The sequence below is a fragment of the Cornus florida genome, unplaced genomic scaffold, assembly GCF_030987335.1.
Source record: "Cornus florida cultivar Cherokee Brave unplaced genomic scaffold, ASM3098733v1 CherokeeBrave_3.0.0_Hap2_Chr06, whole genome shotgun sequence".
In the NCBI taxonomy this organism is placed as follows: Eukaryota; Viridiplantae; Streptophyta; class Magnoliopsida; order Cornales; family Cornaceae; genus Cornus; species Cornus florida.
Genome location: NW_026775576.1, coordinates 22,962,150 through 23,024,020, shown reverse-complemented (window position 1 = coordinate 23,024,020; position 61,871 = coordinate 22,962,150). Strand labels below are relative to the sequence as shown.

The window sequence follows — 61,871 nt, the reverse complement described above, 5'->3', positions numbered from 1 at the left end:
TATTCAATCTCGCCTCCGTAAAGTCAGGTTAGCGATTTTCGGTGTGTGTTGAGTTGGGCAAGATTGGGGCCGGGAAAGCATGACATTTCATTGCATGGTGGTGTACTTGTGTTAATTATGACTTATTAACATTCCTATGTATGATCCTGATCTCTTTTATCTATTCTTTATATGTCGACTCAAGGGAACCCAAAGCCAATGCTTTAGGCATATCCTACTGAGCCGTTGTGCGCACCCCTCACTTATCATTTTCTGGACATGGCAAGGAAATTGTAGAAGATGCACACCCGCAAGCTTAAGAGTCATTGATGTATTTTGATATCTTTTGTAATAGAATTGCTTAGGCAATGAACAAATGTACATAACCTTATTCTTTTGTGAACTTCAAATGAAGCCTTTGTAATCATGACTATGGAGACCTCATTATTTTATAAACTTATTCTTTTGGACATGTATGAATGTTTTAAGATGATTTTGATTCACAAAAGAAGTGTGAATAATGTTATTTTGATGAATTAAATACTCGTTTTGGTGTTTAAATGTGTTTGATGTTGGGTTAAATGATGTTTATGGATTTAGACTTCATGTTTATGCACTTTGGATTGCATCTGTTCGAGTTAGAGAAGTGATCTACTCGATCACTTCACTTATGGGTTTCTCCCTTCTAACCGGTTAGATGGGGTCTTCTAACCGGTTAGATTAGATCTAGGTGTTCATCTACTTGGTTAGATTTTTCTATCTACCCCATTAAATAAATAAGGCAAAGAAGGGGTTTGATGAATTCCTTCATTTTACCGGTTAGATAGAGTTATCTACCTAGTTAGATGGCCTTCAAACCGGTTAGATACCTCTATCTACCCGATTAGATGAGATCTACAGTTCACAGCCCTACTAGACCATTCATCTACTCGGTTAGAAGAAATCTTCTACTCGGTTATATGAACTGATATTCGCACATTGACCCCATATTTCAGTAAAATCACTCAATCACCCCTGGACTTCACCCTAATCATTAAATAACCTTGGCAATTGACTATTTTGCCCTTTTTGGGTCTCCAACTAGGATTGACCATGCTAAATGACTGGAATACCCTCATGAACCCTAGAACCTCTATTATTGCACCGAATGACCAGTTTAACCTTGTTAGGGCCTCAGCGTACCCAATTAATGTGAAAATGATAGTTTTATCCTTAATGAGTTGTGAAGTCATAATAATGTACCAAATGACTATTTTACCCTTATGAGCCCTAAACCATTAATTAACCACGGTAAATGACTGTTATACCCTTGTAGATTGTAGAACTATTATAATGACGTGAAATGACCATAGTACCCTTGTGTGACCTTGGGTTCGGGCAAGGACCCAATTAACGATCTGGATCCCCAGGTTTGGATCGTTACATGAAGCCCCCACATAAATAAACAATCAATGGGTCATTAGCCTAATGGTATTAATCTCCTCTCTCTCAAAGGGGAGGCGAGAGGTTCAAGCTCTAGTGGGCAATTTGTAAAATGTGAATAGATAAACAAATGCTATCATAAAAGAATAAGTAATTTGAGTCTATAGTTTTAAAGCAATAATATACTTACTCCAAACCACAAAGGCATACAATTATTTACTTTACCCTTCAAAAAAAAAAAAAAAAAAAAAAAAAAAAAAAAAAAAAAAGCATAAACAGGATTTAATCTTCTGGATGGCATTTTTATTTGGTATGAGACCAACAATTTACTTGAGCAGATTGCTTACAAAAACTGCAAAATATAGAATCTGATACAATAAACTTTTTAACAGTTTTTACAAAGAAGTGGAATATTAGATAGTCTAAGGCCCCAGCAAGAATTAAAAATAATAGAAGTCTTCTTTCAATTTATTTCTAGATCTTAAGCCAGTATGCAAAAATTCTTAATCCTTTGTCTCTATGTAATCTTGATTATTTGTGCAAAAATAAAATTTTCATTTTAGATAACAAAATAAAATAGGACATTGTTAACATCAATAGATTGGTCTTTTTAGTCCTCCTCTCTGTCTCTCGATATTGAATTGTGTTCTTAAAATGAAAAGTAAAAGACACCAATCAAACTTCTTATTTTCTAGATATGTGGTAATAATTAGTAAGTTTGACAAAAAGATATATATGTGGGAGTTATTTTTTTTACTATCGTAAAGATAAATTGAGAATTGTTAATTTAAGAAAAATACACGATAAATTTATAAATCTAGATTCATAGGAAAACATCTAAACTTTACTCACACTTCATGTAATGTCTAGTATCATCTGACATGGCTTAATCAATCATGATAAAAAATGAATTATAGTGAAAAATATAGGGTGAGGGGTGATCCGAACACGGACATACCATGCTTTATCAATTAGGCCATTGAATAATACCCACATGTGATAAATAAATAATAGTAATTACAAATAATATATATATATATATATATATATATATATTAAAAATGGGTAATTGCTTAGTGGACTGATAAAATGGTTGGATTATCAAAAGTGAGAAGGCAGTTCCTAATTTTAAGAAAACGACTTTGTTCAAGTAATACTAAATTTTAGGTTTATATTTGGTTGAATTATGTCTTCTTAAGCAAAAATTTTTACTCTCATATCTTGTAAAATTAAATGTCAATCTTACAAAAGTGTAGATAGATTGGAGGGAGTGATGGTAAAAAACTAAATAAGGTATAAGCTATAATACTTGTTTTAATGTTTTTCCCCGAATGCCACTTATTTCCTTCTCCTTAGAAAGAGTCATTAATACAAGATTCGTACTGATACAACAGGCACTAAAGTGCAGAATCTGTCCTACTATCAAAATAGAGTGCGCGAAAATATAAGTCTGCTTGGTTAGATGTATGCATGTTCTAACACGAAAAAGAATCTGTCTTATTCTTAAAGGAATGTAATATCCGCACTTCAACTGCGCTTTAGGTTTGAAGGAAAATGCATTTATGCTGTGTTGAAAGTCATAAATAACAAGTGTATTTTGAAAGTTCACTTTTCATGTTACGTTGAATTAGAGAAATGTAATTACATTGAGAACCACCATTCAGAATTATTTTATGTCCAAAATGCCTCCAAGCTGGTTTTATTCTCTCTTGAAGCAAATGAACTCACTTGTATACGTTGGAGCTTTGAAGCTTACCTAATTATTAGAGAAGGGAGAAAGGGCTTTTCCAGGTTGCCCTTTTTAATGAATAGGGCCAACTAACTACGACGTATGTCATCTTTCAACTCTCGGGTGAGGGAGTGGTACGAGAAACCACTATGTTTTGATAGGAAGATCCTTATTTTCAAAGTTACAAATTAAGAAGACTTATTTCTCTAATACAACCTAGGTCAAAAAGAAAATTTTCAAAATACACTTTTTTATTTATGGCTCCCAACTCAGCATAAATGCATTTTCCTTCCAAACTAAAGTGCATGTGAAGTGCAAATATTACATCCCTTTCAAAAGAAGGCGGATTATCATAGAGCATGCATACATTTAACCAACCATTGTTAATCACGTTTGATCTGGAGAGGACAGACCTAGTTATACACATTGCCTATTCTCTGGTACACTCCCATCAGAATGAATGTATAAATTATCAACTCACTTCAGATTACTTTTCCACTGTCCACATAACCACTAAAGTATTAACAGTACTATGACTTAACCGGATATGAAAGCACCCAGAGCATAACCTTGGGGAGTTCACACACACACACATACATATATCCTTCCTATAGAATCTCAGATCTGGATATAGAAAGATAGAATATTGGAGTAATCAAGAACAAGCTGGAGATAAGCTTGGGCGTGTGTGGAGGGGAGAAATAACTGGATTAGAGAAAAATTTAGCTCAACATAAAATTTCGATTACATTATTGGCCCTTTTTGGTACCAAAAGCAATATAATTTACACCAACATCATCAGAGAGGGCCCATCCTCCAGTCAAGGGGTTGTACACAATTCCAGCCATCTCTTGGACCTGGACAAACCCAATCAGATAGCAAACAACTTCATTGTAAAATTCGGATTTTACTAATGCTCAAAGGAGCACAGATTAGTCTAACCAAAGTATGTATTTTGCTTACAGTTATGGAAGCACGCTGTAGGATCAAGACTAGTTCTTCAGGAGTAAGAAAGCTCGACCACTGATGTGTACCTTTAGGGAGCTGCAGAGTACCAAAAATATTATGTGCACAACTACAGAAAAACATTAAAGCATGCAGAGTTCAAGGACAAAATTATGCAGCAGTTTTAAAAATTACAAAATCTTGCTAAACAAAAGAGTGACACTCAACATCAACAAGCGTAGCAGCAATGGTTACAACAAAATAATTTCCCAACAAAACTGTAAGATCACTTACTATTACAAAAATGCTTTACTAATAACTCCAAGGCAGGCAGGAAAATCCTCGTATGCATACTGTTGGAGAATATTATTATAGAAACCCTTAATTTACTCCTTGACAGAATATTGCTGTGAGAATCTCATAGGAGTGATTTTAGCCTATGATAGAACATGGGATTGATTGGAGTAATATATGGGATTGATTTTAAGAATCCTCCATCAATGTATTTTCCATATTTATCACTTGTATCCTTTCACCTATAAATAGAGGTGATCATTGTATCCAAAGATCAAGAGAGAATATAATAAAGGTGATGTAGCCCTTTGGGCTTTGTGTGTCTTTTCCTTGTGTTCTTCATGTTTAATTTCTCTCTTTCTTTTATATCTTTCAACATGGTATCAGAGCAGGTTTATCATACCCTACTCTATACTCTACTCGTCTCGGATCTACGGATCAACTCGTCTCAAATCTCTGCATCAATTCGTCTCGGATATGCTCATCTCATACTCTCGACAATTTCGTATTTAGTTTCAAGTTGGACACTTGCACTTTCAAAACCCTTAATTTACTCCTTGACAGAATATTGTTGTCAGAATATCATAGGAGTGATTTTAACCTATGAAAGAATATGGGATTGATTGGAGTAATATATGGGATTGATTTTAAGAATCCTCCACCATATTTATCACTTGTATCCTTTCACCTATAAATAGAGGTGATCATTGTATACAAAGAGCAAGAGAGAATGTAATAAAGGTGATGTGGCGCTTTGGGCTTTGTGTGTCTTTCCTTGTGTTCTTCATTTTTTAATTTCTCTCTTCAACTTTTATATCTTTCAACACATACTAATATGCCTAGAAGAACATGGATTAATTGTTTTTATGTAAAATGAATCTGAAACATCAGGAAAACTGGTTTTTGAGGCTAAAATAAATTTTTTACTATGTTTCCATATCACTTTATCCATTTGAAACAGTTTCTTATTAAGTTTTCATTCATCCAAATTTTGTTTTCGATTCAGTAATGTTTCCAAACGTACATATATAAAATTTTAGAGCTGCATTTTTCATCTTTGTGTCAATTTACCAAACCTTTGATTTGGTCACATTAAAAGCTATTCCAGTAGAATCTAGGTAACTAGAATTTGGAACTCATTAATGCTTCATGCCTTACTACGATCCATCTAGAGTGCCTTTCAAGTATAATGCACTTTTCTCTTTCTTTATTGACTCTTTTCATACCACTTCCTCCGACCCTGCCTTTGACAATGAATAGTGGGCCTTCCGGTCGGCACACCGTGGATGAAAAAATAAAAATGAAAAATAGTAAAAAAAGATATGATAGCATGTGGATTGACTAAGGGTATGGTCTATATAGAGCGGAATGGAGACACTGGATTCATGTAGCCAACCCCATGTAATTGGGAAAAGGCTTGGTGGTTGTTGTAGTACCCAGAATAAAAAATAAAAATAAAAATAAAAATCTCTATGAAAATAACAGTGCTCTAAAACAGAAACACCTTATTGTCATGCGGGATTCAAAAGTAACTGCCCACTTACGCACAACACATCCCAAATTCACAAGACATTTCTTTAAACTTTCATCACAAGTTTATAGATATACAAAGTTTAAGTGTTGGGATACACTCGGATGAATCTCCAATTCTCCCCATCAAATAGGATTAATATTTATTTCGTTCAAGTTGTTAATTTTATAATAAATTTATTTTAATTATGAAATTTTCAATAAGTTCTTTAAAAGTTACAATACATTGTGTCCTCAAACTCCTATTTTTATTATTATTATTTTCAATCCAAAAGTGAATTCTTTATTTAACGCATTATGTTTACTCATAGTTTCGCCTGAATCTAATATTACCATTTTGATCTATAATTCTCTTAATCTTGCATCATAAGACTTTACTACTAGTACGAGAGAAAATGGAAAGATACCTAAGGGAGACTATGGTGTAGCCTTCCTACCATTGTGCTTCACAGTATAAACATACACATACAAGAATACCAACTGGAGTTTGATGCATGAAAAACATGTTCGTAATTTGAGGAACATGCATTTGAAGACATTTATTATTTAAGAGCTGTACAAATTTGATAAAGGTATCATTTAAGATCTAAATTATAAATAATCTCAAAAGAAGAAAATGAAAAGCACAGACACCAATTCAATACTAAGGTGGGAATTCTAATAACAAATACCTAATGTGCTTCAGAGGATATTAACAACAGATATAAGCAACAGAATGAAATAAATAATCATACCCAACGGAGGAGGTACTCTGCTGCGATGATGGCAGTTGCATACGATCTCATTGAACGATTTATGGTTGAAATCACAGTGGCTCCACTAGAAACAGTTAATGCTGCCAATGATTTGCAGAATTCAGCAGGATTTGCTACGTGCTCAATTACCTAAGAGAAATAAACAATTCAATGGATAACCAAATGAGTATATGATTTGGAATTTCGTGTATATAACTTTCAGATGACCAGACATTGCCTATGTTTTTGGAGTCGTGATTGTGAGTCGGTTTATGCAGAAGCCAAGAGTAATGAATATACGAACAGGAAGCAAAAAGCAAACAGAGAATCAAGAAATTCTCTATAATATCAGTATATAATAGGCAAACTAATTTTCGAATCATAATACAGTACTTCCATACATATTCAATTCTGTAACTGATTTCTTAGAATTACTGAAGTCAGGTGTAGGTGCGAAAAATTGCAGACTAAGAATAGTCAACAAGATTTCGCAATCAATACACTTAGAAGAGTGAATAGAAGAGTGAATTGCTCAGAGGAGAATTGAACCTTATAATGGTGTGACCGAACCTAGGATCACCTAGATTGCCTATGTATCCCGATGACTTCATGAGGTGATCGGGAATCAGGTCGAAATGTAATTTTGGCAAGGGGGGTCATATTCCCTTTTCCAGGAGCCTTTGCCCTTATCTCTGTATATCTCTATTGGGGGCTTTTGCCCTTATTTTCAAAGGCATCTGCCCCTTCCTTGAGGGTCTCAACTCTTTTCTTCTTTTCTAAATTTTCCCTTCCAGACTTCTCCATGGCCATGCGGCCCACTTGTTTGGGCCTGGACTGTGTTTCTGGGCCGATCAGCCCGCTCCCCTAGTTTGGGCTAAACTCGTTAATCAACTATATGGGCTTTGATTCTGGACATCCATTGAATTGTTATTGACACTTCATTTGTACAGGTGTCGCGATTTGTGGGTATGTTCTGCCCCCACATCAGGAAAACTGAAAAAAGTAAATCATTTTATTTTTTTATTGGTATCTGGTACATTCAAGGCTTTTTGCAACTTGCGCAGAGCCGCAGAGTCTAACTGAAGCCAAAAAACCGAAATTGACTGGTCAAAATGTAACCTTTAACCAACCCAACCTGAGAATCAACCTAAGTTCACACTTAATTACAATAATTACATCCATACATATACATATATATACACACATATAGCTTTATTGTATAGGAAAACAATATAGGACGGTTATTACGCCAGCTGTATTATATGGAGCATAATGTCGAGCGTTGAAAAAGAAACAAGAACGTGTTCATGTAGCGGAAATGAGAATGCTATAATGGATGATAGGAGTGTGTACAAGAGATAAGATTAGTAATGAACGAGTGAAGGGAAATCAAGGATAGTGCCTATAAATGATAAAATTAGAGAATGTAGACTTTGGTGGTATGGTCATATACAACGCACATCTGAAGATGCATCGGGTAGAAGAGGAAGATTTGTTTGCCTAGAATGTAAATTATGTAAGTGTGAAGAAGCCAGCTAAAACTTACATGGGATGAAGTAATTAAAAATGTTTTTTATAAATTAAATATTAGAGGAGACGCCGTATATAATTGTAAGATTGGTAAAAGAGAGTTTGTGTGGCTGATTCCATTCATCTGGAGTAAAGGCAAGGATGATGATGATGACACATTGTAGCTTTAAGAATTCAAGTAGCATTGAAGGCAATTGTCAGTGCCCAACACATGTCCTCCCTGTGAGGGTTGCTGAGAAGAAAGGCTAGAGAGAGACCCGACCTTCACATTTTCGCACAAAGTGGTTGCTCTCAGACTCTGAATACGCATCCACACTTTTAGCTTTTACTATTTCACCAGAAAATAAGCCCTAAGATGAGATTTGTGATCTTTAAGATTAAAAAGAGATCAAGGTTCTGGCAATGAAATTATTATGTAGATTCACAATCTTATAGAATGATTCTCTGTTGAGATAATCATACCCAGTAGAATAAGACTGATGCAGGACGTCACTTGGATTTTGAAATAATGATCTCTACAGTATTTATTTGATGGGCTAAGAGTTGGAAGTGTTTAAGTTATGAGTTCACAAAGACAGCAGTGGTGAGAAATTTGCTTCCCGGTTTTCTGGACTTGATTACTTCTATAACCAGAAGACAAACAAGCTTGATACTAAAGTCTTTAAAATGATAAAAATATATCTAGTATGCTAAAGCTCAAGAAATTAATATATAATCATACAGAAAACAAACTAATAAACAAAGCACTCAAGCATAACACCATAGACCCTTTTCATAGAACAATAAGTATTCTTGAGTGGGATGGGGCACAAAAAAGGTTATGAAGATGATATATTTTCTCTAACCAAGCAATTCCAAACACATCAAATATTCTATGCCTCAAAATAAAATCCTAAAGAACATCTCATGCTAGATTAGCCAAATGAAACTCCCAACCCCACCCCACAATTGCCAAGTCGGCAGTTTAGTTGCAGCTTCTAAATGAGGATATGCCCATATGTAGTAGTGTAACCAATCGACAATAAATCAGACGTACTCCCTCTGTCCCAAAATAAATGACCATCTTTGAAAGTCCATTTTTTTGAGGGGACAAGCATTTAACGCATTGTTCCCTTGTAAAATTCCAAAATCATTTTTAACGAATTTTCAACGTTGAGGATATTTTCAGAATTATGCAATCTTTTTAGATTGAGGGACAAGAATTTTGGGACAACCCACGGTAGAAAGATGGACAGGACGGAGGAAGCAACTAGCAATGTTACAATTACCTTAAGGGTAAATTACAGATACCACCCCCCAGGTTTTCATTTCGTACATTGAGGTAGAATGTGGCACGATATATTGGTCAAACCACCTTGTAGTTTCATTGACTAACACATATGGAGTAATGTGTCAAATCAGTGTAGGGGTAAAAACAATTTGGACAAAAATAACCTTATTATTGTGAGAAGACCAAATTGTCCATTATGTGAACTGAAATTACATCATTAGTCGGACAAAAGTACCCTTCTCCTAATTGATGAATCACATGACCTGATGACCCACTTCCTCGCTTGGATTTCGTACTCTCTCTTTAGTTTATCTCTCTAACAATAATGGAGTCGCGAGTCCTTTCCGTCGCCAACACAATCTCTGGCATCCCCTGCCTTAGAAAGCCAATGAGGCTGAGCATCAATTGTTTCGCCGCCGCTAGACCCATCAAAGCCGTTAACCGTCGGCAGGAGCAGGAACATCAAATGGGGAAGGAAGCTCTGACCAGTTATACTCCTCGAGAACATTACGACAACAAAGCGCGAGATTCTCAGGCCCATTTTTGCCACCGTCAAGGCGTTGATTTTGCAAGGGGAGGTCCGTTTCCGCTGTTCAATTCAGTTAGTCTGACCATTTCAGTGACCATGCTGATCCGTTTTGTATTATGCCCTAACCCTATTTTTTTGCATAGATGTTACAGTCGCTTCAATCGAGGTTTTCAACAGGTACTCGGCTCTTGTCACCGGTTTAAAAATAGTCCAGTGTTTTCGCCATTGGTTTTTGCACAAATAATTTCTCTGTTTAGACGAAATCAAACAGAAGATAAGAGAAGACCAAGAGACTCAAATTCTTCTAGAGACTCATACTAATAAGTGAGAATTTTTTTTTTTCCAAAGTGGGGTTAGAAAAGAGAAGGCGTACATAAGCTTCTGTTCCCACCAACCAAAAATGGAGTTGTATTTACTGGCAGATGGCGTTATCTATTAGGAGGGGCAAAATCGTAACTTACTAATACCAAATCCCTTCTAAATTTTTCCTTTAAAGAAGCCCTATAAGCTTAAGGTCATATAGGTAAATTCATGCTGATCCACCTAGGTCAAATGATCCACTAGGACCTTCTTGTTATATCGTGCCACATTCTATCTTAATGCACAAGATGAAAACCTCATGGTAGTTTCTGTAATTTACCCTTACCTTAATTACTATTAAGGCAATTTAGTGCAAAAAGTCATGTCATGAATAAAATAAAATATATGTATAATAGATATACTTCCATTACTAATTTCATTAAACCATTTTTTTGAGGCTTGACATTACTGAGCAATTTAAATCTCATTATCACCTAATGAAAATATTCTATTAATTTAATTTACTAATATCAGGTCAAGACTAAAACTCAAATCTGATCTTTCCAAACACTATGACTAACCTCTAAGCAGCTCAACTGTCTGGACACAACTGTCAGAGGTCATAGACCACAGTCACCATACTCATCAACCAATACCATCTCTAGTGAGTAAACAATCTCTCTAAAGTCCATAGCATAGAACGACCACACAATCCTCCTTGCACCTGGTCCTCCTTGTGCTTGGGTGAGTACATAACTCATTAGATAAATGTAGAGGAGATACAAAACCTCAACTAAACATATACCTCAGTGATAGTAGAGAGATAAGTCTGGAGGAGATACAAAACCTCACCTAAACACATACCTCAGTAATAGTAGAGATATATAAACTCATCTAAAGCACATACATCAGTGGCTGAAGAGATACAAAACCTTACCCACAAGATACTTACCCTGTACCACTGCTTGAGCTTGCTCAACTCGAATGATTGGCAAACCAAACCATACCTGGACTAGCACATAACATGTCCAGGATCCATATGACTTGACCAGCCAAACAACCACCAAACATCAAACCACAAGTCAAACTTTGTTCACCCTTAATTGTCCTATAACTTACCTTGATTGCAAAATTATGACTTATAGACACAACTAGGGAGAATGCTACACCTAAAACCCTCTATGAGTATGAGAATATCACTACCTTATTATTTATAATTAATTCAAACTCTTAGGATTTTAATTGTCACTTTTCTAATTAATTTCCCAATTAATTAACCTAGATCCCTACTAAAATTAAGTGTCCAAATTTAATCAAGTCAATAAGGTGAACTTTAAATAATTAATTTTATAAAAAAAAAAAAATTAGTGAATTTCTCAATTTTCCCTTTTTTTTGTAATTTCATCAATAATATATATATATATATATATATATATATATATATATATATTTAGAATGGACCCCGAAATGGGCCCAAAATGTTGGGTTTGGAGATTGGAGTCAGTAGACCTAAATAAGCCCGAGCAGACCCGAGATGGGCTTGGGGTGGACCATACACTTTCCCACGCGAATTGCAAGTCAGTGGGCATGCACTATCCAGCATTATCACTTTCCACCTTGTTTCTCTTTCCCAGAACAACCAGCAAGAACTCCCGTTCGAACCAATGCTCTCAGCCCCTAAATCTGAACTTGCACATGTGTTATCTATCACGTATCATAGGGCTTTAATTACCCATAATCAAAGAATCTAATTGTTAAAAAAACACTTGGAATTTCATTCCCTATATTCATCAAACTAAGTTGTAAAAATAAGTAGGATTTACCATTCAGTCCACTCGACTTCACTTGATTTCTGACACACACACACACATATATAAATAAATCTAAGCAATTAAACAGAGCAGAATCATTACTTGACATCATTCTTATATAATATTATATTTAGTTCAACGTTTTTACCATTATGATTTAAAGGATTCAACATGCATGCAGACCTAGAATTTCCTGAAGTTTCATATATGAATATATATATATATATATATATATATATATATATATATATATATATATGTATGTATTAGCACTGTACAAGCATGCATATGCACAAGCAATAGACATATCATTCATGTATAGTAGTTTAGAAAACATAGAAAAAATTTCGATATGTCAGTTCTACTTTGAAGTTTGAACCTGAAGAGGAAGGTTGTATAATTTGATCCAAGATGGTAACTTTGGTTGTAACACTTCAATAATATAACTTTGAAGTTCACCCACAAAACTTCTTGTAGACTTTCAATTGGATTCAAATTAATTAGGACTCTTACCTTATTTGTATCAGAGGATGAGCTTGATTTTCCTAATTAAAATACAATTCCTTCATGATATCTTCAATATACTCTACCTGAAAATACAAGTTTTTTGCATTGTTCCAGATAGGAAATACACTCGAGATTCAGAAAAGATACATATGGAACTTTCTTGCAAACACTGAAATACTAAATCTTGCATACACAATTTATGCGCCTTTGTGAGTGAAAATTTCTTTTGAACATACACGAGCACGTAGAATGTGAGTTTATTCATGGTTCTACTAGACTGATCAAGGATTTATTGTAACTGTGAAGTACCAGAGATCCATAGTACTCTATCAAAACACTGTAAAACCTTGCTCAGTTGAGTGTGGGAAAAGATCACTGAAAAAGGGAAAGTTGCTAAGAAAGTGATAACATTAAAGTGATAACAGTGGAGTGGTAGTTTGAAGGCACTAGAATAAGGACTACTAGGTAACACTGTATGTCAAAGGTAAATCAACGACGAGTGACTCTAGGGATAGAATGTAGACCCATGAAAATGTTGTGTTCGTGCTTGCTATGGATATAATGTCGACTATTGGAAAGTTGTGCTTTTGCTTGTTCTTAGTGGATCTGTTTACCTGAGATGAAAGTATCCATGGCTTTTCCCATTTGGGTCTTCCAGATAAAAGATCTGTTGCTGCTTACTTTATTGCTTTACTTGCTTGAATTTGTGCTGGAGTAAGATTAAATCTGGCATCTGAATAAGTTGAAAGTTGAAAGACCTATTCATCCCTTTACATTTATTATCAGATTGTAAATTGATAACTGAGTTCCGTTTGCACCTCTCATAATGAGGACATGCCATATCTAATTAATCCATAGTTTACATAAATGCAAAATACCTCTCCAACTTGTTCGTTATAATTTCTTATATAAGAGAATGTTAGTAGTAATAGTAGTAATAGATATAACATGAGAAACAATAATATGTTGAATTAATACTATTAAACATATATATTTTAATTTTATATATATATATATATATATATATATATATATATATATATATATATCTGCCTAAATACAATCTACACCTATATATTGTCATGTCCTCACCCTATCTATATGATATTTCTTACAGATATGACGTATCATTGTGTTTGCACAATGTTTATAAAATCCTATTAAAATAGAGGTGTGGAAATGAGTGTGGAATCTAGAAACTGTTACTCATAGATACCACACAAAATGTGCAATAATATCAGCATACCTCTGAAGCAATCACGGCATCAAACTCTCTCTGTTCTTCAACTAGTTTTTCTGCCAACGTAATTGCATACATGTGAGCTTCAGGATAATGAATTAAAGTTCGTAAAAGGTAAATGCAAAAACACAAAGATCAAGGATACATTGATATAAAAAACCAGAATCAAACATTCGGTAGTCCATGTTATTGGTATTTCCAAAGCAGTACAATAGTTTCCCAGTTTCAATTGCCAGAAACAGAAAGCACATACAAAAAATGATTAACTGAAACCTTGTACAAAGTTGACCGTCAGAATTACCAAAATCAAGTAAAGATGGGAAAGTCCCTACTCCCTCCCAAGGTTAGAGAAATCAAAGATTTTAATAATACACTGATACTAAGAAAAGTTTTGAATGTTTAATTAGTTTTCATAATATAATCAATTTTTTATTTTTTTTGAGAAGTAAGATTTTTATAAAAGGCGCTCAAAAGGGGAGCGCTCCCAAAGAAGACAACAGCCGACCAAACTCGACACTATAGCTTTAAGCTATCCACAAAATCCAAAAGACGATCCATTGAATTACAATCCCACCCACTTACCCAAAAGAATAAAGAAGTAAGAATATTGTATTTAATAGCCCAAATGGGAGACTCCTCTCCTTCAAAGTATCTCCTATTTCTTCCGCATCAGAAAAATGATTGCTATGCCAAAACCAATTGATAAGAATTAAGAACACTATATACAACAACAACAACCAAGCTGCCTTCTCCAAATTATTTGGGGTCAGCTACATGAATACTATGTTTCCATTCCGCTCTATTTAAGGCCATAGTCCCAGTCAATCCACATTCTATCATATCTTTCTTTACTAACTCTAACCATGTTAACTTTGGTCTTCCTCTTCCCCTAGTATTGCCCTCAATGTGGACTATGCCACTTTTCCAACCAGCGCACTTAAAGGTCTTCTTTGCACATGTCCAAACCAAGTTTTTTTTCTTTTTTGTTAAGTAAAAATCAATAAAAAGCGTTCAAACGAAGAACGCGTCCCATGTACAAAAACAAAACAGGAACCTATGGACCCAAAGAGTCCAAGAGATCAACAACATCGTCAGAAAAACAGTTTCTCCCCTTCGCCCAACTAAAAATGAAGCGAATGATATGAAATTTCAAAGTTGCCGTAGACGCCTCCATTCCTTCAAAGCATCTATTATTCCTCTCTTTCCATATGCACCACCATACGCAATGTGGAATGGTCTTCCAAGGCAAAGCGCAACCAGCAAAGTTGGAAAGACACAGAAACATGGATCGAACCTCGAATCCTCCATGGGAAGAGGGAACCTACAAAAGATCATCACCACCTATGCCACCTACCTCCTGTCAATACAACATATCCACAAGAGCACAAGCCTCATCCATCTCCCAATCTTGAAAAGAACGCCTAAAGCGCACATCCCACGTAATCCCACTGCTATCAAGCCGATAGCAATCTACTACAAAGGCATGTCTATCAGTAGCTATTCTAAAAAGCCTGGGAAAAGAGCAAGACAACGGCTAGTCTCCGCACCATAAATCCTCCCAAAACCGAACACATCTACCACCCCGAACTTTGAATCTGATATGAGAAGCGAAAACATCCCAGCCTTTCCGAATAAATTTCCACACGCCAACTCCTCCTGCGTTAGGGACTGGGCATGAAGACCACCCACCCCTCTCTTCCCCATACCGACATAAGACAATCCTCCTCCACGGGCGGTATCGTTCTCTACCAAATCTCCACAGCCACTTGCCTAGGAGAGCTCTATTAAAGGGGATCAGCCTCCGAAAGCCCAGTCCACCCAACTTAACGGGATTGCAAATATGCTCCCACTTGACGAGATGGTACTTGAACTCGTCGCCCCTTCCACCCCACAGGAAATCCCTTTGAATTTTTTCGATCCTTTCAGCAACAGAACATGGATAGGAAATAAGTGGGAAGGTTTGAAAGAGTGCTCTTAATAAGAGTGACCTTCCCACCTTTCGACAAATATTGCTTCTTCCACCCCGCCAAGGGCAAACCTAAATAATGAATAGGAAAAGAGCTCACCCCACACCCAAGAACTGTGGCTAAAGAGGAAATGCCCTGAACTGCCCCAACTGGGACAAGCACGCTCTTGCCAACATGAACTTTCAGCCCAGAAACTGCCTGAAAAACAGACAAGAATACACCTCAAATATCTCAATTGGGCCGCTTCAACATAAAAAATAAAAATAAATAAAAAAAATAACGAAGTGTCATCTGCGAACAACAGGTGAGATATCTCCATCTAATGAGTTGAATCTCTACCCACTCTGATGCCTTTGATAAAACCCAAATCCTCTACCCTCTTCATCAGTCTACTCAAACCCTCCATAACAATGAGAAAGAGAAAAGATGACAAAGGATCACCTTGTCTCAACCACCGAGAACTTCCAAAGAACCCATCAGGAGACCCATTCACAAGAACAGAGAACTTAACGAACGAGATACATGTCTCTATCCAAGTCCTCCATCTACTTCAAAAGCCCATTCCCTAAAGCAAATAGAGCACAAAACTCCAATTAACGTGATCATAGGCTTTTTCGATATCGAGCTTGCATAAGACTCCCGGGACACCGCTCCTCAACCTAAAATCCACACATTCACCGGCAATAAGAACGGAATCAAGGATCTACCGTCCCCCAACAAAGGCGTTTTGGGACTCCGAGATCACCCCATCCATAACATCCCTCAACCTGAGAGCAAGAACCTTAGCAATGAGCTTATAGATACAATTCACCAAGCTAATTGGCCTAAAGCCCTTAATATCAGTAGCGCCGCCCTTCTTAGGGATAAGGGCAATAAAGGAAGCATTTAACGACTTCTCGAAAACCCCGTGAGTATGAAACTCCTGAAAAGTACCCATAGCCTCCCTTCTAACCACCTCCCAGCTTTCCATCAGAAAGTGCATAGTAAACCCGTCAAGCCTCGATGCTTTGTCACCATTCCAACTCGACAAAGCCTTCAACACCTCCTCTTTGGTAAATGGGGCCTCAAGACCATCTCTCTCAATCTCAGAAATAACATCAAAATTAAGACCATTAAGCTTTGGTCTCCAGCCCAACGACTTAGTGTAAAGTCTCTGATAGAAAGAAACAATCCCCTTACGAACCTCATCCTCCCTGCACAGCTCCTGACCATTAACCTGGATTCGCTCAATGTGATTACTCCTTTTATGGGCATTTGCAAGCCTGTGGAACAATTTCGTATTACGATCCCCCTCTTTGAGCCATAAAGCCCTGGACTTCTGACGCCATGAAATCTCTTCCATTCAAACAATGTCGGCGAAATCCGCCTGGCAAGTTGCTCTCATAGAGTGCAAAGAGTCCCCCTCCCCACCCACCTCATCAAGGCGATCAATCTCAGAAATTTCAGCAAGGACTTTATTTTTCCTCCATTCAAGATTCCAAAACACCTCCTTATTCCACCTTTTCAATTCGGTTTTGAGGGCCCGTAGTTTCCGGGCTAACACAAAACTGGTGCACCCGTGGCCTCCTCCCACCATGACCGAACAAACCCTTGGAAGTTCTCTACCCGCAACCACTTATTCTCAAATCAAAATGGAGAATGCCGAGCGCTCAGACCCCCACAGTCCAGAACCAGTGGAGTATGATCTGAAGTAACCTTAACTAAAGCCGCCTGAACGACATCAAAAAATTTCTCTTCCCATTCCCCAAAAATCAAAATCCTATCCAGCCGTGAGAGAGTAGCAGACTCCCTGCCACTAGACTAGGTAAAAGCTGCCCCTTCCAGAGGCAAATCAATGAGAAAGTGACCATCAACAAACTCCAAAAACTGAAGCATCTCCGAAGACCACCTTCCCCCTGTAGATCTCTCTAACAGAGACCTAACAGAATTAAAGTCCCCACCCACACACCAAGGAAGAAACCACAATCCCTGAACATGGCTAAGCTCCTCCCAAAGGAAAGGCCTCTCACTATCATCAACCGGTCCATAGACCCCAGAAAAAACCCATCTGAAGTTGTCCTTCTCCATCTTGAATACGCAAGAAATAGAAAACCTCCCCCTCCAAGTGTCCATCATTGACAGCCATCGTTGATCCCACGTGACTAAAATACCACCAGAGGTCCCGGAGGCATTCAACGCCTCCCATTCAACGAACCTACCTCCCCATAGACTTCGAACCACCCCATCTGTCATCGATGCCATCTTAGTCTCTCGCAAACAGACAACATGGGCTCCCCACTTCCTCAAAGCAGCCTTCACCACCCTTCTTTTGTCTAGATTATTGAGACCTCGAACATTCCAGGAAATAATTCGTAGCTTCATTAGGAAACAGATAAAATCATCTCCCCTCCCCCCTTCCTCCCACTTCTAGTCCTTCCCCACTCCTTCACCACCCCTTCCTTCTCATCATAGTTAACATATGAAATGAGATTCTTGACCTCCTGCTCCCCTTTCCAAGACGGTAAAGTTCTCTTGGTTTTAGCCCCTTTCATACCCTTGTTGATTCCCTCAATCTCTCTCCCTTCCGCAATAGCTTGAAGGATAGATAGCGCCTGATCGCTTCTGCCCTCACAAGTGACACCCAACAATTCACAAGTGGCACCAATATTCTCTACCACCTATTCCTTGCCCAAATCAATAGTCATCTCTAAACTATCGGGTCACACTACGGCCAAAGGTTCCACCATTCCCACAACAGAGTGATCCGTCTCCATCTATAGAACTAATTCCTTAGAACAGTCCTATTGAAAGGAAGCCCAATCTTCGTTCTCCTCCCCCTCACTCTCCCTGCCGTTAACAAACATATCCATCTACGTATCTATAGCAGAATCACCTGGATCATGTGTCGCCTCTGCACCTTCGGAAGGCAAGCAATTGAGGCTTTTCAATGCGACAAAAAGCCGAAGCTCTTTAAGCAAAGCCACAGTAGACTCGTCAGTCAAACTGAAGTGGAGATCACGTCCCACACAGACCGTCACCCTATATGTACTTCCTTCGGTTCCAGACGGCTCCTTTACAACATTAGTCACTGCATCCCTCTGACTAGCACAAACATACTCCACCCCACCACCACTCCTCGACACCCCACAAGAATGAGTAGAAGAAGAAGAAAAAGAAGAAGGAGCAAAAAGAGGGCTCCGTGGATGAATGATAGAGGACGTACTCCGATTGATGAAACCAGGAGAGCGAGCTATCCACTTCTGTTTATCGTTGTGGAACCATCGAGAACCATGGCGGGACGGCTGATAGCTCCGGTGTAAATATCTAAGGCACCTTTCATTTGACGAATCAAGAGCAAAGAGGATTGGCCCTTTTGTGTATGCAGAACAACAACACTTATCGTGTCGAGAAATCATCTCTTCCGCGTTCAAACCGGTCTTGCTTGCACTAATCTTAATCCACCTCGTTTTCTCAAACAAATACCAATTTCTACTTACAGATGAAAAATCCATAGATGTGGAACGTTGTGTTAAGGGCTTGACATGGGCCTGGATTGAACTTCCATCGCGGGGCCCCGTAAAGACATTTGGGATAGGCTTTTCATTTGGTAAGGAAATGGACAAGCAGCTGTTGGGCCCTCGCTGGACCTTCCTTTTAATCCCTTGGTGGACCTAAGGCACAGACCAAAACATTAATCCAAACCTGGGCCTATGAGGCCCAAGATTCAAAACAGGCCCGTCATGGTCAGCCTCCTTTGAATAAACGTTTCCCAACTGGTCGCATGCCTGTCCACGTGTATGGGCAACCTTAGTACGCGCATGCATACTTCTTATAGAGCCCCATTCCCCACTCGCAGACGGCACGTTGAAAAGCACGCGTCTCTGTCCTTAAGGGCCGAGATGAATCTGAACCTCCGGCCGGGATGAAGGACGATGCCTTCCATAAGTCGTCTCCTCGCGTCCAACCTGTGAGCCAAGAGTGGATTTCGGAAGGATAGATGGTGTGGATTCCTCCGACAAAGCGACCTTAAAGGCCACTCACTGATCCTCTACGAAGACAAAATCCGGAATCGCTCCTCCATCAGAAACATGGATAATAACTCTCTCTCCATCCGTCGTGTCGTCTGCTTCCACACCTCTGAAACCACCGCACATATCCCCTATGGCTTCAAACAACTTCTAACACCATAGCTGAAAGGGTAGGCCGTACAACACCACCCTTCTTCTCCTGTCTCTTGGTCTCACTGCCTAACATCCTACCGCAAAGTACCAAACGTCGATTGATAGGGTAGCATCTCCCCATGTCTTCTTTCCAGAGAGCAAGACCCTTTGTGCCTCATCCTCCGATAGCAATCTGAACAGAAAAAGGCGATTAGGCTAGGGGGAAACCACCACCCCACACGAGATCTGCCAAGTTTTTGACGCCAACATCTCAATCCTCTCGATACTTCCCACATCTCTATCGAAGCGTCCAACAAGGCATGATTTCAGAACAATTTCGCAGCTCTTCGTACTGTGATGATCAACCCTAAACACTCTACCCTCGCCAATTGAAAAACATTCAATCTCGCTGCTAAGGTTAAGCCAAGGGAGCCTCGCCGCCTCGAGAAAAGATCGCTCCCACATTAGGTCATCACCAACTTAACCGGTTTTTTCTCCCTATATCTCCAATTAAGAACACTATATCATGGTCAATAATTATAACTAACAAATTATACATAATGGGTGGCTGAGTATTGACAATTGGGAAGTTTTACATTTGACCAATATACTAGGAAAGTTCCATAAGCTTCAAGAGTTTTGACAATCTTTTGACACACTCCCCATATTCTCTTGCATTCAACAATCAAATAAAAAAATGAAACAAGTTACAGTATGATTTCCTCCTCTGAGGCTAATATATCAGTTACAAAAAAATTCCAGTTCAATTTGTTTTTGATAATTTTAAACTACCACTTGCAATCTTCTTTGTCTCTTCAACACCGCCTCTTCCATGTTACCTTCTCCAAAGGCCCAAACGAAATGACGTTATTATATTTTATACATAATATCAAAATAGAACAAGCAACATGCAAGAAAAAGCTGATATGTACTTTTTTCAATGGTAACAGTATAATTTAACAGTCTTGGCAACCAGTTCACTTCTGTAACACTAGTAACCTGCTGGCACCCCTAAATTTTTAAAATGTTTTTGTAGTAACATGCATTCAGAAGCGTCCAAGTCAAATGTCCCACATAGCAGGCCAAGGATGAGAATCAATCGAGCATAAGTGTTTTTTCATCCCAAAAGCTACACAAGGGCCAAATAGGGCCCCTAAACACCCAATGTATCCACAAAATCCACTATCTCCCCCCCATAGATTTACAATTTCTCCCCCAAAGCCAAAAAACTAAAGTGTGAAGTATAGATAACTTAAGCACACTAGTAGGAATTTCCTCTTCCTCCACAAAGACCACCACAAGCACAAGGGCACAACCCTTCAAGCAACTCAAGCCTGAGTTCCAACCAGCCCCCACCCCCAAAAAAAACCTAGCATCAAGAGCACTCCTCGTAGAGAGAGGCATTACCCCACTGAACCTTGAAAATGCCTAGAAGCATATCCTAACAATCTCGAGCCATTAGGCAATAAAGAAAGAGATGGTACACCGACTCCTCATCCCTCTTGCACATGAAGCACAAGTTCACTAGGATCTGCCCCCTCCGCAAGGTGTCCATCATAAGGATCCGGGCCAAGACCACTGTCCAAGCAAAAAAAACTACCTTCAAGGGGGCCTTGGTGTGCCACATGGCCTTCCATGGAAAAGGAAGAGTTTGTGCACACACCGATCTCAAGTAATAGGAGCGCACACCGAATCTCCCCTGAGAAGAGGGATCCCAAATCCACTCGTTAGTCCCTATGCCCTATACCCTTTGCTGATATAGCATTGCCAGAAGATCAAAGATGTCCGCTAACAACCAATCCTGGAAGTGCCTAACAAACTGTACATCCCATGTCAGCCCTCCACTATCAAGGTGATAGCAGTCAGCAATCATGGCATGCCTATTCGTCACAATCCTAAAGAGCCTCGGGTAAATGCAATCTGAAGAATGGTCCCCGCACCAAAGATCCTCCCAAAACCAAATACTCCTGCCATTTAGAGTGAATGTGCTTTGAAAACTCATCCCAACAATTTCGAATGAATTTCCAATCTCCCAACTCCTGTCGAACCCCTTACCTCTAGACTTATTACTTTTCTTAGTATGGTCGGTGGATGATGGGGAGAGACACATTCTTTAGCACAAGCTCGGCTTTGTAAGGGAGTTGTAGGCCCTCTCGTGGTGTTTTGGTGGGGACTTTAATGTGGTTAGATCCCCATCGGAGAGATCTACAGGAGGAAGATGGTCTTCAGCCATGGAGTAGTTCTCGGAGTTCATTGACAACCATCACCTTTTTGATTTGCCAATGGAGGGTGCGGCTTTCACTTGGTCTAGCTGTAGGGAGACTGTTACTCTTTCTCGGTTGGATAGATTCATGGTTTCCTGGGATTGGGAGGAGAGGTTTCCTGATATACCCTTGGCTAGACCGGTTTTTGATCATATTCCATTGGTCTTGGATTGTGGGGGGTTGAGATCCCAGAGTACCCCCTTTCGGTTTGAGAACATGTGCCTTTAAGCGGAGGATTTCCAAGGTAAAGTCCTTTCTTGGTGGGATGAGCCCATAGTGATCAGTACTTCGAGTTTCATTTTGGCAGGAAAGCTTCGGTTCTTGAAGGCAGAAATTAAAAGGCGGAATAAGGAGTTGTTTGGAAATTTAGAGTGGAGGAAGAACAGGGGCCTTGCTGAGATTGCAGAGATTGATCGGGTGGAAGGAACGGGTGGTATTGTGGAGACTCAGATGCATCGGAGAGCGGAATGTTGATGGAGATTGCTGAGATTGCTATTTCGGAGGAGAACTAGAGGCATCAAAAGTCTCGGGCTTTATGGCTCAAAGAGGGTGATCAAAATACAAGGTTCTCTTATAGGCTGGCCAATGCTCAAAGGAGGGGCAATCACATTAGGAGGATTCGTGTTGATGGGGTGGATTTGTGCAGAGGGGAGGAGGTGTGTAGGGGGATTGCCTTGTACTATTAGAGACTTTACACTGAGACCTACAGGTGGAGACCGATTTGATTTCTGATATGGATAGAGATGGTTTGAAAATTCCATTCACAAAAGATAAAGTGTTGAAGGCGCTAAAAAACTGTAATGGCAACAAAGCCCAGGGCCAGATGGCTTCACTATGAGATTCCTGTTGGAAAGTTAGGGTTTGGTCAGGGGTGAGGTGAGGGGGACATTCCAGGAGTTCCATTCTCATGGGCAGTTTGAGAAATCTTTGAATATAGCTTCCATCACTCTCATTCCCAAGAAAGATAGGGCTGCTAACATCAAAGATTTTAGACATATTAGTTTGGTGGAGATGTGTGTACAAACTTATAGCTAAAGTCCTTAGATGGAGGGATGTCTTGGATGGAGTTATCTCATAATCCCAAAATACATTTATCGTTGGTCATCAAATTCTGGATTCTACTCTTGTTGCCAGTAAGTGTGTGAACTCTAGATTGAGTAGTGGTATTTAGGGCTGTAAATGAGCCAAGCCGAGCTTTAGAGTGTTCAGGCTCAGCTCGTTTCAGCCAAAGGGTTGCTCGAGCTCGATAAAGCTGTAACTGCCTTTGACCGAGCTCGGTAAGGCTCAACAAAAAAAAAAAAAAAAAAAAAAAATCAAATCATTCGATTCCCAAAAAAAAAATCACACTGCATATGTATGTTATATGAATTTATATGTATATATTACCCATGGATATTGACTTCATTCAAGCAAATATGAAGAGAACAAACCAGATGAGAAAGACTTACAAGGGGGGAAAAAAAACAGATAAGAGAGAACAATAAATGCGAGAGAATATGGTCTGTGATCGTCCAGTTTAACGTTGCTGTGGTTGTTGTATGCTTGGGAAGGGGTGTTCGATGGCTACGATCATGACATGGAGAGAGGAGAGAGGAGAGAACCGATGATTTTAGTTTCAAAAATATGCCGCCTTTGAAGATGCTTTTAGGGTTGTATTGAGATGAGACATGTATATATATAGATGGGCTTCACAATATGGGCTTAAATTTGGGCCGTCTTAAATTCTTAATTTGTGCTAGTTCATTATATTTTTGGGCCTTATATAATAAATGGATTTTAGTTAAAATTATTGGGCTTTATATATAAATGAATATTATATAAATTTAAAGAATTTTCACTTATTAATTAATGTATGAATTTATATATATATAAATGAATATTATATAAATTAAATGAATTTTCACTTATTAATTAATGTATGAATTTATATATATACACACATATTTGCGAACACGTTAACGAACTTTGTTCACGAACATGTTCAAGAACAAACGAGTTGAAAAGGGGTCTGTTTGAGATTGGTTTGTTTATGAAATGAGCCTAGAAATTTTGTTTGGGTTTGGTTCGTTTTCTAAGTAAACAAACATGAATTGAGCTATTATCGAGCCGAGCTCGAGCTATTTGTCGAACGCTTGGTTCATTTACAGCCCTAGTGGCATTCCAGGAGTTCTCTGTAAGCTTGATATTGAGAAATCCTACTATCATGTCAGTTAGAGTTTCTTGTTGTGTATGTTGGAGAGGTTGGGGTTTGGGGAGAGATGGAGGAGGAGGATTGAGTTCTACATTTCATCTGTGAGGTTTTCTATTTTGGTGAACGGGCTCTGTTTAGCTTCTTTGGCAGTTCTCGGGGATTGAGACAGGGAGATCCTCTCTCTCCCTTTTTGTTCATAATTGTCATGGAGGCTATCAAGAGGTTGATGAGGAGGGTTGTGGACTTGGGATTCATTAGGGGTTCAGGGTGGGCAGAGATTTGGATCATCAGCTCAAGATCTCCCATATGCTCTTTGGTGTTTTGTGAAGATGTGTCCCAGCTGAGATACTTGAAGTGTGTTTTGGTTTGCTTTCAGGCTATCTCTGGCCTAAAAGTGAATGCAGGGAAGACCTCCTTAGTCCCGGTGGGGGAGGTGCAGGACATTGCCAATCTTACCGCGATCCTAGGTGTGGAGTTCCTTCTTTCCCCATTTCTTATTTGGGTTTGCCGTCGAGAAGGGTGGGGAGTTGGACCTGTGATTGAGAGGTTTGAGAAGAGGCTTGTCGGGTGGAAAAAGCAGTGTCTTTCTAAAGGTGGGAAGGTCACCCTCATAAAAAGCACGTTGTTAAGTCTTCCTACATATATCCTCTCTCTCTTTCAGATCCCGACCTCCGTAGCTGAAAGGATTGAGAAGCTCCAGCATAATTTCCTCTGCGGTGGATTGGGGGATGAGTTTAAATATCATCTTGTTTGGTGGGAGCAAGTGTGGGGTGGCTTGGGTGTCAAGAGGGGGATCCCTTTTAACAACGCTCTGCTAAGGAAGTGGTTGTGGAGATTTGGAGGTGATCGCCATAGGTTATGGAGGAGGGTCATCTCATGCCGCTTTGGGGAGAAGAGAGGTGGGTGGTGTTCCCGAGTGGTTAGATTTTCCGGTGGCATTGGTGTTTGAAGTTTATTCAAAAGAGTTGGGATGAATTTTCCAAACATATCAGATTCAGAGTTCGAGATGACAACGACACTTGGTTTTGGGAGGACTTATGGGGTGGCGAGCATTTGTTGGCTTCTTCGTTTCCCAAGCTTTTCATGATTGCCGTTGATAGACATGCTTGGGTGGCTAGCTATTATTGGCTTGATAGCAAGAGGATCACTTGGGATGTGCGTTTTCAACAGTTTCATGGTTGTGAATTGGACGACGTTTCTGACTTGATGGATCTGCTGTATAGACATACGCTGGATGGGGGATGCGTTAATTCCCTTATTTAGGTGCCCTCCCCACAAGGGAGATTTGATATCCAATCCTTTTTCTGCTGCCTCTCAGGGGCTGATTTTCCTCGGAACACGGTTTGACGCTCAAAGGCTCCCCTCAAGGTGGCTTTTTTTGTTTGGACTGCAATTTGGAGCAAGATTCTGACTCTTGATAACCTAAGAAGGAGAAGACAGGTAACGGTCAATTGGTGTTTCATGTGTAAGAGGGATGGAGAGTCAATGGATCATCTTCTTTTGCATTGCCTTGTGGCTCACGACTGTTAGAGTTTGATTTTTGGTCTGTTTGGTATGCAGTGGGTCATGCCCCGGTCTTCGAGAGGTTTGATTGACTCTTGGAGAGGGTGTGGTGTGGGTTCTCACGCTCATCATTTTTGGAGGGTGGCACCCCTTTGCGTTCTGTGGTGCATCTATAAGGAATGGAATAGTAGATCTTTTGATGGGGAGGAGTCTCCCATAGGAATGTCAAAATACCGCATTATTGTCTTTTCTAATGGGGGATGGGGAGATATTGTACTTTTTTAGAGGAGATTGTTGATCTTTTGGGCTTTTTGGGTCCTTAAATCCCTCTTTTTTTTCTTTTTCTAGGCTTTGGCCTTTGTGTATTCTTGGTATGTGTTCTCCTTTTGAACGCTTTCTACTACATTTTTACTTTTAAAAAAAAAAGATGTCAAAGGTCAGATCCATGTAGTTTCACACTCCCACACCTCAAATTTCAATTAATGGGGACCCCACTAGGTAATGACCCCTACTTTTCTCAGAAGCTCAATTGTAGAATATTGATCATGATCAAGATGTACAATGATGGGCTTTTTAGTTGGATAAGTGGCACGGTGGATATCTCGCTCACATCTTCTCTTTCTTGATAACATCCTATGTGGAGCTGAGGAAGCAATTGAGGTATTGTAGGTGTGTGCTCCTCTATTTCAAGGTAGCTTTTAGTTGCAAAGACAAATTAAGAAGAGTTGTTTTCCATTGGAGAGATGGCGAATTTTGAGGCCTAGGTAACAAATTTTGGTTGCAATGTGGTTCAATCCCAAGGCCTACTGACCGTATTGAAAATGGTTGCTGGAAGTGGCCTGCAGTAATCCTAATTGGGAGGAAATCCACTCAACGGTGCATGAGGGGTTGAATTATAGTCCAAATAAAGAAGATTCTGCGATTTAGGCAGACAGTAACAAAAATTTCTCTGATAAGGATGCTTGGAAAACCTTCAGACCTACTCAACTCAAACAAACACAATTTAAAAAAAATTCCTTTTTATGTTTATGCATCTATGGTTTTTTTTTGATAAGTAAAAATGTATTAACAAACGCGCTCAGTGGGGAGCGAACCCTTAACAAAGCAAACAAGAAACGCAAGATGCGACATTACAACGATAAGTTGTCAACAAAATCCAACAAACTATCTACAGATGGGCAATTCTTTGGTTATTAAAGGTGGTTTGAATGAACCTTTTTAGTCTTGCTTAATCTAGTAAAATACTTGTGAATTATTATTGTAATCCTTGCTAGCTACAACATAGGGGGAAAGCTAACCTCCCCTCCTTCAAGGGAAGGATAAGCTTTCTCCCCCTTTTTTTTTGGACAGAAACTAACCTCAGTAGAATCAGCCAGCTCATAAAAAGGTGGATATTTATGTAATTTCAAAAAAATAACATCCCCAACTTCTCTCTCACGCGTCTCTCCCTCATGATTCATTGACCCTGAGGTGCGCCAGGTGGGTTTCTTCGCCCCCACTGCACTACCATCACCGCCACTAGATCAGACCCAGTGCGCCAGGTGCTGTCTATAAGCTTTTTGCTAAAGTCCTAGCCATTCGCTTGAGGAGGGTCATGGATGAGGTGATTTCAGATTCTCAAAATGCTTTTGTCGGAGGTCACCAGATCTTGGATTCCGTTTTGGTTGCCAGTGAGTGTGTGGATTCCAGGATCAAAAGCGAAGTGCTGGGGGATTGTTTGCAAGCTGGACATTGATCTTCCCACTTTTGTTTTTTTTTTTTTTTTAAAAAAAAATGAATACAATCGAAGCTTCACGGATCATTTGCTACACCCTGGCGCATTTGCATTTAAACAACAAAATGTGGTATGCCTATATCTTCACATGTCAAGGTTTTCTTTTTACAAGAATGTACTCCTTATACAAGAGCCAAGGGTAATAAGCTGGTGTCACAGAGTTGCAATGCCTGGCCTTTTCTTGGTGTTTTAACAGCTTGCTCAAATTGAAGCAAAAATCTAGCAATCAAAATGGTTGATATTGAATTCAGCAACCCATACTTGCAACCAGAACTTGACAAATATATATATATATATATATATATATATATATATATCAAGAACTGCAGTCCACATGGTGCAGGGAAACTCAAAGAAAGTAGTACAAACTGGCTCCAGATGTGGTAAGGCTTCATTTCTTCAAGATTGTAGATTGTATTCTAGAAAATGGAACACAATGATCATATGATACTTAAAACCTTAAAAGTTTTCTTTTTAAAAAGTCTTGTTCAAAAATAGCGGTCAGCCAATTCAAAGGATGCAACATATGTAAATGCAGTAGTACAATATTGATGTAGGAGTAAATATTTGAACAAACAGATTATATCAAAGAAAACAAACAAAATTGACATATACGGTGTACCAGCTGTTGTACAACGATATTCGATTGCTGAAGTCGCTGGATCCAAATCCTAGAAAGTAAGCAAGGCTTATAAGTTTCCACGTTAGAGTTTAAAGCATAATTCAATAGATGGTAACAATCTACTCATTAAAGTAAACCCTAATCACCACAAACTCTGGTGTATGAACGACGATTCATTTGGATTATTATAACAGCAGTGACGACTCAAAATTAAAGAATACCAACCCCACAAATAATTTAGAATGTGAGAATTAATAGGAAAAATATTTTTGTTGTGTAGGTAGGCATATGCCCAGTGTTTTGAGAGGGGAGGCGGGTATGAGTAAAACATAAATGAAACAAGGAGACAAAAGAATAGGTGAATGAGAAAACATGCTTGTGTATCACTTCAGAGTAGTTCGGAAAGATATTTTAACACAACAACCAATTAATCAGTCGAAAACATTCTCAACAATAAAGAACTACCAACAAACTATAGAATTAACAAAGATGCAGTCTACTCCACAGCATGGTGCTATGGCAAAAGTTCAGTCAATCAAGCGTGGGAATGAGGATTCAAATCCTGAGAGCGGCCACTTAGTACAAATAATGCCAAAGATTAGGAATTTAGGACTATATCCAGTCTACTACTCTAAGCGCACTCTTGATTAATGGGGACCACACTAGGTAAACCAACAATGCAGTCACCTTGATTAGTATTGAGCAAAGACTAGGCAATATTGGTCATGATGGTAGAGCTCAAAAAAATTTCTGTATTTAGTTATTTTGCTTGATTTCTACGTTATCAATTTTGTTGGACTAGACCATGTTTCTCTCTATTGAATGTTATATTGGATGCTCCAAATTGGTTTTCTTTTACATGTTTGTCAATGTTTACCACCAAAACGGTAGAAAGGTTAAAAAGTTTAATTTTCTTTATTTTGAAAGCCATTAACTTAGGGAGCGATATACACGATTCAATATCATGAGTAATGTTATGTCATTGTTTCATTTATAATTTAATTCCCTCAAGATTTCTTGAATTACTTATATTGAGATTGATTATAAATTTTTTGGTAAGCTATAATCTCAGGCATAGTTTTGATTGCCTGTGATTTGCATATATTCACAAGAGCATCAACAAATCGATAAAGTTCTCTATGTCATATTGTCTACAGCTTTTTCATCATCATCATCATTGCCTTTATTTCAAGACAAATAAAGGTCGACTACATGAATTCTTTTTTCCATGCTATTCTTTTTTTTAAGCGTTCAAACGGGGAACGTGTCCCAAGAGCTATACAGAGGACGAAGCCAGAGACAAGGTCCTAAGGACCCACCGAACCCAAAAAATTAATGAACTCATCAATGGATATACAATTTCTCCCCAAAACCCAACTAAAAAGAGAGCTAATAATATGAAACTTCGAAGCCCCTAAGGAAGATTCCTTCCCTTCAAAAAGATCTTCTATTCTGCTCCTTCCATAAGCACCACCAAACACAAAGGGGAACCACCCTCCAACACTCACGGGTGTGGGCTCCCACACTACAGCCTCGCCAAGCTTCAATCAAACACCTCGAGGACCGTGGACGCCGAAAAGGCCAAAGATAAAGCTCCCACAGTCGTGAGCTACAAGGAAATGCAAAAGAAGGTGATCCACAGACTCCCCACTCCTCTTGCACAGACAACACCAATAGACTAATCTGTCTTCTCTTTCTCAAATTATACAGGGTCAAAATATTGCCCCAAACAACAGTCCAGACAAAGAAGGCCACTCTGAGGGGAGCCTTGGAACTCCATACCGTCTTCCAAGGGAAATTAGAACCATGAAAATCAAAGAGACAAAGGAATAGGGAACAAACCTCGAATCTCCCCTAAGAGGAAGGCACCCAAACCAGAGAGTCAGTGCCACTACCATCTATCTCACGTCCGTACAACAGCTCCAACAAACTTGCAACCTCATCCAACTCCCAATCCTGAAAGGAACGCTGAAAACACATATCCCACGTGAGCCTACCATTATCGAGCATATAACAGTCGGCCTCCAAAGCATGCCTATACACGGCAATCCGGAAAAGCCTGGGAAAGGAACGAGCCAACAAGCAATCACCACACCAAAAATCCTCCCAAAACCGAACTCCTCTGCCATTTCGTACTTTGAATCTAATATGCTTAGAAAATTCATCCCATCCCTTACGAATGAATTTTCAAACACCCACACCTCCGGCGAATCTGACCGGATCAAAGGACCACCAGCCTCTCTCCTCCCCGTAGAGGCACACAACAACCTTCCTCCAAAGGCGATGGCGCTCACTTCCAAATCTCCACCACCACTTTCCCAAAAGAGCCCAGTTGAAAAGAGCCAACCTCCTAATGCCCAGACCTCCCAATGAAATTGGCTTGCACACTTAATCCCCCTGTCCACTCCAAAGGAAGTTCCTGTTGAAGTCTATCAATCCTTTCAACTACCGAGGCGGGAACCTGAAAAAGGGAGAGAAAGTATGTAGGGAGGCTCAACAACGTACTCTTCAAAAGAGTAACCTTCCCGCCCTTCGAAAGATACTGCTTCTTCCAACCAGCCAGTCTCCTTTCAAATCGCTCAATCACAGGATCCCAACCTCCTACCCCCCTTGACGGAGCACCCAACGGCAAATGCAAATAGCGGATAGGAAAAGAGCCCCACCCCACACCCAAAGTACTGCAGCAAGAGATGCGGTGTCCTGAACCTCCCCTACAGGGTCAAGCATGCTCTTTCGTACATTAATTTTCAAACCAGAAACTACCTGAAAATATACCAGGACACACCTCAAATATCTTAACTAGGACACATCACTGAAAACCAAGGCATCATCCGCAAACCGTAAATGAGAGATCTTCATCTAATGACCCGAGTCTCTACCGACCCTAAAGCCCCTAATAAAACCTAGACCCACTGCCCCAACAATGTGCTGAGAGCCTCCATAATAATAAGGAATAAAAACGGAGATATAGGATCGCCCTATCTCAAAAGCTTAAGTAGAGGAATGCATTAGACTTATATTATGACCAACGTATATATAAAGTTGAAAGGAAAATGTTATAGAACATCTTATAAAACATGTTATAGAATGCCTATTGGGCCGACCATGCTTCATGAACAAAATATTAGGTAATTAAGAAAAAAGATACCCCACAAAATAAATATAAACAAAATGACAATGTAGAATGGGTATGTCAATAAGAAAAATATTAGGAATGAACACATTTAAAACTAGAAAATAAAAATTCAAGATGGTACAATTAGTACCAACTGATGATAAATTGAGTGAAAAACCTATTCAAATAATTCTGTTTCGAGTAATGTAACAAAGACAAATAACTGCACAGGCTGAAGAGCACTAGGGCAATGGAAAACACCAAAATTAACATGGCTAGAAATAGCAAGGAAATATATAGTGGCATCCTAGCTTCTGATAAGGATTCCGATTTATCTTGATAATTTCTATTACTAATTTCCTATTGTTTGGTATGATCATACATGCACATAAAAATATATATGTATAGACTTAATATTTTCCCTTGTTCTATATTAGAACTAACCATACCGCATGAAGGCGAGCAATCTTGATGTTCTTCTCCACAGCATCAACTCCCATTACAGTAGCGCCCATCCGTGCCAAAGGCTGAACAAGCAAAAGAAAAGAATAAAAGTAAACAACTATCAATTCTAGTTGAAATTGTACCTGGGTAAAATTTCATCTAAGCAAATATAAGTTAAGCTAAAAAATAGCATTTTGTTTATTGTCAAAGACATGTGTCTTTATATATCCACAACGATTTGTAGGACAAATATTCTAATTTTTGTCTTAAGATCTTGAGGGGTTATTTTTCTTGCAGAAACCTTGAAAGAGCCAAGCAGCAGCACCAACAACAAAATGATAAGTAAAATTACTATAACATGAATTCTTTTATATAAATATATATATATATATAAACACCACACACACACATGTTCTAATTTTTGTCTTAAGATCTTGTGGGTTATTATTCTTGCAAATACCGTGAAAGAGCCAAGCAGCAGCACCAACAATAAAATGATAAGTAAAATAACTATAATAGGGTTTTTTATATAATAAATATATATATATATATGTGATAAAAAATAATAATAAAATATATAAAAAAAACCCACTAACACACATAAATATACTAAAGAGCATGCACCTGCTCTTAAGTGAACATTTATGCACTAATGAACATTAATGCACTACCAAAAGTATCTGATTCAGAGTTCGGAGTGGGAGCCACCTCAGGTTTTGGGAGGATCGCTGGTGTAGCGACTTTGTTTTGTCTCATAGGTTTCCTCTGTTATTCAGGATCTCTTCGAGTAGACATGCTTTGGTTGTTGACAATTATGTGCATTTTCATAAAGAGTTTCATGATTGGGAGCTTGCGGAGGTTGCAGAGTTCTTAGCCTTGCTTTATAGCCAGGTGGTGTAGGGGGCAGGAATGGATGAGATGGTGCGGGTGGGTACTCCAAGAGGGGTGTTTGAGGTTAATGCTTTCTATCACAGCCTTTCGGAGATCCAAGGTCCTTCTTTTCCGCGGAAGGCAATTTGGAGGTCGAAAACCCATTGAAGGTGGCTTTCTTTGTGTGGTGTGCCGCTCACAAAAGTATTCTTACCTTTGACAATCTCAGGAGGAGACAACAAATTGTGGTTAACTGGTGCTGTATGTGTAAGAAGACGGAGGAATCCGTGAATCACCTTCTTCTGCACTGCCCAGAGGCTGACACAGTGTGCAGAGTCCTTCAATGCAGTTCTTGGCAGCAGTGATTATATCCTAGTCATCGATGGATAGAGGAACAAGAATGGAAGAGAATTCGACAAGGAGTCGGAAAAAGCAGCTCATTGCTTATCCATAGACTGTGGTCACTTTGAGATGTTTGGGCTATGTTTTTTATTGCGTTTGGCATGCCTTGGGTGTTCCCATGATCCACAGTGGATTTGATTGAGGCTTGGAGAGAGGGTGTCTAGTGGAGAGCCGAGCCAAGGATGTTTGGAGGGCCACTCCCCTTTGTTAAAGATGGGGCTTGTGGTGTGAGAGAAATAGGAGATCCTTCGAGGGTGAGGAGACCCCTAATTGGTATCTCAAATACAAGATATTGTATTCTTTATTTTTTTGGGTTCATGGGTACAATTGCAAATGTTTGGGAAATCTTTTGGATTTTGTGAATAGCTTAAAGCAATAATTGTCGCCTTTGGTGTCTTGGGTAGTCTTTTGGGATCGCTCCCTGTTGAGCGCCTTTTATGAAATCTTACTTATCATAAAAAGAAAAAGAAAAGTGAATGCCATAAGTAAGTAAGGCCACAAGCAAAGGTTCTTTGAAAACTCACTTTTGAAACCACGCCAGACAGCCATTCAACTCATTAGAGGAAGGTGGAGGAGAAAGACGAGTATTGGGGCTGATCCTCGCCATTAGGGAAAATGGATTCATAGAAACGAGAGCGCCAAGCCATTTCGCTATGTAAGCAATGCAAGATCTACTAAATAAAAAAGAAGGAAAAGGAAAGAAAAGAGAAGGAAGAAGAAAAGAACAAAAAAGGGGTAGGGTTTAGCAATTGTGTTAAAGAGGTTTCAAAGGACTAATGTGAAACATGCCCCCAGAAAGCAGTTATTGGGTCAACAATCTTCTGGCACCAAAGCTAACTTCCTTGCTAGATAGCTCTCTCAAGACCATTTCAAAACTTACTCCCACAACAAGACACTATATATATTTTTTTTGATAAGTAAATATATTAGAAAAGTGTTCAAAAGGGGAATGCATCCGTAATACACAAAAACGAAAAACCTAAGGACCAACAGAGTCCAATAGATCAAACAAATCATCAATCGAGGAGCAAGCAGTGCCTCTTACATAACAGAAAAGAGAACGAAGAATATGAGATTTTAAGTTTGCTAGAGACGATTCCTTTCCTTCAAAATTTATGTTATTACTCTCTCTCCAAATACACCACCAAACACAGTGTGGGACGATCCTCCAAAAATCACGAGCATGACCTTTAACAGGGCATCTTCTCCATGCGTTGATTAATTGAATAGAGTGCTTAGGCATTACCCACTGAACGCCAAAAATACTGAATATGAGATTCCAACAATCATACGCCACAGGACAATGCATAAGAATCTGATCCACGGACTCACCGTCTGTTTTACATAAGCAACACCAGTTAACAATGGTATCGCCTCTCTTTCGCAGATTATCCAATGTCAAAATCTTTCCCCAGGTAGCAGTCCAAACAAAGAATGCGACTCTAAGAGAAGCTTTAGAGCGCCAAGAAGACACTATATAGATCTACAATTTTTTCCACTATGAGAATATTATCTACTGAGACATCTATAGTTGCTCGAAGCTAAAGAACAAATTTTTAGAATAAGGCAGGCATTAGTTTTAGTATATAGTGATACAAGTATAAGATTCAGAACTATGGAAATAAATGTGCAGAAAAGAACGAATTAAAAAGACATTTTCTTACAGTATGTGTTTTGTACGTGAAACTAAAAGAGCCTGCAAAACAACTGTATCTTTATCATCATATGTCACTCTTTAGGTGGTACTTTCTGTTAAGGACTGGTAGTAATTGGGTTATTACAGTAGAATGCACTTGTTTCTCACTTCTTTCTTCATCGGTACCTCTTAAATTCAAAGTAAAATGTAGCTGAAGTTGACAATAATGGGTATTATATAATGTCTCTAGGGAGTAGGAGTCCATAAGACACGAAATGAGCTTTAAGGATGTACTTCATCTGTATGATTATATTTTGGGAAGGAATAAGAGTCAATTTGCTATCCTTGCCTGCAGTGCTTCAAAAATTCAACCTACTTTTATGTACAAAACATAATCAAACACAGGATTGCAGTAGTTTCTTTGATCTTTCCCCAGTTATATTACATCTCAAATCCTTGTAAGGATCAACCCCACCCACCCCCCTTCCAAAAAAGTAACTGTGTGTGTGTGTGTGTGTGTGTGTATACATATAGAGAGAGTAAGGGCTTCAAGAAGTTGAATTTTGATAGACGCTCTTTATATAATAACCAATAAAAAAATTATAAAAAAAAATTAGCTAGGACAAAGCTTCATCAAGTCAAACCTTTAAATGACATTGCCCTTCACCAAAGCTCACAAATCTGTCAACCTTGAGGTGATTTCTATGGCTAAGAAAAAAAACTTGTTACCATGTAAATTTTCTAGGGAGATTAGATACCAACCATGGAATCTTTTTGAGTTGTTTTTCATTTGGTCCCATATTTGTACCTGTGATTCTTTTCCACGAGAAAATCTTCTCCACCTAGGGTTTGCCATTGAAACGAGCTGTTTGAGAACAGCTTAGGCTTGGCTCCACAAAGGCTCGGTTCATGTTCGTTGTTTAGTAAATGAACCAAGCTCAAACAAAACTATTGGGCTTGTATATTGTTGAAAAATATAAAAATTGAAGAGAGAAATTAAACATGAAGAACAGAAGGAAAGACGCACAAAGCCCAAAGGGCTACATCACCCTTACTATATTCTCACTTGAGATTGTTTACAATGAGCACCTCTATTTATAGGTGAAAGAACAAAGCGATAAATATGGAAAATACATTAATGGAGGATTCATAAAATCAATCCCATAAATCACTCCAATCATATTTTATCATAGACTAAAATCACTCCCACAATATTCTCAAACCAATATTCTGTGGAGTAATTTAAGGTTCCTATAATAATATTCTCCAACATATATTAAATGAGCCAAGCTCAAACATTGCTCTGCTTGGCTCGTTTGTTCATGAACACATTCGTGAGTGAGTGAGCTTAGAGACTCATTTTGAGCTCATGAACACACAAGTATATTTATATATATATATATAACATATATACACACACAATTTCATATTTCTATAAGTCCAAGTCAACCATAGATAACAAGTTTCACAAAATTATTGCTAGTGTGTCTTTCAAATCTTAGGGGTTGCAAACTGTTGGTTCTCGTAATGGATAACAAGTTTGAGCTTGGCTCTCCAAATAAAGCGAGCTGATCAAGCTGAACTCGAGCTTTTTCAATCTCAGACGAGCCAATACCGAGCACAATTGGCAGCTTGATTTGAATTCGAGCCGAAGTTCAAACAATCTTGTAGTATGACGGAGCTGAGCTCGAACGGTCACCTACTAAGCTCAGCTTGGCTCGTTTACAGCCCTACCTCCACTTGTTGTTACCTACTTGTTCCTTAAATGAAGTTTTTACACCTTACCAGAGAAAATTCCAAAGATCCCATCATATTTGTGGCAATATTAGAATACAACTTAATCATCTATGCCCAAATTTTCATGACACTAGAAAATTACAACTCAGAAAACGACTGAACAATATAGACACTGTTAACAAAGTAAGTCAGAACTCTAACGAACCTTCAAATCTTCAATCTTTAACTTGTTGATGGGCATAATATAGGAATACAAGGAAATGAAAGAATGCAACATCAACAATGTAATTAGCCAGAGATTTTACTATCTTTAAAAAATAAAATAAATAAATAAAAAAGAAAAACAAATGCAATTAAAAGCAGCAATTGATAATGGTATGTGCTTGAAGAGGTTGGTGTATGCAAAAAGAAAGAAAGCCATAGGCAGGAAAATTATAAATTGGTGCATCACCCAATTTAAAGAATAACCTCTGATAGAATTCCCCCTCCACATCCAACATCAACAAACTTTAGTCCTTCAAAGGGCCTAGCACAATTTGGATCCTTTCTGAAACAAGGAAAATTACAAGAGGTTCATTTAGCCAGTTTTATAACAGGGCCAGAAAAATAATAGATGAAGAATAACGCAAACATCTAAATGAAATCCTTGCAATGGATCCAGTAAAGAATTCTGAAACATACAAAACCAAGAAGTAATCAAATACTTACTGTAGGAATTTTGAGATAATTGAATTCAATTATTTTTTACCCATTCTGAGGGTCAAAAAATATATTCATAGGAAGGTATTATACAAATAGTTTATGATAGTACAAGCTAAAGTGAGGGATGACTTGTTCCGCTGAATGCTGAACCTTTCCCCAATTCAACCCATCCAAATTCCAAACAAAAGGTTTATAGACCCGACGCTGGTTTTGCCTTACAGAATTCTACTCCTTCCGGGTTTACGGGCTTTACGAAATGGGGAAAGGGGAGAGTAACGGGGCAGAGAAGAGCCCAGCGAGATTCACCGGCAAAGGGGGCAGCAAGGTACGCGAATGGCACTCTAGACAGCCCGCTGCAGACCTATTCTAAGGGTATTGAGTTATGGTCAAACATGGATGACAGAGGACTGACTTTGTGTATTGGGAAGGGGATTCAGTTGAACCTTCAGAGGGAGTAGGCAACCTTATTGGCAGTGAAGCTGTACAACAGGGCAGAAATTTGGGCAGATTGGGAGGTGGCACTAAGTCTACTAACGCGGCAGATTCAGAAGGTGGATTAGGCTCTTCATCTGATGGGGAAAATGAGGATAAGCTTAATGCTGAGGCAGATGAGGGGCTGCCGAAGGATCCTTTTGAGCTCAACCATGTGATGGTGGTTAGGGGAGAGGAGGAAGGTGAAGGATGGGATCCCCGACAACCATTGGCAGTCATGGTTCACGAAGGAGAGGGTGTTGTGAATGAAGAGTCCATGGTGGACAGTGAAGAGGGTTGATGAGTTATATTGGGGAGGTGAGTAAGAAAGAGCCTTCGCCTATCTATGATGGGAAGGAAGGACAGGCTATGGAGTTGTTTGGCTCTATCAATGCAGAATGGAGGGTTGATAGAAGGAAATAAAATCAGCATGGAGGGGGTAGATAGAGCTACAAAACCTTATATCCTATGTGAACTATGATGGTAGGAGTGGGTCAGAGAGGGAGAAATGTAAGGCAGAAATTGGAGAGATTTTGGTGATGGAAGAGATTTCAGGGAGGCAAAAGTCTAGAGCTTTGTGGCTTAAGGAGGGGGGACCGAAGTTTTTTCATGGGTTGGCCAAACAAAGAAGAATCAACCACAACAGGCTGATCAGAAATGGCCCTATGTTGAGCAAGGAGGAGAATGTGGAGGGAGGTGTCACCTCGTTCTACCAGCAATTATATACGGAGTCTTCGGATTGGAGACCTCTTTTAGGATGTTTGGAGTTCGACTTGATTTCTTTGGAGGACCAAGTTCACTCAGAGAGGCCTTTTGAGGAGGACATGTGGTTTTGGCTTTGCAGAGTTGCAGTGGAGACAAAGCCCCAGGGCCGAATGGGTTTTTCATGTGTTCTTTCATCAGAATTGGGAGGTATTGAACGAGAGATCATGGAGGCAATCAACTTCTTCCACTTGCATGGGAAGTTTGAGAAGTCAACGAACGCTTCCTTTATTGCGCTCATGCCTAAGAAGGGGTGGTGTCGTTGATGTTAGAGAGTATGTACAATTATCCTGACCATTGGACTACAAAGGTTAGGATAATTGTAGAATGTATAACCTAGTATTTTTCAAAAAAAAAAAAAAAGGTAGCATGTACAAGCTAATAGCCAAAAACCTAGCGGCAAGGCTGAAGGAGGTGCTTGATAGGCTAATCTCAATCTCAAAATGCTTTTGTTTGAGGCCGTCAGATTTTGGACTCAATGTTAGTAGCAGATTTGCAAACCAGTCTGGGATGGTGGGCTGGGAGTGAGAAGATTATACTTCCTCGACATAGCTATGTTGGGCAAGTGAGAGACAGAAACTTCGGAGGAAAGTCATTTGCTGTAGACATGGAGTGATTAGAGGTAGTTGGTGCTCCTTGGTGGTGCGGTCCCCTGCGGAGGTGGGTTTGAGGAAGAACATTCGGAACGGTTGGGATGAATTCTCAAAGCACATTTGCTTCAAGGTAAGGGATGGGAAACATTAGGTTCTAGGGGGATCCTTGGTGTGGCGAGAGGCCTTTAGAGAGGGTTTCTCCAAGATTGGTTGGGATTGAGATGGACAGGTATCTTTATGCATCTTTTATGAGAGAGTCATCTTAGAAGCATTACTCTAAAAATTTTTTTTTTTTTTGGGTGGGGGGTCGGGGTAAAGTAAGATTTCACAAAAACGTTCAAGAGGGGAGTGCTCCCAAAAGAATACACAAGGTACGAAAGGCAACCACTGTAATTTCAAGCTACCCACAAAATCCAAAAGGTGCCCCATAGATTTACAATTGCGATTTATGCCCATAAACCCAAAAGAATAAAGTAGACAGAATATTGAATTTGAGAGACCAAATAGAAGTTAACTCTCTATCGAAGGATCTCCTATTTCTCTCATGCCACAGACCCCGCCATAAATAAAGGAGAGTGCCCCTCCAAGCGTCTTTGGCTCGATTCTCCACTGTACACCCTCTCCAAGTCTCTTAACATATCCACCATGGAATCGGGAAATACCCAAAACATGCCAAAAGCAACTAAGAACATAACCCAAATATCCCTCGATACTGGGGAATGAAGAAGAAGGTAATTCGTTGTTTCTTCCGTCTTCTTACATATGCAACACCAGTTCACCACAATCAGTCATCCCCTTTTGATATTATCAAGAGTGAGAATGCTACTGAGGGCAACAATCCAAGCGAAAAAAGCCACCTTCAGGGGTTTTCAACTTCCATATCACCTTCCAAGAGAAATTGGGACCTGGGATCTCCATCAGGCTCTGGTAGAAAGACTCAAAGACCTAACCTCAAAAACCCCTCTCAGGGTACCCACCCACACCATCTCATCCATCCCCTTGCCCTCTAGTTGTAGAGTAAAGACAAGAACTCAGCAACCTCCATAAGCTCCCAATCATGAAAGTCTCTATAAAACATGTCCAATGTTAACCTCCCGTTATAAAGCTGAGCCGAGGAAACCTACGACCCAAAACAAAGTTCCCACACCAGTGATCCTCCCAGAAGCTGACATCCCTCCCACTCCAAATTTTGAACCGAATGCGTTTGGAAAACTCATCCCAACCCTTCCGGACAAGCTTCCGAATACCCATGTAACGGTCGCTCATTGCAATTTTCTTAATGGCAAGAGACTGACTTGGGACATGCACTTCAGGAGACAATTATAGAGTCAGAGGACATGTTTGGGTTTTTGGCTTTGATTTATAGCCAGCCTATTGTTGGTGTGGGGATGGATGATTGGCTGGGGGGTGGGAATGAGTCATGGGAGGTTTGAGGTGTGATTTTATTGTCTTCTTTGGTGGTTCAGGGGATATCCTTTCTGTGGAAAGCAATTTGGCGCTCTAATGCCCCCTTGAAGGTAGCCTTTTTTTTGGCTGGACAACTATTTTGGGGAAAATCTTGACTATTGACAATCTGAGGAAGAGGCATCAAATTATAGTCAATTGGTGTTGTATGTGTAAAAGGGATGAGGAGTCGGTGAATCATCTCCTCTTACATTGTCCCAGAGTTAGAGACAGATGGGACATATGTGCCACTTTTGGGATCTAGTGGGTCATGCCATAGTCGGCATTGAGTTTAAGTGATGCTTAGGGAGGGTGTTCAGTGCAGCCTCAAGTTAAAGATGTATGGAGGACGCCCCAGTTTGTCTTTGGTCGACCTTATGGAGAGAGTGGAATAGGAGATCCTTTGATGGAGTGGAATCCTGGGGTGTATTGAAGATTTAATAGTAGAATCAGTGGAGGAAAATCTTTCAATAATTGATGTTGTTTCCTATTATTGAAGTTTTGGTGATACTGGAGGAATGAATGAAGAAAAATCCTCCTTGTTTCCTATTTTCTAATTCTTTCCATTCTCATAATTTCTTCTCCTATATAAACGAGCCTCCACTATTTTATTGTATATGAATTGAGAGAGTACTATAAAAGTGATGTAGCCCTTTGGACTCTTTGTGTCGTGGATGTAGGCCCTAGTGACTGAACCACGTAAATCTGTGTGTTCTACTTGTTTTATTTATCTCTTTGCTTCCGTTTTATGCTTTACATAGTATCAACGCCTAATTTCTCTTCCTAGGTTCAGACCCCTATTTTGGGGTATTCACTTAGCATCTGAAATGTTGCTAAGGGTTTTTCGGTGCTATTTGTGACTTGTTTGGGCTACCGATTTGTTCAGTAGTAATGTTCTTCGCCTTTGCCATGTCTCCGACAGTTTTTATTGACTTGTTTGGGCTCCCAGTGTGTTCGGTAGCATTGTCTTCGTCTTTGAAGTGTCTCCGGCAGTTTTTATCAACTTGATTGGGCTGCTGGTAGCATTGTCCTCACCTTTGCCGTGTCTCCGGCTGTTTTTGTTGACTTGTTTGGGCTGTCAATATGTTGGTAGCATTGTTCTTTGTCTTCTTTCTTCTTTCTTCATCATTCACACTTATTATTACTCGTCATCTCAATGGCAAGTTGGGCATTCATGCTCCAACTTGAGGAGGAGTATTGAAGATTTAACGGAGGAATCAATGGAGGAAAATCTTTCAATAATTAATGTTGTTTCCTATTATTGAAGATTTGGTGTTATTAGAGGAATCAATGAAGAAAAATCCTCCTTGTGGCTAAACGGTTGAACCACGTAATATTTGTGTGTTCTACTTGTTTTATTTATCTCTTCGCTTCCATTTTATGTTTTACAATAAGGTGTTTTTGTTTGTGGGTGAAAGAAAATACCCATGACAAGTGAAAATGCAGACTGAATGGCTAATAAATCTCAATCAACAGCATTTAAAATCATCATAAGACCACTTCAAACCATACATCCCTTTAGGAACTTAAATTTCTATGAAAAGAAAGGAAAAAAAGAAAAACTCATGAACTAAGAAGCACGAAAACACTTCTATAAGGTGTCGTGTCCGTGTCGGACATTAACACTTGATGTGCACTCCTGGACATGTCTCCGACACTTCATGACCATGTGTATAATTTTAATATAATCTTTATTATTTCGAACACTTGTCGACACATCTCGGACACTTGGTCAACACATTCCGGACACTTAACCACATATCCCACACTCTATCTTATATAAAACAAACATACGACAGCCCTAGAAAGAACATTGTGAACATGTATCAAAGTGCCCAACTTCTTTTTCTTTAAAAAATAAAAACATGTCATAGTATGAAATATGTACAAAAACATAACTACTCACATATAATATAATATATTCTTTTCGATATTCAAATTGCTTCACCTTCTAACTTATGTAACTTTAGTATAAAATTAAAAAAATAATTGAAGTTCTATAATTTTCTTATTCAATAGATATATAAAGAAAATTAATATTTATATTAGTCGTGTCCTCGCCGTGTCATGTCCTACTTCTTTAGAATTTAACGTGTCGATGTATCCATGTCATAGTATGAAATAAGTACAAAAACATAACTACTCACATATAATATAATATATTCTTTTCGATATTCAAATAGCTTCACCTTCTAACTTATGTAACTTTAGTATAAAATTAAAAAAATTATTGAAGTTCTATAATTTTCTTATTCAATAGATTAAATTAATATTTATATTAGTCGTGTCCACGCCATGTCATTGTCCTACTTCTTTAGAATTTAACGTGTCGATGTATCCGTGTCGTATCGTCTCCGTGTTCTGTGCCTGTGTCCATGCTTCTTAGCTGATGAACTACCATTAGAGATTGGAAGGCTATGCAAATGATGCATCATTGCTGATAAGGTGAAGAATTATTTTCACAATGACAACCCAGTGTATTTGCATAAAGCATATGTAGAAATACAAAGAAAGTTCAGCAATATAAGATCTCCCCTCATAGAAGAAACGCCCAAAAGAAAGGGAAAAACAAAGATAAAGTTCAATAAATATTATTGAGATTTTCATATTGCATTTGGATTCTTCTAGTCTTTTCTTTTTTAGTTAATTCCCTTTTAGTGAAGATCTCCTTCCACCCTTGCTATGTTCCTTTTACTTTATATGTAGTTTGGTAAGCCATGATTTACTACTTCCAAAATTCATGGCATGTCCGAACCAACTGCGACATGGAATGAAATGAAAAAAAGAGTGAAGGAAAACACACGATCTACCTGAAATGTCGGCAAAGGGTGGAGCGGATGAAAGTAACTCTCGTAGGGTTCATCGCATGTAATGGCTTAAATGGTCCTTCAGCATCCCACCTAATTATAACATGAGAATGGGATCACATTAAATGATTATCTACAGCAATGCATCAGTACCAAGGTTCATTGTGAGCATATTGACATATGTATACGTTTATGAGAGTGACAAGTGCCTTCCAAGTTCCCATTAAAACCAAAATAGGTCATATTGACAAACTGGAAGTCAAACATCTTGGGGATGCATTTGTGAAGGAAGCTCAAAGGATACCCAAGATTATAACTCACTAAATGTCACAATTTCAAGGATGCCAACATGACAGCTTTGAGAAGATGTCAGTATATCCAATTTGTATCAAGATTCATTGCATATGTTTTGCATTAGTTCCAACCCCCCCCCCCCCCCCCCCCCCCCCCCAAACCACAAATTCAGGAAAATGCAAGCATAAAGGAGAAACTTGAGATAATGTTAATCATAGAACCAAAGGAGGATGGGCAAAATGGAGAAGCGGTGTATCCCTCTAAGACCGAAAGGAAGTTCTATAAAACAGCTATTAGACCAGCCATTCCTAATGGGACAAAATGTTGGGCAGATGAGAAGCAGCATATGCACACTGCACGGTGTCACGAAATTTGATGTACACAAAGATAAAAAAAAATAAATAAAAAAAAAGAAGAAGAAGATTTAGAAGAAGATAAAATTAGAAATGCACAAATTTGTGAGATGATAGAAAAAGCATAAATTGGACATAAAATTGAAGGAAATGATTAAGGATGTTTGAAACAACAAAGAATACCACTAAGAGAGGAGCAACATCATCATTTTGACGGTAATGCTTGGGAAAGGAAGACCAAAACTAACATGAATTAGTAACAAAAGAAAGATAACGTGTGGTTTAAGTGAGACGGTTCCTTAAAGCAGAATAAAAAATAGGATTCAAATAGTTAACCTAAAATAGTTGGGAAAGGCTTTGTTGAATTAAGAAAAATAGAATTCATATAGTTGACCTCAAATAGTTAGGAAAGGCTTTGTTGTGTTGAGGAAAATACAAGCATAACACACAAGAAATATATCAATTATATCGACCTTGAGGGTATTGTTATGAACCAAACACCTAATTCCTCTTTTCTTTTCTTTTTTATTTTTCTATTATAATATTTCCAATCTCTTATATTTACAAAAATAAAAATAAAAAATCAGTCTCTTATAATTCGTTGGATTGAGGGAGTGGGAACGAAAACAGATGAAAGGAAAATGAGGAAAAGGCTTTTATGTCGTTCCAAAAAAACCCAGAAAATACCCAAAAACAAAAAACAAAAACAAAAAATAGTCGAGGAAAGGAAAATAAGGAAAAGGTTGTTCACAAAATTAGATACCCCATAAAGTAGGAGGAAATGGAGGATTAAATTAATTAAAAAATAAAAATAAAAATAAAAAAGGAATTGATGATTAGTCACATTTTCCCGTCAATTTTTCTTACTTATTTTTTTTTTTTTTGATAAGTAAAATTTCATAGAAAGGCGCTCAAGAGGGGAGCGCTCCCAAAAGAATACACAAAACGCCAAAGGCGACAACTAAAGCTTTAAGCTATCCACAAAATCCAAAAGATCCCCCAATGATTTACAATTACGCCCGTTCACCCAAAAAAAGAGTAAAGTATGCAGTATGCTGTATTTGAGAGACCAAATAGGAGTCTCCTCACCCTCAAATGATCTCCTATTTCTCTCACGCCGCAAACCCCACCATAAACAAAGGGGAGTGGCCCTCCAAACAACCTTGGCTCAGCTCTCCACTAGACACCCTTTCCAAGCCTCAACCATATCCATAATGGTTCTTGGAAACACCAAGAAATGCCAAAAGCGACCAAAAACATAGACCAAACATCCCTTGCCACCAGGCAGTGAAGAAGGAGATGATTCACTGATTCCTCCGTCTTCTTGCACATACAACAACAGTTAACCACGATCTGTCGTCTCCTTCTAACATTGTCAAGGGTGAGGATGCTATCGAGGGCTACACACCAGGCAAAGAAAGCCGCCTTCAAGGGAGCTTTAGATCTCCAAATCGCTTTCCATGGGAAGGAAGGACTTAGAGTCACCGACAAATTGTGATAGAACGCACTGACCTCGAACACTCCTCTCGGCGTGCCCACCCACACCATCTCATCCATCCCCACACCCTACATCGCCTACCTGTAAAGTAAGGCTAAAAACTCAGCAATCTCTGTAAGCTCCCAATCATGGAACTCTCTATGAAACTGCACATCCCAAGTCAATCTCCTGTTATCAAAATAAAAATCAATCTCTTATAATTCATTGGATTGAGGGAGTGGGAACGAAAACAAATGAAAGGAAAATGAGGAAAAGGCTTTTATGTCGTTCCAAAAAAACCCAGAAAATACCCAAAAACAAAAAACAAAAACAAAAAGAGTCAAGGAAAGGAAAATAAGGAAAAGGTTGTTCACAAAATTAGATACCCCAAAAAGTAGGAGGAAATGGAGGATTAAATTAATTAAAAAATCAAAAAAAAAAAAAAAAAAGGAATTGATGATTAGTCATATTTTCCCGTCAATTTTTCTTACTTATTTTTTTTATATAAGTAAAATTTCATAGAAAGGCGCTCAAGAGGGGAGCACTCCCAAAAGAATACACAAAACGCCAAAGGCGACAACTAAAACTTTAAGCTATCCACAAAATCCAAAAGATCCCCCAATGATTTACAATTACGCCCGTTCACCCAAAAAAAGAGTAAAGTATGCAGTATGCTGTATTTGAGAGACCAAATAGGAGTCTCCTCACCCTCAAATGATCTCCTATTTCTCTCATGCCGCAAACCCCACCATAAACAAAGGGGAGTGGCCCTCCAAACAACCTTGGCTCAACTCTCCACTCTACACCCTTTCCAAGCCTCAACCATATCCACAATGGTTCTTGGAAACACCAAGAAATGCTAAAAGCAACCAAAAACATAGACCAAACATCCCTTGCCACCGGGTAGTGAAGAAGGAGATGATTCACTGATTCCTCCATCTTCTTGCACATACAACAACAGTTAACCTCGATCTGTCGTCTCCTTCTAACAATGTCAAGGGTGAGGATGCTATCGAGGGCTACACACCAGGCAAAGAAAGCCGCCTTCAAGGGAGCTTTAGACCTCCAAATCGCTTTCCATGGGAAGGAAGGACTTGGAGTCACAGACAAATTGTGATAGAAAGCACTAACCTCGAACACTCCTCTCGGCGCGCCCACCCACACCATCTCATCCATCCCCACACCCTATATCGCCTGCCTGTAAAGTAAGGCTAAAAACTCAGCAACCTCTGTAAGCTCTTAATCATGGAACTCTCTAAGAAACTGCACATCCCAAGTCAACCTCCCGTTATCAAAACGATAACAATCGACAACGATGGCATGTTGAGTCAAAGAAATCCTAAAAAGCCGAGGAAACCTACGAGTAAGAATACAATCCCCACAACAATGGTCCTCCCAAAATATGAAGTGACTCCCACTCCGAACCTTGAATCGGATGCATTTTGAGAACTCATCCCACCCCTTCCGGATAAGCTTCCAAACACCCATACCTGCTGGAAATCTCACCTCCCTAGACAGCCACCCACCATCACCCTCTCCATACCAGCAAGCAATAACCCTACTCCAAAGAAGGGACCTCTCACTCCCAAATCTGCACAACCATTTGCCCAACAGCGCCATGTTGAACAATCCAATCTCTGAATGCCCAAACCCCCTTCTGAGTAGGGAACACACCTCCCAATTCACCAAGTGGTATTTAAACTAGTCTCCAACACCACCCTATAAAAAATTCCTCTTAATCTCTTCCAGCCTTCGAAATAGGGAATAGAGACATGAAGTAGGTTGGAAGATTTGAAAGAGAACTTGTCAAAAGTGTGATCTTTCCCCCTTTTGAGAGATATTACTTCTTCCACCCTGCGAGACGCCTCTCGAACCGCTAAATCAAGGGATCCCAAACAGAAGTCCTCCTCGACACGGCACCCAAAGGAAGCCCTAATTAGGCAATCGGAAGGGTGCCGACACCACACCAAAGAATGTTAGCAAAATCCTGAATTCCTTCAACTTCCCCAACTGGAACTAGCTCACTTTTGCTTATGTTGATCTTCAACCCTGAGACGACTTCGAAGCAAGCCAGCACATATCTCAAGAACCTCAACTGATCCACCCTAGCATCACAAAAGACGATCGTGTTATCTGCCAAAAGCAAATGAGAGATAACCATCTAATTGGGACTGTTTCCCACCAAGAAACCTCAAATAAAACCCAACTCCTCTGCCCTCCTCATCAGTCTGCCAAAAGCCTCCATGACAATGATAAACAAAAATGGAGAGAACGGGTCTCCCTGCCACAAACCTCAAGAACTCACGAAGAAACCAGTTGGGGAGCCATTTACCAAGACTAAAAACCGCACGGTAGAGATGCAATCGAGTCAATTCTTCTTACTTATCAAAAAATAAAAATAATAAATAAAATCCCCTATCAATTTAACGAGAGAGGTCCTACATTTCCCTTTTCTTAAACAAGAGTAAACTTCATACCATTTATTTTCTCTCTAATAACTTTTTCAAAAAGACAAGATTACCACTATCCTTTCCTCTTTCTTTTCAGTCATTCAAACAAGAGGTATCCTTATTCTCTTTCTCTTATTTAATGGTATTTTCCTTTCCATCCCCTCCAACTTATTAATATGACCAAACAAACTACAATGACATTATATAAATTAATAGTTTAACTATTATTAATCATGTTGTGTTCATCCATTTATAATTGTTATAGTTGTTGTAGACTTAATCAACCAAGTCATCCAAGTAGTCCTAATACTCTCACTTCCAAGGGTAGTGGGACTGGATCCTCATGGTGATTGTACCCTTGCTTGTTCATTTCCCAGATTGTTTAGGATTGCTGTTGATAGGCATGCCTCGGTTGCTGATTGCTATCGGCTTGATAACGGGAGGTTGACTTGGGATATGCAATTTGTGCGAGCGTTTTAGGATTAAGAGTTGGACGACAGTTGCATGTTATTAGATCGTTTGTATCAGCATGAGATCCGTGGCGGAGATAGAGATTCGCTTGTTTGGGTGCCTGCTTCTCGGGGAATTTTTGAAGTGAGATTATTTTTCCGATGCCTCTCAGATACTACGGGGATTACGTTTACGTGAAAACTAATGTGGTGATCTAAGGTGCTGCACAAAGTGGCGTTCTTTACTTGGACAGTGGTGTGGGGCAAGATCTTGACGCTTGATAATTTGAGGAGGCGAAGACAAATCACAGTTAACTGGTGTTGTATGTGTAAGTGCAATGGTAATCAGTGGATCATCTTCTTATGCATTATCCAGTGGCTTTGGACTATTAGTGTCTTTTGCTAGGACTGTTTGGGGTTTCGTAGGTTATGCCTCGATCTACGAGAGGATTGATGGAGGCTTGGAGAGGGTGCTATGTGGGAGGCCATGCTCGTGGGTTTTGGAGGATGGCGCCCTTGTGTTTATGGTGGTGTTTGTGGAGGGAGCGGAATAATAAATCATTTGAAGGAAAGGAATCCTCGATTGTCGTTCTTAAGTCAGCTTTTATTACATCTTTATGTCTTTGGGGTTCGGGTAGGCTTTGTTCCTCCCCGGAGGAGATGATTGATTTTATTTCTTCTTTGGGACCATAGGATCCCTTTGCTGTTTTTGGGACACGTTCCCCTTTTGAACGTTTTTTTGAATGAATTTGCTTATTATTCAAAAAAAAAAAAAAAAGAGAGAGAGAGAGAGAGTAGTGGGACTGGATCCTTATCAATAGTGAATCATTGAGTTATTTGAGTGGGTACAAATTGCCATTAGTTAATCAAAGTCCTGCATTCAATTGCCATGGAGGAGATTGTAGATTTTATGGACTTTTGAGAGTTTAGAGGTCCTTTTTGGCCTTGGGTAGTTTTTGAGGAATGCGTTCCCTTTTAATGCATATATTACTCCTTTTAATGCATATATTACTTATCAAAAAAAAAAAGGTGAATAGATTTTTGAATCCTATGGGTAGACATCTCTGAACTTTATAGCATCACACAGGTTATTATACTTGATTTTCAGCGTTTTTAAAGGCAAGCTGAACACAAAGGTGAGAATAAATTATGATATTCTCTTTTCATATCACATATGTTAGTTTACAAGCCTATATAGTGTATTACAAATTCTAAGGAAAAGGTATATACAGATCATAAGTCCTATAATATAGGAACTAATGTAAAATTTAAAAAAGTCAACTATCTAACTATGGATAATTCCTAAAAATCCTCCCTAACTAATTTCCTAACAATTCAGCCTAGATCTTGCTACACTCCCCCTCAAGTTGGCTTGAAAAATATCGTGCATTCCCAGCTTGCATGTAAGATTGTCAAATTTCCCCTTCGGTAACCTTTAGTAAGGATATCTGCTACCTGTTCTCCTGTAGGAATATAGGGCATGCATATCACTCCTTTCAATTTCTCCTTAATAAAATGTCGATCAACTTCCACATGCTTAGTCCTATCATATTGGACAGGATTGTGAGCTATGTTGATTGCAGCTTTATTATCACAATAAAGCTTCATAGGCATCCGACTTCAGATTTTAAGATCTTCAAGTAATCTTTTCAGCCACAAAAGTTCACAAATTCCATGAGCAACTGCTCTGAACTCAGCTTCTGCACTACTCCTTGCTACAACGGTTTGCTTCTTGCTCCTCAAAGAAACCAAGTTGCCACCAACATAAGTGCAATAACCTGAAGTAGACCTTCTATCCGTCACACTACCTGCCCAATCAGCATCGGTATAGGCTTCGATCCTTAGATGGCTGTGGTTTTCAAACAACAAACCTCTTCCAGTTGATCCCTTTAGGTATTTGAGAATCCAGTAGACTACCTCAAAGTGTTCTTCTCCTGGTGAGTGCATAAATTGACTCACTACACTCACTGCAAAGGCAATATCTGGCCGAGTGTGTGAAAGATAAATGAGTCTTCCAACCAGACTTTGGAATTGCTCTCGGTTCACCACTTTTTCTGCACTTGCTGCCTACAACTTTAAACTGGGCTCCATAGGTGATTCCACCGGTTTGTAGCCAAGTAAACCTGTCTCTATAAGTAAATCCAACACATACTTCCTTTGAGAGACAAATATCCCTCTCTTGGATCTAGCAAATTCCATTCCTAGAAGTATTTCAAAGCTCCAAGATCTTTTATCTCAAATTCCTTTGCAAGAAAAGACTTCAAATCCTCCAAAGGTTTCCTAGTAATCTATTCCACGTGTTTGGGTGAAGCCTTTAGCTACGAGTCTCGCCTTATATCTCTCAATATTACCATCAGCCTTATATTTGACCATGAACACCCATTTGTAGCCTACGGTCTTCTTCTCCCTTGGCAACTCAACAAACTCCCAAGTTTTGTTCTTATCAAGAGCCATCATCTCTTCCACAACTACTGCCTTCCACTCAGTATGATTCAAGGCCTCCTATATAGTTCTAGGAATTGAACTAGAGAGATTAGTGGTAAAAGCTCTATAATTTGGAGACAATCTATGGTAGGACACATATTTAGCGATAAGATGCATGGTAGAAGAGCGAGTACCCTTCCTAAGTGCAATAGGAATATCAAGGTCATGAGAAAGGCTCTCTTCATTGCTGGTTTCAGGAATTAAAGATGGATTAGAGACAGAAATACCTGTTTCATTCAAGTTGCCTTTATCCGAAGAATTTTCTTGGCAGGTAGCAGGTTGGTGCTCTTTATTTTGATCCTTCCTTCTTTGAGAGTAAACACGAAGCTCAGAATGAGGTTGGATTTGAAGTGGTTCTCCCCCTTAAGTGTAGTCTATAATGTTTGACTCAATTGGCTTCGGAGAGGTTGAAATAGTGGGTTCAATAGGTAAGATAGAGTTTGGTGAAACACTAGGCAACGGTAAAGAGCCTAACACTTCCCAAAAATGGTCTTGCCTCTCATTACTCTCCCCTAAAGAGTTTTTTTGATGAAACAGGGTTGAGTCTCAAAAAAGGTCACATCCATACTCACAAACAATTTTTTAGCGGTGAGGTTATAACATTTATACCCTTTATGTTTAGGAGAGTACCCAACAAACGTGCACTTTTCAGCCCTATGATCAGGTTTTGATCGGTCCCGTGTATGAACATGTACAAAAGCAGTGCATCCAAACACTTTAAGAGGTAATGAGGTGAAGATCCTAATATGGGGAAAAACTGACAGCAAGCTGTTTAGGAGCGTCTCAAATTTCAACACCCTAGTTGGCATCCTGTTGATCAAATATGAAGCTGTAAGAACAGCCTCACCCCATAGATATTTAGGAACCCCCATAGTGAACATTATTGCCCTAGCAACCTCAACTAACCCCGTTTTGCCGTGGGGTATCAAAGCAAGTGGACCGATGGAAAATACCCTTTTCTTTCAAAAAAATCACCAAGAATAGAGTTATAGAATTCTTTTCCATTGTCGGTTCTAAATACTTGAATCCGGGTTTGAAACTGGTTTTCAATCATGGCATAAGACTCGTTAAACACTCTTGCAGCCTCAGATTTTTCTCTTAAAAGATATACCCAACACACTCTAGTATGGTCAACAATGAAATTGATGAACCACCTAGTTCCAATCACATTAGTAACCCGAGAAGGCCCCGACACATCACTATGAATCAAATAAAATGGTTTGGATGCTTGATATAAATGAGAAGGATGAAAAACACGATGATGCTTTGATAATTGACAAGATTCGCATTGAAATAACAAAGGATTTAAATTTTTGAACAGGGATGGAAACAAATGTTTTAAGTAAGAGAAACTAGGATGGCCTAACCTATAGGGCCATAACATTATTTGACTTTTAACATAAGTAGAACTATCACTACTACTTGCAGCTTGAGCTTGTCCACCCCTGAAGATTTCATTATCAAAATAATAGAGTCCATCAACCACCTAGCACTGCCAATCATCTTCCCCAAATATAGGTCCTGAAATTCACAGTGAGAATTAAGAAATTTGACAACACAGTTAGAATCCTTGGTGAATTTACTAACTAATAAAAGATTGCAAGAAAGGTTAGGCACACAGAGGACAGATTTTAAAACAAGGTTTTTGAGACAACTATAGAACCTTTTCCTGTAATTGGAGGCAAACTACCATCAGCAATACGAATTTTTAAGTAAACAGAACTTGGAAAATATGTACTAAACAAATGTGATAAACTAGTCATATGATCAGATGCACCAGAATCAATGATCCAAGGTGCCGGATTTAAAGAACTAGTGAGAGCACTTAAAGAGCTACCCTTTTGGGCAAGAGAACCCGAGGAGACACTTGAAACCTGAGTTTGGTTCAGCAGATTGGAGAGATGATCAAGGTGCTCCTTACTGAATAGAGATGTCTCGGTTTCAGTAGTAGCCTGCATTCCACGCTCATTCTTGTCTCCAAATCTGCCTACCTTCCAATTTGTTGTTTTCCATGTAGTTTCCAGCATGTTTCTCGCGTGTGCCTTGGTTTGTTACAGAAATCCCACCAGATCTTGGTTTTCTCTTCAATCTTCCGTTGTGGGTCATTTGTTGGTTTTAGATTAACTACAGCTGCTGCCATTTCAGTGGTTGTTACATTGAGTGCAGAGTTCTCACTATGAGTGCCAGAGGATTTATTTCGATTTATTTCCCATCATCACCAACCTGCAGCTTTCTTCCCTCCTAACTCCCAAGAAGACTTCTCTAGTGGTAGGCAGTGGCTCTTTGCCTAGAATATGTCCTCTCACTTCGTCTAACTCAGCATTAAGTCCAACCAAAAATTCAAATACACAGTCATTTTCAACTGTTTTCTTGAACTGGGCACTATCGCCTGCACACTTCCATTCAAAATCATAAAAGAGGTCAAGTTCTTGCCACAGACCTTGTAATATGTTGTAATACTTTTTGCAACAGTCTGATCTCCTTGTCTTGTTTCTCGGATCCTTGTTCTAATTTCATAGACTTGTGCAGAATTGCCTAAGTCTGAGAATGTCTCACTCACTGCATCCCATAATAATTTGTTAGTGGAGAGATACATAAATGTCTAGCCTATCTCCGATTCCATGGAGTTCACTAGCCATGACATAATCATTGAATTTTCTGCATCCCGAACGGCATATGCTAGATCATCTTCCTTTGGGGCCTGCTTTGCTCCAGTTAAATAACCAATCTTCCCCCGCCCTCAGACGAACAACTTTAGGGATTGAGACCACCGTAGAAAATGTTGTCCATTCAGCCGATGAGTGGTAATTTGGAGGATTGGGTTGTCACCTGAACCAGATGCAGTGATCTAGGATTTCTGAGCGTTTGAAGAATCGACCGAAACTTCCTCAGTGGAGAATCCGGACATCGCAGATTTAACCAAAAAAATCATCCAGAAACGACGAAGAGAAATAGAAGAATAAGTCTTCTATAATTCTAGTATAAACGACCAGAATTAACGATGAATGTTTGCTGATTTTATCGAATAATCAGCAGAACAATGGAGTAGTTTACCGTCCTAGTGAGGGCGGCTCTGATACCATGAACACAGAGGTGAAAAAGAATAAATTCTGATATTCACTTTTCATATCACATATGTTAGTTTACAAGCCTATATTTTTTTATTTTTTGATAAGTAAAATGTATAAAAGGCGTTCAAAAGGGGAACGCGTCCCAAGCTATACAAAAAACTGAAACTATGATCTCAAGGAACCCACAAAGTCCACAATATCCTCAATGGAGGAAAAATATCTCCCCCAACCCCAACAAAAAAGAGTACAAATAATAGAGAATTTCAACACCCCAATGGAGGCCTCCTTCCCATCAAAAGATCTTTTATTCCGCTCTTTCCAAATGCTCCACCAAACACAAAAGGGGGTTACCCTCCAGAAGACTCTCGCCTGAGCCCCCACCCATTGGCCCCTCCAAATATCCAGCAAATCCCGAGATATCCGAGGCATAACCCAATGAATACCAAACAAATCAAAAATGAGACTCCAACAATCATGAGCCACAGGACAGTGCAGCAACAGGTGATCCACTGACTCCCCATTCAACTTACAAAGACCACACCGATTAACAATAATATGTCTTCGTTTCCTCAAGTTATCCAAAGTCAAAATCTTGCTTCAAGCTACAGTCTACACGAAAAAGGCCACCCTAAGAGGCGCCTTCGACAACCACACCGTCTTCCACGGGAAGGAAGCGCCATGAAAACCAAAAACGCATACAAAAAAGACCGGACCTGGACCATCCCCTGAGAAGAGTGCAACCAAAACAAGGAGTCAACACCGGTGCCCTCCACCTCCTGTCTGTACAAGAGAGCCAACAAGCCAGTGACATCATCCAACTCCCAATCCTGAAAAGATCGTCGGAATCGCACATCCCAAGATAACCTCCCGCTATCAAGGCGATAGCAGTTAGCAACCATAGTATGTTTGTCAACAGCAATCCTGAACAGCCTTGGAAACAAAAGAGCCAGAGGCCTATCCGTGCACCAGGGATCCTCCTAAAACCGGACAAACCTTCCATCCCGAACTTTGAATCTAACATGTTTGGAAAACTCGTCCCATCCTTTTCCAATGGCCCTCCACACCCCTACTCCACTAGCAGACCTGACTGGCCTAGCTGACCACCCCCCTCTCTCCTCCCCAAAGCGACAAGAAATAACCCTTCTCCATAATCTATGCCTTTCACTGCCGAATCTCCAAAGCCACTTACCAAGGAGAGCACTATTAAAGGGGGCCAATCTCCTAATCCCAAGCCCGCCCAACTGAAGAGGCCTGCAAACCTGCTCCCACCTGACAAGATGATACTTAAACTCCTCTCCACGACCCCCCCAAAGGAAGTTACGTTGCAACATCTCCAAACGGCCAACAACCGAGGCTGGAACCTGAAAGAGCGAAAGAAAATACGTTGGAAGGCTTGACAAGACGCTTTTCACTAGCGTAACTTTACCACCCTTGGAGATATATTGCTTTTTCCAACCAGTAGATAGACAGATTTTGTGAGAAATGGTAACTGCTTTGTTGAAATATAATTATAGAACAGCTGATCATTAAATCTTCAAATTCTTGCAGCTGCTATTTGAATCTTAGTGGTAAATAGACTATTATATTAAAGAAATGTTCCAAATACTACCCATCTTGTATTTGGGGCTGCATGAGGCTGGTATTCAAGAATCTCCCAAACTGAACACTAAAAAAACCAAGAAGGATTTTATGTGTGTGTGAGAAAGGCAACTCAAAATGATAAGGACCAACTACTCTTATACATACTAATACTGAGAATATTTGAATGACTAGATGGACCAAACCTCCAACTACCACAACAGTTATAAATGGACAAATAAATAAATGAACATTTTATTCACTAAAATTATAGCAAGTAATCAAACCAAGCTGGGACCTTGGACTACTTTCCATCATAATATCGGAGAGATGAGAGAGAGAGAGAGAATCATTTGACAAGCCGCTTCGTAAAGAAAAATGTTCGCATTTCCTTATTATCATGCATGGAATTGCGGAAAATATTTAAAGAAATCTAAATTTCAACTTTTTACAAACAAATCCATTATCAATAATATATCTTGCAGGTCACGAGGGTGGACTCTAGCAGGTCTAAACTCAACAGGATGCTATTTACAGCTGTGCTATGGGCTTTGTGGGGTGAGAGAAACAAGAGATACCACCAAGGGGTCTGTCTATCAGTTGAAGAGATTGCTAAAGCAACTTGCTATATGGTTGCTGATGCTGCTGGTCTTAACTTCCACCATGTCATCAATTTTTTGTAATTCTTTTATGTTGTCTGGTTTTAGGTTTGATTTGTATTGGAAATGGTATTATTCCATTTCACAGGCTGGTTTGTTATGTATGTGGGGTATGCCCCTACATTGATCCATTGTACTGAGAGTCAAATTTTTTAATTATTAATACAACGCCTAGTTATGAAAAAAAAAAAGAAGTAACTGTAGTACTTTTCGAATGCATATTTAACAGGAGAAGAAAAGTTGTTGCAATTATGTACACGAAAGATAGGAGAAATGCCAATAATAAACTGCATAAAATAAGACAAAAAAATTATAAAAAAATTAAAATTTATTCTATTTTCTACCTTTTTCAGAACCACAGGGACCATAAAGAAAACACAAAGAAATAAAGATTAGGAAGAGTAATAAAAATCTAAACTCACCAAGTTTCGGCTATGGAGGAAAATTTAGCAAGCTCGGCTTCGTTCAAAGACGAGGATGAAGTTGGAACCCTATTGAAATTTTTCACATCATTTGTTGTATCACCATTGATTGGAGGCTTCTCAGGCAAAGACGGATTGATTGGAACCGGTTGAGAAACATCAGAGTAAGGTCTTAAGTGAACAAAGGTTTGTGGAGATCTGAGGATCGAGCGTTTAAGAGAAAAAATAGGGTTAGGGTTTGAGAATCGGTAAAAGAGAATGTGGTGATCGGTTTTACACAGAGTTCGGAGATGGTTCAGAAGCTTTGAAGCCATTGTGGAAGACAACGGAAAAGAAGCAGGAGAAATAAATCGGCGAAGGCAATGATTTGGTTCAGAGGAGTAGCATTGGGCCGATGGGCCTCTAAACTAGCAGCCCAAATACAACCTCCAAGGAAATGATGGCCCTTTGTTGCCCACCTCCCTTTTTTAAGTTGGACAAAGGGCCCAATAACATATTTATGGTATATTTTGATGGCCCTTTATTTAGTTTGAAAATATTTAACACTATGTGGCCCAATAAAACTAAATATAGGTAAGTCCATACTTAGCCCCCGAAATGAAACTATTCATTGGGCCTCTAACAACTTTAAATCCAATACTAATATATAAAATGTTTTTAAACCTGTAATAAAATATGTGTGTGGGTATATATAGATATATATAGAGAGAGAGAGAGAGAGTAATATTATAAAAGAGATAAAAATAGAGCTTTAGAGAGATAGAGAAAGAGAACGAAGAGATGGAATAAAGAGAAAGAGAAAACTGTTTTTCCTTACACCATCAATTGTATACAAGAAGCCTATTTATAGGCATACACTGAGGCTTCCCAAACAAGCCATGATAATGGCTTTCACAGTAAGCTAATCTTCTAATCTTCCTTCTCACACCAATTTTGTGTCATCATTGACTTCATTTATTATGGACACCACATAGATATATATATAACACTCCCCCTTGGAGTCCACAATATTATACTAATAATATGCCTCGTTAAAACCTTGCTAAGGAAAACCCAGTGGGACAAAACCCTAGCGAAGGAAAAAGAGTAAAGTATTCTTATGTATCTGAAAATGGTATTGCATAGATTAAAACTGCCTCATTAAAACCTTGCCAGGAAAACCCAGTGGGACAAAACCTGGACGAAGGAAAAAGAATACAACATGCCAATACCTCTTTGATCAATTGCTCCCCCTCATTAGATCAACCTTGAAGATCCTTTAGTTGACGCATTCGAATGTTGTGCACTAGTTTTTTGAATGTTGTAGTTGGAAGCGTTTTAGTGAATAGATCTGCTAGATTTTCACATGAACGTATCTTCTGAATATCAATATCACCCTTTTTCTGGAGTTCATGTGCATAAAAGAATTTTGGTGAGATGTGCTTGGTCCTGTCACTTTTATATACCATTCCTTCATCTGTGCAATGCATGCCACATTATCTTCATATAATACTGTTGGGCTATCTTTTATTGATAAGAGACCACATGTTCGACTATGTTGAATCATTGATCTCAACCAAAAACATTCCCTGCTTACCTCATGAATTGCGAGTATCTCAGAATGATTTGAAGAAGTGGCAATCATTGTCTGTTTCATAAATCGCCATGATATAGCTGCACCGCCACAAGTAAACACATACCCTGTTTATGAATAAGCTTTATGTGGGTCAGAGAGATAGCCAGCATTTGCATATCCAATTAATTGAGAATTTGGCGCCTATGAATAAAACAATCCCATATCAGTTGTGCCACGAAGATATCGCAATATATGTTTGATTCCATTCCAATGTCTGCGAGTTGGTGCAGAACTGTACCTTGCTAATAAATTGACTGAAAAAATTATATCAGGTCTTGTGCAATTTGCAAGATACAAAAGAGCACCAATCGCACTGAGATAGGGCACTTCAGGACCAAGGAGTTCTTCATCTTCTTCTCGGGGACGAAAAGGATCTTTCTTGATGTCAAGTGATCGGACAATATAGGAGAGTTTAATGGATAGGCTTTATCCATATGAAAATGTCTCAAAATCTTTTCTGTATATGTTGATTGATGGATGAAAATACTACTCGAAAAATGTTCAACCTGCAGCCCAAGGCAGAATTTTGTCTTTCCGAGATCTTTCATTTCGAATTCTTTCTTTAAATAAGTGGCCGTCTTTTCGATCTCACCCAATATTCCCACAAGATTCAGATCATCAACATATACTGCAACAATAACAAAACCAGATTCTGATTTGTCAATAAAAATGCATGGACAAATATGACTGTTCACATATCCTTCTTTGAGTAAGTAATCACTAAGGCGATTATACCACATATGTCCAGATTGCTTCAATCCATACAAGGATCGTTGTAATTTTATCGAGTGCATATTACGTGGTTTTCAGGCATTTTAAATCCCTCTAGGATTTTCATATAAATATCACTATCTAGTGATCCATATAAATATGTTGTAACCACGTCCATTAGATGCATATGCAATCTTTCTATTACTGTCAAATGTATTATGAATCTAAATGTGGATGCATCAATCACAGGAGAGTATGTTTCCTCATAATCAATACTATCTCTCTGTGAGAAACCTTGAGCTACTATTCGAGCTTTGTATCTCACGATTTCATTTTTCTCATTACGTTTTCGTACAAACACCCATTTGTACACAACAGGATTAACACCCTCATGTGTTTGGACTACTAGTCCAAATACTTCACGTTTAGCTAATGAATTTAGCTCTGCTTGTATTGCTTCTTTCCATTTTGGCCAATCATTTCTTTGTCGACATTCTTCGACGTTTTGAGGTTCCGGATCCTCATTATCAATATCAAGAGTAACGAGATATGAGAATATGTTGTGGACAACAATTTCATTTCTATTCTATCTCGTTTCATAATTTAGTGAGATCTCATCATTTTCAGGTACCTTTGCCTCATCAAGGGCTACATCATCATCTGTTGCCTTTGCCTCATTAACATTTATTATTTCATCATGTTTAGGTACCTGAGACTTATCAAGAGCCTCCGCCTTATCAAAGGCTATTGTTTCAGATTGATCAATAATATCTGTTGCTTCTTTGGTGGCCTCTTCAGGAGTGCCAGCTTTTCTTTGTGATTTCCTCTTACGAGGAGCAGTATCTTTTGCACCAACTGGTTTGCCACGCTTCAGGCGTGTTTTAGATGCATTTGCTGCATTACTAACAGAAGGTCCCTCAGGGACAGCAATTCGAGCTGGAATATTTACAGTTGATATATACGATTTTATCACTTTCTTTTTATCAGTAAATGCATCAGGTAATTGATTTGCAACATTTTGCAAGTGAATGATCCTTTGAACTTCTCGTTCACATTGGTTTGTACGAGGATCAAAATGAGATATTTTCAGGGCATTCCAAGTAAGATCACGTTGCTGTTGTGCCTTTTCTCCCCCTAATGGTGGGAAAACAGTCTCATCAAAATGACAGTTAGCAAATCGTGCTTTAAAGACATCACCTGTCAGGGGTTCAAGATATCTAATAATAGATGGAGAATCAAAACCAACATAAATTCCAAGTCTACGTTGAGGACCCATTTTTGTGCGTTGGGGTGGTACAATTGGAACATATACAGCACAACCAAAAACTCGTATGTGGGAGATATTGGGTTGTTGACCAAAAACAAGTTGCAATGGTGAGTACTTATGAAAAGCAGTTGGTCGTATACGAACTAATGATGCAGCATGCAATATGGCATGACCCGAGGCAGAAACAGGTAATTTTGTTCGCATAAGCAAATGACGACCAATTAGCTGAAGTCTTTTAATAAAAGATTCAGCCATACCATTTTCAGTATGAGTGTGTGCAACAGGATGTTCAACATTAATTCCAACTGACATGTAATAATCATCAAAAGCTTGAGAAGAAAATTCAGCGGCATTATCAAGACGAATTGTCATGATTGGGTAATCAGAAAAGTGTGCCCGTAATTTGATGATTTGAGCAAAAAGTTTAGCAAATGTAACATTACGAGTAGAAAGCAGACAAACATGTGACCATCGTATTGAGGCATCAATTAAGACCATAAAATAACGAAATGGTCTAGAGGGTGGATGAATTGGCCCACATATATCCCCGTGAATTCATTGTAAAAATGGAGGAGACTCAACAATGACTTTTGAAGGGGATGGTCTGATAATCAACTTACCTTGTGAGCAGGCGGTGCATAGATGATTATTTGGTACGATGATTTTTTGATCCTTTAGTGGGTGTCTATGTGAATTTTCAATAATTCGACGCATCATTGTACTCCTTGGGTGACCAAGTCGATCATACCAAAGCATAAAAAGTTTTGGGTCACAAGATTTTTTATGGATCACAGCATTTAACTCAATTGTTCTAATGGTTGTATAGTATAACCTAGAAGAGAAAACAGGGAGTTTTTCTAATATCAGTTTCTTGCCTAAGGTAATGGAAGTAACGTAGAGATATTTCACATTTATTTCATTTGCAGTCTCAATATGATACCCATTATGACGCAAGTCTTTAAAACTTAACATATTTCTTCGAGAACTTGTAGAATATAAGGCATCATTGATTTGTAATCTTGTTCCATGTGGTAAAATGATGTTGGCTCGTCCGGAGCCTTAAATCAAGTCGGTGGGACCCGATATGGTACTTATACTGGCGTCTGTCAGAGTTAAGCGGGAAAAATATTTTTTATCTCGAAGGATTATATGTGTTGTTCCACTATCTACAAGACATATATCTTCTCCATTTATTTTGGAAATAGTAAGATCCATTCCTATGCATGCAAATTTCTTTATCAGAAAAGAAACTTTTATAACAAAAGAAACTTTAATACAAACTAGAACATAAAACTTTAATACAAGGAAAATAAAAACATAGTAGACAGAACATGAAAAGAAAAAAAGATTAATTGGTGTGGACATTTCCATCACCAATCAGGAAGTCTATCTTTTCATCACGGTCCTCAAAGAAATCTGATATATCCAAATTTGTGATGTTAACTGGCTCATTATGATCAATGAAATTCATTTCTAGATTTGTGATGTCAACTGGCTTATCATGATCAAGGAAATTCATTTACTTTTGTTTTCCCTTTTTCTTTCATTGAGGCTTGGTAAAGTTCAGCCAGATGCTTAGGTGTAAGACAAATATTTTGCCAATGCCCTGTCATGCCACACCGATAACAAGTATTATCGTGTGCCTTGGAAGGTTGAGCCACATTCTTCCCTTTTCCCTGTTTCATTTCATGATGATCTCTCCTTTGAGGATATGATGTGGATCTCTGATTGCGAAAATGTGAGGATTGATATCCTTCACGATAATAAGAATGATTTCTA

The 61,871-nt window shown here is 39.0% G+C and overlaps 2 protein-coding genes across 2 annotated transcripts in view; both read right to left on the bottom strand.

Moving 5' to 3' along the window:
- Nucleotides 1–3,587: 3,587 nt before the first annotated feature.
- On the bottom strand, nucleotides 3,588–56,920 carry LOC132311189 (ubiquinone biosynthesis O-methyltransferase, mitochondrial-like). Its single transcript, XM_059808981.1, has 9 exons — nucleotides 56,500–56,920; nucleotides 43,266–43,355; nucleotides 36,953–37,031; nucleotides 31,845–31,922; nucleotides 28,281–28,329; nucleotides 13,827–13,876; nucleotides 6,634–6,783; nucleotides 4,094–4,174; nucleotides 3,588–3,987 (listed from the first exon to the last, which is right to left on the bottom strand). The coding sequence occupies exons 1-9, from the start codon at nucleotides 56,811–56,813 to the stop codon at nucleotides 3,880–3,882; spliced, it is 999 nt and encodes a 332-aa protein (XP_059664964.1). The 5' UTR covers nucleotides 56,814–56,920; the 3' UTR covers nucleotides 3,588–3,879.
- A 4,677-nt stretch (nucleotides 56,921–61,597) lies between these two features.
- The window catches only part of LOC132313873 (uncharacterized), a 969-nt gene continuing 695 nt past the window's right edge, over nucleotides 61,598–61,871 (bottom strand). The window contains exon 2 of the mRNA XM_059812810.1: nucleotides 61,598–61,871. This exon is cut by the window's right edge and continues 327 nt beyond it. Coding sequence (XP_059668793.1) covers nucleotides 61,598–61,871 — 274 coding nt within the window.

Excerpts from the sequence above, each read along its gene's own strand:
- LOC132311189 (XM_059808981.1), bottom strand. The coding sequence starts at position 56,813 with ATGGCTTCAAAGCTTCTGAACCATCTCCGAACTCTGTGTAAAACCGAT. Across the intron at positions 43,356-56,499 it reads TCCTCCATAGCCGAAACTTG|GTGGGATGCTGAAGGACCAT; the intron begins GTGAGTTTAGAT and ends TGTTATAATTAG. Across the intron at positions 28,330-31,844 it reads AGATTGCTCGCCTTCATGCG|GATTTGGATCCAGCGACTTC; the intron begins GTATGGTTAGTT and ends CTTACTTTCTAG.